Consider the following 72,089-nt stretch of genomic DNA (forward strand, 5'->3'; position numbering starts at 1 on the left):
GCACCGTTTTTGTTATGTATGAAGGCAAGGTGAAACAAGCCTGTGAAGAGGTACATCATCCATTAGAGTACTTGGATGAGGCTGAAACAGCAGGACAATAGGAGCTAAAAATCTTTTAGTTTCTGGTGAGGGACTGGATTATTTGTTGCTAGCAGTGCTGTGCGGATTAGAAACTACATGCCTCCTTAGCACTGAGTCACCGATACCAGGGTGGGCCAGGCAAACAGGCTTGGCCGGTACCTAATTGTTGAATCCCGTGTATATGCCCCAGGGGCTACCATTTCTTAATTGCAAAAGAAGAGGCTAACTTTATACCATGTGCCAAGAATCTTCAGTAGAGCTTGTGTGTGGTTTGACATCCAGAGAGTTGCTGTAGTTAGGGTTAACCTGGAGGACTGAAGTCACGCCTATGAAGCTGGCTGAACGGAGTACCTCTGCTGTCAGGTGGTATCTGTATATGCCGGCTCTCATAGTCACGCAAGTTAAAAATCTAGGGCCAAACTCCTACGCTCAAGACCTAGCGGTTCGTGGTTTATGGCATCCCTGAATCCTGCCACGTAGGCTGCCGACTATTACCTTGTTTCCCATGCACTCTTGGCATCCCTTAGCTTGGTGGGGTGCGGCTTTACCATGAATAGGTTTGCCTGGAGCCAAATCATGCTAGGTTTGAGCGCTTGGAGCACCTATACAGGATTATCATTGAGTCATCCAATATTAACTCAGGGCATTTCGTCAGCTTTCTAGAGACATTTTAAGATTATTAAGTGAGGGCCTCTCACCTCAGACAGTCCCCATCTTCCAACTTGCCAGCTCAACTCCAGGCCTACAAGCTCTTTCCCATCAAGCATTTTTTTTTTTTTTTTTAAGATTTTATTTGAGAGAAAGAACATGCATGAACAAGCAGGAGTGGCAGGCAGGAGAAGCAGGCTTCCCACTGAGCCAGGAGCCCGATGCGGGGCTCGATCCCAGGACCCCGGAATCATGAACTGAGCTGAAGGCACACTTAACTGAGCCATCCAGGCATCCCCCACCAGGCATTTTTACGTTGACCTGCACGCCAGCACTTTCCTCTTCAAAAGTTCCTACTAAACAGAATCCATCTTTATAATGTATTTCAAAATGTTGTCCCTAAACAACAAATGAGCATTCAATGAGAATCTTCTACTTAATTCACTGAATGTTTCCTTGTTATATTGTCCCTTTTCTCACTTAGAATGCTTTTTCCTTTGATCAGAAGTGCTTGGGGAGTTGTTTCTCTACAATAGGGCTCTACAAACTAGGGCCCACAGGCCTAATCCAGCCCACTGCCTGTGTTTATAAACTTGGACTGGAACATAGCCATCCCTGCTTGTTTGCATATTATCTATGGCTTTTACACTCCAGAGAGTCTAACAGTTCCACCAGAGGTCTGCAAAGCCTGCACTACTACTGTCCCTTGAGAGCTTGCTGACCTCTGATCTAGAACAATAGTTCCAGAAGGGGTGTCGGCTCCACAGAAAAAAAGAAAGTAAGAATTGCTATTTAGTCAAACAGAGATGTCCTGGCCATCTGTGATGGCCTCGGCACAGTGGAGGCGGTCTGGCCAGCTACTGGGAAATAGAAAGCACCGAGAGGGAAGCTGGGAGGCAGCCACACGAAGAGGAGGCCAGGACGGGCAGGGAGCCACATTGGCACGAGGCCCAAGGCTTCTAAAGCGGCCTGACAGCACCTGTGAGTGCCCGCAAACGTCACCCTGCTTCCCCCTTTCCTGGGCTCATTCTCTACCTTATGGGGAAACAGTGAAAGCCGCTCAGTTTCCAGTTACCTCTAATGAAGGGGCTGTGTGAACAGAAGTGACTACAGCAATGGTTCCGATTTAAGACTTTTATTTTTTTTCAGGCCCAACGAGCCTGTGTGGCTGACGCTCACTGCTCCCCTTCTGCCCCCCAGCCCCCTGCTCTCTGCAAGAGGAATGTTTCCTTGCACTGACTTGTGCAGACGGCCCTAGGCTTTGGCAGCGGCCTTGTAATGGGCCAGAGTGCGGGCTGAAGGGTCAGTGGCGTTGATCCACCTCGGCATCCAGTAATGGGTCAGCCAGTCAGCCCGGCCCGGGTAGTGGCGTTCAAAGATTTGACGGTAGTAATAGCCCTCTTTAGTTTTAGGAGTGTTGAAGGGAAATTTTTGGGCCGCTGCTGCCATCATTGCATCATCAACCTGGAAGAGCATAAAAGCAAAATGGTTTTTTAAATGGCCTAGAAACCCTTGCATTTAATGTAGTTTCACAATAACAACCAAAGATTATGGAAAGGCTTGACTGTAAACTGTCCAAGAGATCCTTTGAATCACCCTTCACATAGAAAATGCTAAAATGCCATAATATACACAGCTGCAGTGACTTTTAAGGAACATTTTTGTGAATATCTCTACTAGATGGTGGCTCTGAGTGTTCTATTCTTTTATGCCTAATAATGTCTGGCCCCCAGCCGGTACCCAATAATGTGGTAAATGAAGGTCAGTGATGATGGGTAAGTCTCCTCCCTTGCCCTCTCCATTCTAGATGCTACTACATAATCCTTCATGCTATTTAAATCTTAAGAAATTCTTACAAAAGTATTATTTACCAAGAATTTCTCCAACACACAAAACATTTAAACTAAACACAAAATGAACAGCGATTACAACTCTATGTACACATTGTCCTATTCCAGAAAATTTTTTAATGACATTATACCTGATGTTCAATATATTCCTGTAAAATCCTAAACCAGGAATTCTTAACTGAGGTTATTCCATCACTGAAGGCTTCTTTTGGCCGCCAGAGAATGTCTTTAGGTATCAGGTTGGAGTCCTCAAAGGTCTCTCTCAGGAGATGTTTTTCTATCCCATTCTGACATGAAAACAAAGGAACGTCAGTAAAAGTTCCAAATATATTCAATATCAAGATATTTTTTATCTTGAATTGATTCACCTACCTTGGGAATTCTCATATCTGGGGGCAGAGACAAGTAATAGGAAGAAAATCGATGATCCAGGAAGGGGACTCTCAATTCAAGGCTTAAATGGGAAAAGAAAATCCAAATCAAAATGGATATTTAGTGCCTGTCCACTGAGATTCTCCCTGAGAGTTTCTTAGCAATTCAGCCAGCCTCTAAGTAATGTTAAGATGATAAAGTCATCTTTGCAGTCCTCTGGATTATCCTACACTACTGCATGAACGCAAAATCCTCATTCAAAACAGGATGTTTACTATCTAGGGAGTGAGACAAACTGCCAAATAATTTTACTTTCCCTTCTACAAACAATTAAAATGCACATCTCAAAAAGCAGAAAAAGGCAAGAATCATGAGTGACCTGACCACTGAGAATGTACTTTTCCTATACCTTTTTGTTTCAGTCTTTTCCAGGTGAGCCCATCTCTCGTCTTATTAAAAACCGTAAGAATTCAAAATTGTTGACTACTAAATGACTAATTTACATATAACATTCAATATAAACCACTGATCCACAGTGTTTCATCAAAGGCCGCATCATGTTTCCTGAATCCTGGTGACTCTGGTTAAGACAAATGGTGTGGGGAATGAACTGAATCCATGGTTATTATCCCATCCATCTTCTATTATTTCCCAATCTAAGTGTGATTTGGTAGAAGCAACTAAAACATTTGATGTCGGATGTATATCATGCACAGGAAGCATCCTGAATCCTCCAATATGACTAGCTAAAAAGTGACAACTTCAGGCATCCAGAAATGGTCTCACAGAATCCAAACTCTTGATTTTCATGGTCCCATGCCCACCCACGGTCACCACAGGCTCCAACAGGGATGACAGGCACTCAACACTTGGTTCATGGGGCTGTATAATCTTTACTTAAGAAGTCTTAAAAAGAGCTGCATCTGCCTTCCTTCTCAGTTCTGATGGCAGCAGAGTGGCGCTGTGTTTAAAGACAGAAAGTCAGTCTAAACCGACAGTCCCCTCATCAGAACCACAGCAGCACTTGGAAGGAGACGAGCTTTGTTTTCTCTAAAAAGTCATACTTTGCAACATATAACCAACTGACAGAAATAATCAGCCATTGAGCTTTATGATTTTTGAGGCTATCTTTACGATTGTATATGAAACTAATGGGTTACCCGTGGGCAGCAGTGGTGCGATCTGCCCGGAGCACATCGAACAAGTAGAGTTCCTTCAGAAGCCTCTCACTCTCCTCCTCGGCTTTTTCAGGAGAAGGAGCCTGTTTTACAAACAAACAGGTGAAGTTACAAATATACCAACAGCTTTGCTTTGGGCACACAGAACGGTTTTTATTTCTGTCTTTCCCACATTCCCACTCTAAGGGCGGGTAAGACAAAAAGCTACACAAGGGAGTCCCTGTGTGCTACACCAGGCCTCCCTTCACACCCAACGGTTAGTGTCAGGCAATAAAATGGACACCGTGGGCAATAACCATGCTGCCTCACAGGACAGTAAGAAATAGCAGAAGTGCGATTCTCATGCTCAACTGGCTCTGAAGAATGCAGATTATCTGACACCAGGAAGACTTCTTTCTCCCCCAAAAGGAATACAGAGCAGACACGATTGGGTTTCCTCATCTACTGTGATGTGTCTTGTGATAGATGTGTCTTGTGATAGACACTCAAGCGTTAGGGCTATAGTGACAAGAGAGGACAGCAAGTAGTCAAATAGTTCACTTTTCCTAGCCTAGCACCAATGTCCCTCCATTTCAGAATGCTTACCTTGTGAAAATATATGTAACCCTGCGTCAGCTCATCTGAGCCTTCTCCGGAGAAGATCACCACGCTATCTGTGTTCTTCCGAATGTACTTGGAAACTAAGTACATACCTTGGAAGAGACAGAAATTGTTCATGTCAACATAACTCTCTACCTTTTGTTTGGCTTTTGGAAGCTACTGAGTTTTACATAGATTGAACTCTGTATTAATAAAGTAGTTTCCAAAGTAATGACCTTTTATCTCTAAGCCATTTTAATGTACCTAATCTAGCAAGTTGTACTGTTTCAATGGAATAGCCCAAAATCATGCCAAAATTTTCTACACAGATTTTAAAATTGTAGTGCTTTTAGACCAAGAATGTCCACCTTAAAACTCTGTTAAAACTGAACAATGACAAAAACCAAAAAAAAAAAAAAAATTCCTAACTTTCATACCAGTATCATTCTACAAAAATAATAGGAGTGGGGAGTTTGGGTTGTTTAGTTTTGATTTTTTTTTTCTAACACTCCCCATCCACCAAATTTCACATATGGTTAAGAATACTATGTAAATTATTAAAAGATATCCATTGGTTGTGGCTGCCCATCCCTGTAAACCAGTATTGGTTCTTTACCATTTTTTTTCATGATCGCCAACCGAGGGAAACTTTTTAAGACATTTTTTTCTAATTGCCCTCTCCATGAAATATTAGTGCCAGATATACTATGTATCTGTGGATATACTGTGGCCCTTTGGAGGACCACTGACCACTGTAATACTTAAGATTTTGTTACCCTCCAAGAACAAATTTTTGTTCCCTCGAGGGCAATATCAGCCCTGTGATACTATTCTCATGCTCTAAACTTTGCAATGGAGGCTTATCAGACTCTGAGTCTGTTTAAGAGAGAGGCCTAGCTAAGCCAGTAGCATGTTAGAGACTCATCAACACTGGTTCAGTCTGATTTGGAGTGTACTTCTGATTTCAGTATATATCCACAGGACAAAACTAGTATTGCTTGCCGGGCACTAACAGTTACCGACTGATAAGTCCTATGATGGAATAGTTACCAAAATACATGTAAAATGAGTATTCCTCACAGAAATTGGTTACAACACAGATCTATTTCCTTATATAGCCCAAGAAACTATATGCAGAGAAACTGGTGGGGCAGGGAGAAGTGCAGAAAATATGCATCTACTCTTTGGAGAAATGGAAATACAGATCTCCCTTGATTTATGTCCTGATAAACCCACTTAAGTTGAAAACATAAAAAATGCATTTAATTCACCTAACCTACTGAATGTCACAGCTTAGCCTCGCCTACCTCAGGTATGCTCAGAACTCTTACATTAGCCTACAGTTGGGCAGAATCACCTAACACAAATAGCATATTGAATATTTCATGTAATTTGTTGATACTGTCCTAAGAATGAAAACCAGTATGTGGGAGTGTGTGTATGGAGCGGTTTTAAGTGTTTCAGTTGTTGAACCTTGTGATCACCTGGCTGACTGGGAGCTGCGGCTCACTACCACTGCCCAGCCTCAGGAGAGAGTATCCTCCGCATGGCACTAGCCCGGGAAAAGATCCAAATTCAAAAGTCAAAGTACAGTTTCTACTGAAAGCATATTGCTTTCACACCATCATAAAGTCAGAAATTATTTAAGTGGAACCCTGGTAAGTAAAGGATCGTCTATAATGATACCATAAATGTGGAAGTTTATGTATTTATTCCTCTCCCTCCAAAACAGGTTGGGGGAATTCTTAAATGGTCTTGTCTTAAAATACTGCTGACCTAGGAATCTTATTTGCATTTATTCCTAAGTATTGTTTTTGAAACTGTTGTTTGAAATAATCTTTTAACCCTTATACTTTTTTTAGTATTAAAAATGTTTCTGATATCATAAAATACCTTACCTACTGAAGCACGAACTGTTGTAATATCGTAAGTTTCCAAGGAAAATATGACTTCATCCAAGACCTGAATGCCTTCCTCAGAATTAAAGAGGACTTCATGGTGTTCACTCCCAATGTGATTTGCCACCTGATTATTTAAGAAACATCCACATACTTGTGATTTAAAGAAAAGAACTGCCTTTGAGAAGGAAACATGACAGTAGTTCACAACGCAGTGTAAGTTAACAACAGTGAAAAACAAACTGGGCAAAATAAGAGGAAATGATTCTCCAGGTCACCACACACACAGCACCCCCAGTCAGGTTTTCTGGCCTCCCCTAGTCTCTGCCGGGACTCAACTAAGAAGTACACAGCCCATCAGCTCTTCCCACTCCAACACTTCAACCTAACTGTCCACAGGCTCCCAGTTAGTGTGCGCCCTATACCCCTAAGTTACCCACCTCCTCTCTCTCTAGTCCAACAGGGCCCCACTTAACCTTGGCCCCCTATTGGCCCTCCCGTAATGTTTTACATTACATTCAGGATATTATTCCTAAAGGAAATGTCGCCCCCCTCCTTCTTTATTCTTTGGCTATTTTGGATTCTTTCAGCATTGACCAGCTTGCTTTGAGACTGCACTCTAGCTCTTTCTCCTTCATTCTACTAAGTTCTTCCAGAGTAGGAACAAGGTCTGCTGAACACTGAATATATATGTACAAGGTCCCCTCTGCCCATAATCCTAACACACGGTGCTTTGCAAAAAAAATAACAGCTAATGTTTACAGGGTACTTACTACATGCTGTGTTTTAGCCTAGGCACTTTATATGAATTATATCATTTTCACCAAAAAACTATCCCATTACTATTACTACTATTACTATTACTCCCATTACATAAATGAGGAATTACATGGTGGAGGTAGGATTTGAAAACAGCAGTCAGGCTCCGAAGCATGCAGTTGTAACCACTATACCATGCCCTTATGTTCAAAAAGAATTATTATCATAGGGTTTTTATGACGACTGCACGGGCCTTGGTAGAAGTATCCAGAGGACAGCGTACAACACAGCTGATATTCAACAGGAATTTCATTCCATTTTAATATATTTAATTTAAAATAATTACTTGAGTCAATACAGGAACATAAGCATAGAATCATTAATTATTGGCTTGATTTTTATTCTAATACGTCTGTCTTAATTACATAATGGACAGAGATAGTGTCTTACCTTTCTAGCAGCTAGTAAATCAGTACTATCTTCCATGCCAATTGCAAATGTCTGGAGAGGGTACTGGACATGGGCCTCTTTTAGCTGCTTTAACAGGGTGGCGGCAACCAAACTGGAATCTAAGCCCCCTGTGAGCAAGACCGGAAGTATACTGGTTATGCGCCTTACATAGAGAGGAACAGGTAGGATTTAAAATCTTGTTAAGGTCCAAGATTAGTTTTACCATTTAAAATCCCCAAGTTTTATAAACTGAAAATCAACTTTAATCCAAGAAAAAATCTAGCATATATAACCCGAGATAATGATTGCAGTATTTGAATTGGTTAAAAAAAAAAAAAATCACTAGACACTATTTTAAAGAATGTTTATTAACTCACTCATCCCAATTATAATGTAACGAGACATTGCATATTACTGTGAATATTGAATACAGCTTACAGAAAACATTTTCATCCTCTAATGGAGAGAAAGATTAAATTATAAATATTTTATAGTCAAAACCTCAGGGATAGCTACAAATCATTTACTTAAATATGCATTAAATATAATCAGGCTTTTTAACAGCCTTCACCTGATAAAAGGCAGCCAATCCTTCTGTCTGTCATCAAGCGTTTCTTAATGGCATTATCAAAAAGGATCCGGAGGTTGTTCTTCACAGTTTCTATCTCAAAACCTATAACACATAAACAGTTCCAGAAAATCTTGGGTTGAATTATTTACTGAAACGAGGTACACAATCATCTCTTATCTATTATGATATGTTCTCAACCATGGACTTTGCCAAATCCCAATGCGCCACCTCCAAATTAAATAGGAAATAGCTCTTCAGACCTGAACCATTCCAGTGACATGAGAAGTATCATTTTTTTTTCCTTTGGGGGAGAAGGGTGGGAAATAGGTGGGTGGGCACTTGCTTTAGTACCTGGAAACAGTTTCTCCACATTGTCGTAGAGGGCATGCAGAGGCTCATCTCTACAGTGATGATATTTGACCATTTCCACAGAGGCCACTTTGCCATTTGGCTTTAAATCCAAAACTTCATAGTGTCCTGGGAGAAATGGCTCCACTTTTAAAAAAGGAGTCGTGGAGTGCTTCAGATTAACAAGACCTACAAATTGGAAAAGATAATTTAACTCAAGATACAATTCACACTAACTTTCACAATTAACTTACCATCCTCTAAATTCCTGTGTATTTTCCCTTTTTAATATAAACACATGTCCATTATATCAGCAAAATAGGGAAAAATTAACCCCAATGCTCTTATCGACTTACTAGAGGTCACAGTGGCACAGAGATGTATAGAAAGACTACACTGATTTCTAGTAGTTCAAAGCAATAGGAAAATCTCCAATGTTCAATTTCTTCTCCCTAGCTGAAATTTCAGATCAAGAAAATCTATTTTCTATAATAAATTAAATATAAAAAGAAATGATACATTAAGCAAGGAGATGGAATTGAAATTATTCATTTTACAATATCCTGGCAGTCACTTCTTTGACTGAGGTATTTTAAGAAAACAGCCATGGTTCCTGGACCTTTGGCAAGCAAAATGATCCACTATGAGGTACTTTAAAGTCGGACATTAAGAAGTCAGGCATCTACCCCTTAACTAGTTATTATATACTGTGTGTTAATAGTATAATCTAAATCTCCTCAGTAAGTTTTCAGAGTAACCAACCTGACGCCACCATGATCTTTGATTCAAAATCATTGTTACACTGTAAATAGGAACAGCCTATCTAAATGCTCATTATGATTTACAATTTGAGTCTGTCAGCCCCATAATCTGTCATACTGAATTCAAAGACCAGATTGGACCCAGATCCCATCACAAATGGATCACTGAGCTAGCAGACCTCAACAGAGCCATACAACCCCTATGGGGGATGAGGAGTAATTAAAAAGTTTTAACCAGGGAATCCCATGAACAGATTAGTTTTAGAGACATTATTCTAAAAGCACTGAAAAACAGTCACTTGAAAACTTTTGGATTGCCCACCATGGGATGTGCAAATATGATCTAGAGGAAAACACAAAACCAGAGCAATAATGAAAACCTAAAGAAAAGTTCTATCATTACCTTTAGCTTCTGAACACACGGCCAAAAATCCATCTTCCGTCATGGCTTTAAACAAAGGCCTGACTCCATAAGTATCTCTGCCCAGGAATACTTTCTTATTGGCAGTATCCAGTAAAATAAATGCAAATACCCCATCCAACATACAAACTGTTTGCTCAATTCCTCCTTTGTCATATAGATGAAGGATTATCTCACCATCCACTTTGGTCTGGTATTCAAATTCAAAATGTTGTTGCATCTTTTAAAAACAATAGCAAAATAAACATGTTAGAATCTGTGTTCACTCATTAATAGTTTTTCATTGCAAAGTTGGTTCAATATTTCTGTTCTATAAGCATGCACTTCAGTGATTTTTTAGAAGAATCATGGCATTATCAAAATATAACTTGTTTAAAGTCACAATTCTGCAAATTCTTTATAACATAAAGCTAACCCCGTGAAAATTTTAGTTGCATTCTCATAAATGCAATGTATCCAGTCATGTGTAGACAGAAATGTACTTTATATATGTGCTATGTCTAAATACATATATATTTACATCTGTATGTAAGTGAAGCCAAAAGGTTGCCCCCAGTTGCCATGACACTAAAAATGTGCTTCCACACTGTAATATTTTGACTTGGGAATATAGTATCAGCTAAGGTTGTTCCAGTTCAGTCTCAAAGACCTGCCTATGAAAATGGAAAGCAAAAGGACAAATACAGGGGCGCCTGGGTGGCTCAGTCAGTTAGCATCTGCCTTCAGCTCAGGTCATGATCCCAGGTCCTGGGATGGAGCCCCATGTTGGGCTCCCTTCTAAGCAGGGCATCTGCTTCTCCCTCTCCCTCAGCTGCTCCCCCCCCCCGACTTGTGCTCTCTCTCCCTCCCTGTCAAGTAAATAAATAAAATCTTTAAAAAAAAGAAAAAGGACATAGTTGGTACTGTTCCCCCAAAATGAATGATTCCATCACAATGATAAAGACACATGGTCTAAACAAAGCTACTGGCCCCCAGGGAGGACCGCAATACTGAGTCCTCCTACCACTTCAGTGGCATTAAAGCTACTTCCCACTGAGAGACAAAATGACAGGGGAGCGTTAGTAGCCCACATGTCCCAAAGGCACAGCAAAGTGACAGTCATGACCACACCGAGTGCAGAGGGAGAGGGTTAGATTACATGACACCCCGACTCTGTGGCTCTCCATCACACTGCCAACTGTGAGGGTGAGAAGTCCTTGGAGTTGCTCTTTCTGTGAACTTACTCATATTTTTAGCTGATCGTGGAGAGAGAAGAGGTTCACATTAACAAAATGAGGTGGAAATCCTGGATACGTTTAAATATTTAAAACATATTTCTAAAATTCAAAAAGTAAATCCATGTTTGTATACGTATGACCTATAAACACCCTTCACAATCACACTCTATTATGATCTATGAAACTTCTGTCTATAAGCCCTCACAGAACTTCCCCCCAAAATGGTGGTTAGCTGCCTCCAGTGACTACAGAGCCACTTCCTGTTCCCCTCTCCCTACTCTGAGATACCATCAGGGGAGATCCTGGCACTGGCAGGTGGGGTTTGGAAGCAGTCTTCTGCTGACCCTTCCAAGTTGAGGCATCTGAAGGATGAATATACCCCAGCATTCAGTGATTTCAGTGAGCAACAGCTTCCCCAATCTATCCTCCACTGCCACCAAGTGAGCCCTTCTCCTTACCTAAACCCTGCAGGTAAGTTATTGGTTAATGAGTCCCACGTACCACTTTCCACTCTCCTGAAACCACACAGGTAAAAGCTGCACTGAGAGAAAAGCCCCTGTTTCTTGCCCCCATCCAGAAATCACACTGCCCTCTGACTCACTGGTGGAAGCCCCTGATGCTCCCTGCAGAGACACTCCTCTCTGCCCCAGCCTTGCCTCAGATTCCTCCCCTCCTTCGTCTATTCTTCCTTCATGCCCAGCAAACCTGCAGTTGTCTTTTATTAGTTAAAAAAAAAAAAAAAAAGGAGGGGCTTTGAAGTTTATGTTGCAGGGGACTTTATATAAACCTAAAATGGCCATCCGCCTCTCTCGGCACATTTCTGGCTGCCCACGCTGCATAAGCTTAGATGATTGGTAGAAGCAATGGAACATCTATGCTTTTGAAAATACAACACATATGACTAATTTAGAATAAAAATACTTTTGAAATAGTTACCATTTTCTAACTTTTAAATAAAATACATAAAAGCAGCAATGTTGTTCAAGTAAAACAAGGTATTTCCTATGTCATTTAAGGTGAAAGTCACGTTAATATTGCCATAATCCAACCCAGCATTCATGTGTATACGGTACTAACTTGGCTTAGTAAGAAAAAAGTCTTAACTGTTCGCTTCCTGTACTCTCACTAGTGTGAAATCCATTCTTATTTTTCCTGCTCACCCTTTCATCTCCAAGTACCTAGAAAAATGATGCCTGTGTATAATAATATGCCCTTAAAAAATATATGAAAGGAATCTGCTGAATATCTATAAAAACTTCTCAAATGAAAAGCCTATTATTAAGAGTATTCCTAAAAGCAGACAACAATGGCAAAAGCCATCATCCAGATATAGAAATGTCCAAAGGGTGACTAGAATATAAATCCCTACCCATGAATGATTGACATGACATAGAAAGACTCAAAAAACACCAAGAAACATAACAACTAAATGTATGAAGTGTGAGCAATATCTGGCTTCAAAAAAAACAAAGCAGCTATAAAGATATTCTTGGCAGGGGTGCCTGGAGACTCAGTGGGTTAAGCATCTGGACTCTTGATTTCAGCTCAGGTCATGATGTCAGGGTCCTGAGATCAAGCCCCATGTGGGGTTCCTCACTGGGCATGGAGTCTGCTTAAGATTCTCTCCCTCCCTCTGCCTCTGCCCCCCTCCCCTTCTCCCTCTCCCCCGCCCAAAAAAAAGATATTCTTGGCACACTTGCAGAAATTTAATATGAACTGAGTATTAAATGGTATTACTGATTCTTAGGTTTAACAGTATTGGCGTTAGGTAGAGGAATGCCCTAATTTTTAAGAGATAACTGCTTATATATTTAGGAGTAAAGTGTAACAATATCTGTAGTATACTAAAATGATTCAGCCAAAAAATTGAATGCCTAGGTGTATATACAGAAAGAGAAAAATAAAGCAAATATGGCAAAACATTAACAGTTATACAATCTAGGTTCTCATTGTTTTGTGTTTTTTAAATATGTTTGAAATTTTCAAAATTAAAAGCGGTGGAGGAGGGTGGCAAACAAAAAATTACTTGGAAATTTTAGATTAAAAAAAAATGTATGAAACACTAGCCAAATGATTCCAGATTGGAAGGCTCTTAGCCAATGTGGCTTCCTGGGGTCAGAATTTCCACCCTCTCACCACTCACCCTGAGTAAGCTTCCCCAGATTAGAAAGCTGTTCCAAATTTAATGCTGCTAGAAAATCACTTCTTACACTCCATTGCATTTGGCCATCCTTCTTTCTTGTGGTTCTGTTTAAGTGCAGTATGCAGACGCAATACATATCGTAAGGGCAGCATTATATAAAAGCTACAAGTATCATGACCTCCAAACTATTAAACTCTATACCTGCCCTAAAATCCTCCAGTCTCACAGCTCTTAGAATGATATTCCAACACCATCTTACCAATTCCTTACTAAGTCCTGCTTGATCGGGTTCTGCCCACCCTCCCAGCCCCACCTTGCCCACCTTACCCACCTTACCCCTTGTTCACATCTGACAATCCCAAGGCTGCTTCCTGCCTCAGGCTTCTATACATGCTATTCCCTCTGCATGAAAAGTTCTTCCCAGCCCTGCTGGTTGTCACAGTCCATTAGGTCTCGGTTCAAGTGTCAGTTCCGCTAGAGGCCTTCTCTGACCACGCTTACTGACACTGGATCTCCCATATCAACCATTTTTTCAGAATATTTATCATATGTATAAGGCTTTTCTTTTTGTCTTCGATTTTTAATGTAATAAGCTCCATCAGAGTGCAGACCTACCTCTCATACTTACTATTGTATCCCCAACACCAAACACGGGCTCTAATTAATATTCAAATTCATAATAGAAAAAAAAATGCTGAGAGTTAAAGAATTGTAATCCTCGTTTTTTCTTTTTCTTTTCTTTTTTTTTTTTTTGTGACCAGCTCATTTGACCTCTTTGTGCATCAGTGCATCATCTTTATAACTGGAGCAAATGAGATAATGAACATGGAAACAGTTTGAGAAGTAAAAAACTTTATACAAAATATATAAAAATTATAACCAACTAGCTCTGAGGTTTAATCACATCCAGATACCTTCTGGTTTTGTTTTATTTACCTTCTTGTGGTTGTAGATTTCACCGTTGTAACAGAGCCACAAATAAGGATATTTCTTTACTCGAATTGGCTGCATTCCAAACAGCTGGTCAACCACTGCCAACCGATGAAATCCAAAGCAGCAGTTGGTGTATCCATTGACATTTTCAAAACGAAATGCATCTGGACCCCTGTGTGCAATCTTCATAGCACTCAGACACTGCACTGAAAGGCAGTCATCACTACCAAAGAGGGCCCAAATCCCGCACATCGTGCAATGGAGCTATGAGCTTTCTATGGAGAAAAGAGCAGGCCTGTTAAATATTTAATACCCATCCAAGTCTGTATTAAATCTTGACTCCAAAAACTGGTATAATCCACTTCAAAGACTGACATTTAAACTATCTTGTCCACAGCAATTTTCCATTAGGTTGGCAGGCACATAGGAGTTGAGAATGATTTAATTCACGTACAAGTATTGAGAAAAGATGCATGACCTTTCCATCTAGCCAGTGGTAGCAGTTTGGCACCTTGTCAAAGTCGGCATTTCTCCCACCTTGGGATTTGGCCAGCTAGAGCTGGAGGGAGTCGGGTCACATTCGAGGTTTACTTCCAAGAGACAGATAACAGATGCAGGCTGGCTCCAACCTAGTGAGAGATCCCTGTCCCACTCTTCATCTCAGGACCTCAGAAGCCCTCAAAAATCCAAGAGACTCCCCATATTACTACTACAGTCCCCACTTGGGTCTGTTTGACAATTAAACATCCTGTCTTTACCTGTAGTAACTGCACATCGAGACTAGCGGGTAAAAAAGATCATACATACTGCTCAGGTGTTATGTTAAGATACACAGCTATTATAAGCATTTCACAACTTCTCGCTTACCTTTAAGTGATTTATTCAAACGTGATGAAAGAAATTCTAAAGAGAAAAAAGAAAGGCATGTTATCTGATACCAGATATCTTGGCTGTATAATAAAAAAACATTTTACGTTGACAGAAATACATAATGTTTGCCATCCAAATGTCCTAAATGACAAAAATGTTCTAAAATATTTTTGTCTCAAAGTTGCCTTGGTTCATAAGAAAGCAAAGTGGGTGGGACATAAATGGCAACAACATCTCTGTAGAACGATTTGGCCATCCCTATAGGCCAAGAAGCAAACAATTCCTATGAATGTTACTTTGCAATTTCATATGCTCAACTGTGAAATAAAGAGCTGTTTTATTTGGATGCTGCCAGCTCAAAACAGTTATTTTACCAAAATATCTCAAACTTAGAAACTTATTTGGGTATTTTAAAGTGCAAATTTGCAGCAAATGCCTAATTTGGGACAAAAATCATCAAGAAAATATATACAAGTTACACCAATCACTCTGAGTAATCCTCTGAGGGGGTTTGTATCTAAATGAACCAAAGCTTTGTTTAGCCTTTTAATGAGACCACATCAAACTAACCAAAAATAATAGTGACTCAAACAACTTGGAATTCAAGTAGCACATGTCCTATGCAGTCCCTTCCATGCACTCGGCCAAATAGCCTCTAATGAGATATTTGAGATATAGGGGGGAAATACATTTAGATTGAAGTGAGATTGCTACAAATAAGCCATGTATGGTTCCTCTATACCAGTTAAAAATGGGCTGAGAAAGTGCTTCGAAAATCACAAGAGATCATTAGTGAATCATTTACCTAAGTCTTCCTAATGCCGATTAGTGAATCCCATTATTAAGCCTACTATAAGGAACACACCCTAAGCACTAAAATAGAGGGGAAAGAAGGGGAACACACATTAGTGAAGCACACTTAACTTCTCCAGCAGGAAAAAGCAAGTTAAAACTGTTACCTATTTTTGTTGGAATCAGGCTTACTTGCAAAAGGTCCTACTTGAAATGCTTTCTCCTACTGCTATTACCTGCTCCCTGTAATTTTCTGTATTTCCTCATAAACTTCTAGAACAGTGCTGTCCAGCAGAAATGTAAGCTAAATGTGGAATTTTAAAAAAAAATTAGTAGCCCCATTAAAAAAGTAAAGAGAAAAAGGACAGATAACTGTAAATGTATTTTAACACAATGTACCAAAAAAAGTATTTCAACAGTAATCAGTTTAAAAAATTATTGACAAAATACTTTGCATTGCCTTTCTCTATTAAATCGTCAACATCTGGTGTTTTACACTTACACCACACCTTAATTCGGACTAGTCAGCATTTGAAGTTCTCAATAGTTACAGGTGGACTGAATTGGACAGTGCTACTTCCGTGCATTCGATTTCGATGGCTGCTTACCAACTAAAAACTTCACCATGTTGTTTTATTTTTACATTAAGGTATCAGCAACCAAGTCCTGGACAGGTTCAAGACCTAAGTTACTTTTAATTAATCTTATAGAAATGCGGTCAATCAAGGAAAAAAGAATTATGAGTGCTTTTTGTTAGTCAAGGCACCCAGGACAATGGCCCATGAAGAAATAATATAGGCCAAGGGACCAGCAGAAAACTGTCCTTTTATTCAAAATAGTAACATTAATCTGAAACCAGCCCCACGGAATAGTTATCCACTGAGAAAGAAATGTTAGTTCTTTTGCTTTTTTCCATACCACTCCGCCTGTCGCCCTGAACAGATCTCTTATAGGCAGGGTTTGTTCATCAAGTCACTTGTTGAGTTTCGCAATCTGGGGGGGAGGGGGGCAGGGGGAAGAGAGGGGGGCCAAAAGGTGGGGGGAGCCAGAGGTGAGGGGCTAAGTACAGACCCTTAGGCTTTGCCCGACAGGCGGGAGATCGGGACCAAGCGACTGTGCGACCCGAAACTCCGACTGCACCCCAGCTACGTGCACCCTCTGGCCAGTCCACCACAGGGCCGCCGGACTGCGAAAATTTCCACAGGCTTCCACGAAATATAATAAAAAATTGTAAAATTTACAGGGGCCAAAGTGGGTCGCAGCCCGGCCTCGCCTCGGTCTTTCACCTGATCCCTCCGTCCGAAGACCTAGACCCTAGGTCTCTCCTCCCACCTTGCTCCCCGAGGCGCAACAATCGGCCCCGCCCCCTTTACCGGCAGGAGCCGCAGAGCCAGCTGGCCGCCTGCAGCCGCTTCTGCCCACCAGTGTGCTGGCGAGGCTGCAGCGCCACCGCCACCACAGCGCCACCGCCGCCGCGCCGCCGCCGCCACCACCGCCACCGCCACCGCCACCGCCACCGCCACCTCCACCTCCACCTCCACCTCTTCCTCTGCCTCCTCCTCCCTCTTCCCCTGCCCCCAGGGGCGGCCCCCGGGCACGCTGCGCTGGGCAGTAGAGCCTGGCTTACCTGGGCTCGGATGGATGGAACCGAGGGAAGACGCCAGGTAGGGGCTGCAGATTGCGGGTGGGGCGGCGGGCCTCCTCTGACTTTATACCGGCCTAGCTCCTGTAATGCCAGCGGGAAGTTTCATCATGTCTGTGAGGACCAACCAGCGCGCAGGGGCGTGGCCCACAATGCAGACCTTGGCGGCGCGGAGGAGGAGCGGGGAGCAAGGAAGAACTGCTCCCTTCCCGCTCCTTAAAGTGTTAGTGCGCCTGCTGAAGGAAAGCCTCAGAGGTGTAGCCAGGTGCCCCACTGACAGCTAGGGTTACCTTAGCTGCTGTACTGACCAATTAGGGGGTCTTCTGCACTTGGTTTGGTTTTTGGGAAATCCTCACCAAATGCAGATCTCCCTCATATCCTTAATTGCAAAGTTTTTAAGTACAGGTATCCCCTGCTTTACTAAAGTACATGTTATGCCACTTTGCTTTTACAAAAGACCCACATTGGTATGTGTTTTTGCTACCTGAAAGAAATCCAAAGAGGATTTTTGCTTTTAGGGGGAAAGGCGAGAAATGAAAATAGCGTTCAGTATTTACTTTGCAGCCAGCCATTACAGAGGCACCATGGATGGAGCAGCAAGAAGGGCACTCCGCGTTCCTTCCCCAGAACTACACTCAGCATCAAGGTGCCATAGCTTTGAACAGTGCCTATGAGCATCTGTGTTTGATCTCTGTTGATTTTGTGCATTCATTAGCAGGATGTGTCCTAAGGTATCAGAAAGGCCTAAGAGAGGTTATTTTTGGGGTCTGAGAAAACAAATTCTCCATGTAAATTCATGGTAACTGCTTCTTCATTTTTGGTCCTTTTGGCCTATGAAATGTTTCACAGGAACACTACTTTGAGCTAACAGGGAAACCTGTACTTTTCTCCATAACTACTAAGAGAGCATCTGATACTTAGATGTAGATAAAGAAGTATCTGTTCGATTAATAAATAAGGGGGGAGATGGGAAGAGCTGGAAGGATATCATCTTTTTATTAACTACGAGACAGATTTCACTATGTCTTCTACCTCAGACATAATTAAATTTATCCATCCTCTGGATATACAGCTCAGTGTATTTGTATTTTGTGTTGGATCATCATTAAACTTGTGATGTGGTTATATTCTCCTTCAACTAGATTGTCACCTTCCTGGTTGTGTTGACTTCACCTTTTGAGTCTCATTATCAGCTCAATGGATATCACCAGGTAGATTCTCAAACCTCTATTCAATTCAATTCAATTCCTCATCATATTTTGTCATTGACAAATGTCACTTTCAGGAAAGGATGGAGTTCCAGTCTGAATTTTACCACTAACTACTTCTATGACCATAGGCATGTCCTATAACCTCTCTTGTTTCCATCTTTGAATGAAAATGAGAGATTACCAGGGTCATTCCAGCCCTGAAATTCTAAGCCCTAAAGTGATGATCATTCTTTAGAGCCATAGCAGCCAAGAAGGAAATTTTTTTCATCCCCACAGTATCAATCTGTCTTTTTGAAACTCAAAATAACTTTGCAATCTGAATATTTTTACATTAGGCCAGTTAGAATTATCCAAATTCACTCACCTGATACTTGTAGATCCAAGATGTGAAATTGGGTTTGCGTGGATCCACAGGACATGCTCTTCTGATCATATTCTGCCTGTGGACTAGCTTGACAAGAAGAGCTGGGTCATACCAGAGACACTGACAGAAGAGCAAGGAGCTGACATAGCCTCTCTTATTTTTGCTAAATATGAATGATTTACATTCAGGATTAAATATATTTTCTTTTCCAGATTTCATCCCCACTCCTATATTGGAGCATTACCCTAAAATTAGATCTTTCTCCTTTTTATTATCTGCACTGAGAGTCTGAAAGGGAAAACTCTCCATTTTAAAGGCTTCGTTGAACTAGTACCAGTACTGTCCTCAAATCTGTTATGCAATACAGGGAAAGAGTTGTCCTCAGAAACCAATTTTTTTCTTTTTTTTTTAATATACGTTTTTATTTTAATTCCAGTTAGTTAACATACAGTGTTATTTCAGGTGTACAATATAGTAAGTCAACACTTCCATACATCATCCTGTGCTCATCATGACAAGTGTACTTCTTAATCCCTACCATTTACTTACCCCAATCTCCTGCCCACCTCCCCTCTGTTACCATCAAATTGTTCTCTGTAATTAAGAATCTTTCTTGCTTTGTCTCTCCAACTTATTTTTTTCCCTTGTTTCTTAAATTCCACACATGAGTGAAATCACATGATACTGGTCTTTCCTTCTCACTTAGCATAATACTCTAACTCCATCCATGTCATTGCAAACAGCAAGATGCCATTCTTTTTTATGGCTGAATAGTATTCCATTGTATGTATACCACATCTTTCCTATCCATTCATCAGTCTATGGACACTACAGTTGCTTCCATATCTTGGCTATTATAAATAATGCTGCTATAAATATAGGAGTGTATGTATCCCTTTGAATTCTTGTATTCTTTGGGTGAATACTCAGTAGTGTTACTGCTAGATCATAAGGTAGTTCTGTTTTTAACTTTTTGATGAACCTCCATACTCTTATCCACAGTGGCTGCACCAGTTTGCATTCCCACCAATAGTATGTGAGTGTTCCTTTTTCTCCATATCCTTGCCAACACCTGTTGCTTCTTGTGTTGTTGATTTTAGCCATTCTGACAGGTGTGAGGTTTGTAGTTTTGATTTGCATTTCCCTGATGGTAAGTGGCAAACATCTTTTCATGTGTCTGTTGGCTATCTGGATGTCTTCTTTGGAGAAATGTCTGTTCATGTCTCTTGCCCATTTTTAACTGGATTATTTTGTTTTTGGGTGTTGAGTTGTATAAGTTCTTTATATATTTTGGATACTAACCCCTTTAACGGATATATCATTTGCAAATATCTTCTCCCATTCTGTAGGTTGCCTTTGGTTGATTGCTTCCTTTACTGTGCAGAAGCTTTTCATTTTGATGCAGTCCAAATAGTTTATTTTTGCTTTTGCTTCCCTTGCCTCAGGAGACATATCTTGAAAGAAGTTGCTATGGCCTATGTCAAAGAAAGTAGTGCTGGTGTTCTCTTCTAGGATCTTTATGGTTTTACATCTCTCATTTAGGCCTTTAATCCATTTTGATTTTATTTTTGTGTATAGTGTAAGAAAGTAGTCCAGTTTCTTTCTTTTGCATGCTGCTGCCTAGTTTTCCCAACATCATTTGTTGAAAAGACTGTACTTTTCCCATTGAATATTCTTCCCTGCTTTGTTGAAGATTAATTGACCAAATAATTGGGGGTTTGTTTCTGGGCTTTCTATTCTGTTCTGTTGATCTATGTGTCTATTTTTTTGTGCCAGTACCATACTGTTTTCACTACTACAGCCTTGAAATGTACCTTGAAGTCCAGAATTGTGGTGCCTTCAACTTTGCTTTTCCTTTTCAAAATTGTTTTTGCTATTCAGGGTCTTTTGTGGTTCCATATAAATTTTAAGGTTGTTTTAGTTCTGTGAAAAATGCTATTGGTAGTTTGATAAGGATTGCATTAAATGTGTAGATTGCTCTGTGTAGTATAGACATTTTAACAACATTTGTTCTTCCAAACAATAAGCATGGAATATCTTTCCATTTTTTAATGTGTCATCTTTGATTTCTTTCATCAGTGCTTTATAGTTTTCAGAGAAGAGGTGTTTCACCTCTTTGGTTAGGTTTATTCCTAGGTGTCTTATTATTTTGGGTGCAATTATAAATGAGATGGTCTCAGAAACCAATTTCTAAGGCCTAAAATTTCTTGACAAAATATAAACCAAGTTGATACACAAAGCCAAAATATACTAGTGGTTCCTAAACATTTTAAGTACAAGATTCCTTTTAGAATCACAGAAAAGTTTCTCTTGACCTGACCCCACAAAATAGTATGTTTTTAGTATTCCTTTGATAGAGAAAACATAGCACCATGATTAAAAACAAAATAAAACAAAAACAACAAGATATCAAGACTTCATACTACTCTTAAGTAAATTTGTATTTTATTAGTCACATCAGCACCAGAATAAACTGATAAATAGTAAAATGTGTAAGCCATACTGAGATCAGACTACAGTCAATGCTCATAGAGTACACAGGTTCGCTATCCCCCTACGATATACTGCCGACTAGTTTACGACTGCCAAGAATATAAATTCCACAGAGCACATAGTGAACCACTTAGTAATTGACAGGCAAGAGCAAAGAAGGTAGATGACTAAGTTCTAAGGTTCCTTATTGCCCTAAAGTCTTGAGCAAATTGTGATTTTGCTGTATCCTAATCTACATAATAGGTCTGAAACCTGAGAACAGTCTGGGAAAGGAGGTCTTCTATTCACATTTTACAAATATAAAACTAAGAATCAGAGAAGTTGAAGGATTTAGCCAAACAGTCTGCATTAAATCGTCAAGAACTGTATAAAACCCAGAGCACATTTCCTTTACCACCCTGTCTGTAGTGGAAGACAGGTACTTGGTATGTTATCTAGTGTTGTTGGTTGTTCTGAGTATCTTCTACCTGTACATCCAGAGCCGCTCCATCCTTTCCCACTTCACTTTGTGTCCTGCTCCCTTACCCTTCTCTTCTCATGGAGGGAGACACAGAGGGCGGAAGGGAGAAGTCTCAGGGTAGTCCTTCCCCTGACTCCTTCACTACAAAACTGATCTCCTAAAGCCCACAGCTTCTGCCACTACCTCCATAACCACCTTCTCCTCAGATTCCAGCAACTGTTCCTTCCTCTTCCCCTTCAGGCCTACCCCTAGGGTACTGAACCATCTTGCTTTTCCTGTATCCTGCCCACACTTCTGTAATTACTGTCAGTTGGAGTGTGACATCTGCTTCCTATCAGAACCCTACCCAATACATCGATCTAGGATGTAATGGAGGATGCTGTGGATTTAACTAGAGTAGAAAATGATTCATAGCCTTTCTTAATTATTGGACACAAATGAGAACTCAGTTATGTCGGCCTATTTTCCCACATCTTATCCACCCCTGTATTGAAACCTCACTCTAAAAGGAACCTGGTAGCATTTAACTTTTTTTGAACTGAGTCACTGAGGAATCAAATAAAACCCTCCTCTGTCAAGTAAAACCTTTAGGCTAGTTCCCCATCCCAAAAGTGTAACCGACAACACAAGAATGTACTTGTTCAGCCCAGAGAGCATTAATTAAAGTAAATTCTTTTAAAGAACTACTAAATTGGGTTTTCTCAATGGGTTTGTTTTTGGGTATTTTGTAGATTGATCCATTTTCTAGAATTAAAAAAATATAAAGTAATAAGACAAGCACATAACGGTAGCTCTCCTTTGGTATTCATTGATTGAAAAAATGTACATAAGGGCACCTGGGTGGCTCAGTTGGTTAAGCGACTGCCTTCGGCTCAGGTCATGATCCTGGAGTCCCGGGATCGAGTCCCACATCGGGCTCCCTGCTCAGCGGGGAGTCTGCTTCTCCCTCTGACCCTCTTCCCTCTCGTGCTCTCTATCTCTCATTCTCTCTCTCAAATAAATAAATAAAATCTTAAAAAAAAAAGAAAAAGAAAAGTTGTACATAATAATAAAAAAGCTTCATCAATATTAAAACACCTTAAAATAAGGTTGCATCTCATTCAACCTCATATACCTTTGGAAAAGTGTTTGTTGATGAGTTTGGCATGTTTATTGTCTATAGAAAGTGCTATAAAACCATTCAGATTTGCTGACCCCTATCCTAACTCCAAAGCTACCCAGGAGCCCATGATGCACACATTAGGTAACACTGAATTAGAGGTTCAACTAGTTTACCATCCCATCTCACCCTCCAAAATAGAAAATGCTTCTGGAGCAGGCCACGTGGCGAGCACTTCCCTAAACACCAGATGAGTTATCAGCAATAGTTCCACCTTTAGATCCCAGTAACCAGAGCCATTGAGTTTTCCACTGGACATGACCTTGCCCACTTAGGGAGGAATTTAGGATGACACCACGGGTGAGCTCTCAAGGTACAGGATGGAGTCAGTGGGAGACAAAAATGTAGCTGGAGCCTCCATTTGATCTCTTGTCATGTCCCATAAATGTTAGCCACGGGCCTTCTTAGCAGCCTATGATTCTATTTCTCTGCTGTTTGACCTATTTTTTATGATTTTTTTTAAATCAGGTGTTGAAATGCAATTTGAAATAGGACTTCTGATCTTTCCTTCTATATCCTCTACTTTTCATCTAATTTCATAGAATCCCCCTGATACCTATGTTAAACAGTAATATGGAAAATTCTGAAAATTCCAAATTCCAGAAAAACTCGTCTATCGTGATACTATTTTATTTGTCACTCTAAGATATGTTATTTAGCCTCAGGACAACAAAAAAGGGAATATTAACATGGGTTGTGTGCATATGTGTTTTGTAGAACCACAGATTTTATAAAACTGGGAACTATCTACTCTTTCAACAAAACATTTATATAGTCCCAAATACAAGAAGACTGGTATATAAAAAGGAATAAGAAAACACTGGTAAAGCTGAAAAAAATGGGAGGGTCTCCTCTGAAAGATTAAAAACTTACTGGGAAGTTCCACTAATTTAGAATCAGAATAACTGATTTAAAGAAGAGTAGAGTGTATTGAACATAGAAAATACTATTCAGAGTTGACCTTGCACAGAAGATGACATGTGAGAAAAGACTGATATTTAAGATAATAATATTAACAGTCATTTATTGAATACCTCCTAGCTGCAATGTATTTTGCATAAGTGTTTTTCTGTTCTGTACACAAACCATGGAGAATAATTATTCTTCTTTTGACAGTTAAAGAAGTGGCTCGAGAATATAAATTAACATATCCAACACCAAACACTTATCAAATGGCTGAGCCAATGGCCTCAACCCCAGCGTGATGACTTGAGAACTTCCATGCCTGCCCCAGAAGTTGCTCAGCCAGCCAACCAGGTAGAGAGAACCCTTCCAAGAAATGGCAGTAAGACATGAAAGGTCTCAGTGTGTCCCTAAGGTCAGCTAGAGAAAGTACAGTTGACCCCTGAACAACACTGGTTTGAACTATGTGGACCCACTTATACACAGATTTTTTTTACAATACAGTACTGTAAATGTATTTTCTCTTCCTTATGGTTTCCTTAACATTTTATTTTCTCGAGCTACTTTATTGTGAGAATACAGTATATGACACATACAACATACAAAATATGTGTTAATTGGCTATTTGTGCTATTGGGAAGGTCAACAGTAAGCTATTAGTAGGTAAGTTTTGGGGGAGTCAAAAGTTATACCAGATTTTCCACTGTGTGGGGCAGTCAGTGGAGCACCTAGGGCCCAGGTTGTTTAAAAGTCAATGGTACATAGAACAAGTGGAAAAAGCCAATGAAGAGGAAAAGATTCCATTTTAAGAGAGCAAGAGTAAATGGAGCAGGGCAGCCACAGGAAATGGGCAGAATGCATGCATTTAGAGAAAAAATATTATTTTTACTTTTAGGACAGGAGAGGGAGAAAGAATGGTGGTGTGTTATAGGTAAGCCTAAAGAAAAAGGAAAGAGAAGCAGAGAGAAAATAAACAAGACAAATTAAGTATATCAATGATGATAAATAAGCACTATGGAAAAGAAAAGAAATGGGGGGATTATAATTTTTAGAAGAATTTGTACTTACAGGCCTCTGTTTTCTCTAAGAAATAGAAGGAAGGCATGTTGTCTATGGTACTAAAAAGGTTTGGGATGTGGTGACGGTGAACTTTGAAATTACAGCCAAATGTCAACAGAAGTTGATGAGAGGGGGGAAAAAAAAAAAAAGGTTGGGCAACATGGAGGTCCAGCATGGGAGGACACCATAAACATGAATGTGACTGGGGCAATAAGGGAGGGCATATTCTCCAACCACAGTCACATAGGGCAATCCAAGATTTGGGGTCAAGGCATGGAGGGGAATGGATCCAGGGTCTGGGTTGAGCAGTGCATGTGTAGAACACAGATAAGCGGGCATGGGAATGTGCACCCTATGTGCCTTGGTGGGGACAGCCCTTTTGGTAAACTCTGTTACTGTTCACAAATATTCAGTGCCCCTCCGTGGGGGAGGGTTATACCATTTCTAGCCCATTGACATAAGGTTTAGCCATGTGACTGGCTATTGCCAATGAAATGTGAGAAGTGACAGAAACTTAGGAGCCACTGTTATAGTTCACTACATCCTTTCCTCCCTCTGCCAGGAACCTGGCAGTGTTCCAGAGGCAGGCAACTCCACCAACCCAGAACGAAGGGTGGAGAGGGACCACAGCCTACCTGTGATCCACATGTAGTTTTCTGGTTACCAGTGTCTGAAATTTGGGGGTCATTTGTAACTGCAGCATAATTCAGTCTAACCTGACAAGCAAAGCTTGAATGTTTTAAGTTGGAAGGGAAAGTAGTAAAGTCAGAAGTTAGTTAATTTATCAAAAGACTAACAGGGGCTAAAGGATTACAGGCTTGGTTTGTAGGCTAGGGAAGTATAGGAATAGAAAAAATAGATGAACTGGATATTTTTATGGAAAAGGAATGTATAATTTTAAAGTGTAAAATAAAATAGTGAATGCAAGATTACCTATCCCAGTTTCCTGAACACAATAGGCATTAAGGAAACAAAGGTCCTCCCCAAACAGAATTCCCCTGTGCCTTACCAGGCTAAGTCCTGTCTGGTCAAGATGTTTATTTATTAGATTAGGTATTAGCAGCCCTGGAATAAAAGACCCCCCCAAACAGAGTCAAACAGCAAGTCTTGCAGCTTGACAAAAACATCCCCTCTTCTCCCAATACCTCTCCTACTGCATCGCACCCCAGGCCACTGGGGTCCTTGTTCTTAAACAGACAGAGGTATATAGGGTTTTTAGCTGCCAAAAGTTGGACTTGTAGCTAGAAACCAGATTTACCCCTTTTCCTTCTTGTGGAAGTTATGCATATTGAAGTCATCAGGGCACAAAATCATAGTTGAATTTCTTCATTAAACTAACAATGTATATGGAGCACCTATTGTATTTGGGAACATGGAGCTTACATTCATGGTACAGAGGAACAGGAAAAATCAACAAGATACCTAAGTGCAATACATAGGTAATGGTAAATAAGTACTATGGAGAAAAACAGAGCAAAGAAGAAAGAACATCATACTACAGCCCTGTTGTTGCATTTTATTATATCACTCTACCACTTTTGTCTTATATTTGGTTTTCCCATTTAGTAAAATATTCAGAGCATGTCTCCAGGATGAAGCTGAACCAGAGTTCACATTTCTTAGTTGAAGTTCCCCAGAAGAGAGTCATCCAGTGGTCCCTGAGGACTTCTCAGATACGCTCAATTCTCCCACCACATTCAGCCATTACTATTCTAGATAATGCCCACCAAATGGGAAAGAGTTTGCTGGATTCCAGCCATGAGCACAGCTCATGTTTGCAACAGCTGTTTGCAACAGCTGAAGACTCATTACACTCTTCCTCCAATTTTGGCCACCATAAAAGGACCCAACCTAATACTTCAAAGCAAGATCTTTAACACCATAGTGGAGACCAGTGTTTCCCAGAAGGATGCAGGTACAAATGGCATTCACTACTGCATCTGTAGCCCAGAATGCTGAAAACAACAATTATTAGCAATCGAAGCTGCTTTTATGGCCTGGAAACAGGACCATTAAGAAACTAACACCTGATAAAAGCTACACTGAGGCTATCCAGACCAATTGTAGCAGATCTAGAAATTACAACTGTAGATACTGTTTACTGAGGACATTTTGGGCCACCTTTTCTAAGTGACTTATTTTTACCTACTGCTAAGTATCCAGGCAAACGCTGTGGCTTGGAAGTTGGACTCCAAGCCAAGACCCTTACCCTCAGGAAATGCTTCAGACTGAGCATATCTCAGCCATCAGGCCCCAGCATAGACAGAAAAGTGCATCTTCCCCGGGCATCTGGCCACAATCCACAATATCTGGTGGAAACACAGAGGTAAGGAAGGCTGGGAGGGGATAACCAGTGTGAGCAAATAGCCTCAGATTCAGGCTTACCGTTGATGTAATCTCTGTCCACTGGTGTTTCTGAACATTGTATGCAAAGGACTTGGTGTAGTGGGTTGAATGGTAGCATCCAAAACATCTGCCTAAATCCCAGAACCTAGGAATGTAAACTTATTTGGGAAAAGGGTCTTTGCAGATATAAGTTAAAGATCTCAACACAAGATCATCCTGGATCATCCAGGTGAGCCTTAAATCCGGTGACAAGTGTTCTTATAAAAGACAGGGAGAAAGAGGATAAGACCATGTGAAGACAGAGGCTGAGATGGCAGTTATACAGCTACAAGTCAAGGAACACCCAAAGCCACCGGAAGATGGAAGAGGCAAGGAAGGATTCTCCCCTAGAGACTTGGAGGGAGTTCGGTCCTGCCAACACCCTGATGTCAGATTTCTGGCCTCCAGAACTATGAGAGAATAAATTTCTGCTATTTTAAGGCATCCAGTTTGTAGTAATGTATCCTATTAGCCCTAGGAAATTAATACACGTGGTGAATCTCTTTAGCTTGACCCTACTCTTGATGTCTATCTCCAAGACAAGAAGAAGCCCAGGCAGCAACACCATTCTCAATCCTAAATTCCTCTGTAATTATCACAACCTCTCAGATGTGCTGCCTACCATATTCAAACTAAGGTGTATCCCTGCACCTCCACTCACCCCACAACTACCCAAGTTTGGAGCAAAGTAACTGATCATGAAAGAGACTCTCCATCTTCATGGACGATTCAACTAATTAGCCTCCAACCTTCCATTCTAACACATGCTACAACTTGGCAAACACCATTCAAAACTGTCAATGCAATTATCCTCCCGTCCAGTGCCCAGACACATGCAGACAAGGTGAATCAGCAGGTGCCTTTCTGATGCATCCTCTACAGACATCACGGTTCTTCCACCTGCTCAGTTTCCACAGAAGTGGCATAAAGCAAATTGCTCTTTTCCTCCCACAGAATAGCCATTTCCCTAAAAATTATCATTTCTCCCTCTACCTTTTCTCAGCTCTCCACTGCTTTTGACACAGTCCAGAGCTGAGCACAACACCTGGCACATAGAAGGCATACAATAAATACTTGCCGATGGAATGATTGGGAGCCAGATGGCTTTGGAGCATCCAGAAAGATATTCTACAAACTAACTAGTGCATGAAGGAATGTTTTAAAGACTCCCACTGGCACTGCTGCCACTGGCCTCCTAACACACTGGATAAGTCTCTTTAGCTTGACCTTACTCTTGATGCCTGTCACCTAGTGATGATGAAAGCCTGTTTTGGCCTCTTCCCATTAAGCACACAGGTACATATTAAAGCTTGCTTCCAGCAAATCCTTCCTGTCAGAGAGGAGTCTATGAGGTAAACAAGCAAAAATTTAAGCACAGCCCCTACCTTCTGGCTAGCCTTCTACCCCGTTTCTTCTTCCTCCATTTGACTTCACTGGTTATAGACCTTACTTTCAAATCTCAGAACCCTTGGCTTTTAATTAATGTTGGAACCAGCTTCTTCACCTAATGTTGCTTTCACAAGCTCTCATGCTATGCTTTGGGAAAGACAATCAGAGTAATGTAATCATACAGATCAAATGCAGAATCCCAGCGACATCACCTTCAAGCTACATGACCTTGAGCAAATCCCCTCTGACCCTTCATTCTTTCAACTGCCAAACAGAAAAAAGGTGTGACCTTTGCAGTTTTGTTGGGAGGTTTAGAAATGCTGAGAGGGTTAGAGAACTGGCAGAAAAGCTGAAACAATAAAAGTTCAAAACACATCAGCTATTGTTATTATTGGACTTACCTTGATATTCGTATTGTATATTGCAGAAAGGAAGTTTTGCAGAAGGCTGGCAGCCTTGCTCTCTCTTCTAGACCTAGAGAGATGAACAGGACACTTCAGCTATCCCCAGAAGTCTCTACAATTCTACATCACCAGACTAGGGATGGAAATAACCAAAATCATAAGAGAAGTTTGAAAAAACTAGTTTGAAACATAGTTTGAAAAAAATGGGGCACCTGGGTGGTGTTGTCAGTTAAGTGCCGCTTGATTTTGGCTCAGGTCATGATCTCAGGGTCATGAGATCGAGCCCCATGTCAGGCTCCACATTCAGCAGGGAGCCTGCTTGGGATTCTCTCCCTCTCCCTCTCCCCACTCATGCACAAGCTCTTGGTCTCTGACTTTCTTAAAAAGAAAAACAACAACAAAAAAACAACTTTCTTAGCCTTTAATTGGATCTATTAGAAATGTAACTTTCTAGTTTTATATATCAGCAGACGTCACTCAAAATGCTTTGCAAAAATACACGAGTCGCACAACATTGTGAATGTACTAAATGGCACTGAATTGTACACTTTAAATGGTGAATTTTATGTTATGTGAATTTTACTTTAACAAAATTAATTTTTTTAAAAGATGCAGAAACTTCTGTTGTCTTCAAAATCAGAATGTTGACCTGAGGATCATTTTTACAAATACAGATTCCGATTCTGTAGGTCAAGGTGGAGCATGGTTATCAACACCTTTTATAAACTCCCTTAGTAATTCAGATGAGCCAGGGTTAAGAACCATTGATTAATAACTTAGAATATCTCAAATTAGGCAAAGGAGATGAATAGAGTAGGAATTGCACTTTTTACAAAAAGACAATTATCTGGCTAACATGGTGTGACTCTGGGGACATTCTTTTCTTTTTATAATTTGTATTATTGCAGTTACAATAAAGTTTGAAGAATGCATTTACCCATGTAAATCACACTTTCCTGTGGATCTTCATTCATTTCACTTTTAGGAAGAAATATCTGCTTGAGGTCTTGGAGCAAGCAAAAGGTAGGGCAAGCTTGGGAGCCATGAGGGGAGGAAAAATAATCCCCATGGTACCTCCTGGATTCTCTTCATCCAGTTCCATTCAAAAAGGTCCCAAAGCACAGTCTAGCATCCCATTGTGTCCTGATGGGAGGTGGGCAGGGGGGATGTGAACTTTCTGAGTTTCTTCAGTTCATCAGAGTGCTGTGAGATCTGGAGGAGAGAGGGGTACAGAGGTGCATCAAGAGTGCTGCAGGCAGTGCTCAGCTGTCTTCAACCTTCCCTCCAACCTCTCCCAAGTCATTCCCTGGCCCCCTCCATGCCTGCATGTCTGGCATGTGAATGCAGACTGGATGTTACCTTTCTGAAAGCACCTACTGCTACTAGGAAGATTCTACCTTGGACAAGAGGCTGAGGTGAAGGGGAGTGGATGATGAGAAGGGATGGTAAAGGGAGAAAAATATTAAAGCTACATCTGTGAGCCAGACAGTAAGAAAAAAGGGACTCTAAATTTAAAAGCAACAACAAAACACACACAAAAAAACAACTGACTGGCCTCTTTATTTCTCAGATTGGAGAAAAGAAACCTCATCCTTGCTATTAAGAGGTTGCCCAGTTTGCTATTATGTAAGAGACGGTGCTCCTGTATTTGTTTGCATTTCTTTTCGGGATAAAAACACTACTTGTTTGACTACCCTCTTCCACATTTTATTTTTCCCTCATCCTTTAATTGTAAACTCTGACTTTTCAGATCAACTCAGATACTACCTGGCAGACTTGCTACTGCATAAATACTTATTGAATTAAGAAATGGTAAGTTGGGGTGGAATAAATGAGAAGACTAGAATGTTCTCTTTTCACTGTAACAGATTTGATGAAGCTTTCCTTGTGGTGTGCCACATTCTTACATTGTACGTTCTTACACTTCATTTAATAGAAGTGTCTCCTACTTCTCTTAGAGCTGATGTCCAAGCCTCATGTAACTGAGTTGAGGCAGGAGTCTGGTACCAAGCTGTGAGCTCCTAGTAGACCCATTAATGCAAGGTTAGGAGACTAGAATATTGATGTCTACTCCCAGATACAGAAATAGTTTATGATTTGTCTCTTGGCAATTCACATCATCTTCTTGGGTTTCCACTATTGTAAAAAAAAGGGGGGGCTGAACTACATAAACGTCCTGGTCCCTTCTAGTCTTAGAGCTCTAATTGTTAAAACTAAATGGATGTGAGCTATTTAGGGCATTCTACTGCAGGAGAAATTAACCCTTATTGATCTTTACTCCCAAGAACCCTCACATTCACATTGCAAATAGGATTTCTCCCCCATTTAAACATAATTGAGAATCAGAGATAAGATGGGACTTGCTCATGATCACACAGTTATCCAGGAATATATCCCAAATGGATCAAAACCCCAATTCCATTCTCTGCCACCCCACATGGCCTCCTATCTGGGAGACTGATCTCTAAAAGAGGATAGTCATCTTTATTTCAGGATACAACAAGTCCAGGTTGTGCAACATTAAAAATATAGTATATTATTAAGTATAATCTTGTTTCCAGGCTTCACTTGCATTTTTTTTATTGGAAGCTAACAAAGGACTGGACACATTTTTTTATTATTTTAATTGAGCTATTAAGAACACAGAATTCATCCCATTACTGTTTCAAAAAGACCCTGCTGTCAGTATCCCCATCTCCTCCCATGCCCATGTATGCATCCCCACTCTGTCACTCATACATTACTCAAGTTTATTGTGTAAAATTAATGTCCCCTAGGTGCAAGATCCACAGCCAGAGAACAGCTCTGGCTAGGAATATTAATTAAAACAAGAACTTTTACATGAAAATAACCTAATTGGCATGTAGTTAGGAAGAAGAATGCCATTTTTCATGTCAAAAAACGGAGCAGTCTCACATGACAATAGTTAAACATTTAGTTTCCCATTGAGAACAATAAGTGATCAGCCACTTAAATGTAGTAAAGGTTCTGAAACCCATTTTGTTTTCTTCAACATAACAGCATCTATGTTTATCTTAAAATATAATTCTTCACATAGGTTCATGATATCTCTGATAGGCAAGGCAGGCAAGGCCAACTACAGAGCAAGAGTATGGAAGGAAAATGGAAAGGACAGTGGAGGTGACAAGGGCTATGAGGTTTTTAAGTGGAATGGAATGATCAGATTGACTGTTTCCAAAGCTAACCCTGCTGGCTGTGAAAAGAACCAACCCCAGTGGGAGCCCAGCAGCACAGGAGAAGGTCAGCAGCACTGGGGGTGCAGAGGCACCTCTGCAGTGCCCTGCAGAGGAGGATGAGGGACATGGACATGAGAGAGAGGGCAAGTCCAAACCATTGCAGTCTTGGGGAATGGGCAGAAGGAGAAACCATGATAAGAAATAAAGACTATCAGAGGAGGAGATATTAAAATAGAGACATTTGGAGATTAGGGAAGGGGTTGGAAGGAGGGGCACCAAATATTGAGTTTAACATAATACCTATCAAGTTTGAAATTCCTGAGCTACATCAATTATGCAGTTGGATGGATGTACCAAATCTCAAACTTAGGAGAGACTTAAAAGACAATAAAACACAGTCGTTGTATAACATCAGCTTTAGAGTCAAATAGACAATGGGTTCAGTCAAAGCTCTGCCACTACTAATTCTGTGAGACTGGACAAGATTTGGACACTTTATGAGCATAAACTTCCTCATTTGAAAATGAGGATAGGGAGGGGGCAGAGCAAGATGGCGGAGGAGTAGGAGACCTAGATTTCATCTGGTCTCAGGAATTCAGCTGAATAGGGATCAAACCATTCTGAACACCTACGAACTCAACAGGAGATCAAAGAGGAAAGTAGCAACAACACTCTGAACAGAAAAGCAACCACTTTCTGGAAGGTAGGACGTGCGGAGAAGTGAATCCGAGGCGATATTCGGGAGGATAGACGGCGGGGGAGGGGGCCTCCGTCGGCCGCTTCTGGCAAGTGATAGAGCCGCGGAGCACAAAATCGGAACTTTTAGAAGTCGGCTCCACTGAGGGACGTCGCTGCAATGGCTAAGCGGGGGGTGGAATCCTCCCGTGACAGTGTGGTCTCAGGACCCTTGGGGTCACAAAAAGACCGGGGGTGCCTGAGTGCGGCAGAGCTCCCAGGTATCGGAGCGGGGAAGCCGGCTGCAGAGACAGAGCCGAGGCGCGGGCTCTCAGCTCGGGGTGGCCATAAACAGTGATCCACGGCCCAATCGGGCCACTGCTCCTCCAGCAGGGACCCAACAAGGGGCATAGCCGGGGAGACTCCCCTTCCTCCCCCAGGAGGAGCGGCGCGGGAGCGCACCGCAGGGATCTGCTGGGTTTGGAGACTCCACACGGCATCGGGTGCCAGAGATAGAAACGCTCGGTCACAGGCCAGGTGAGCACGGGGTGCGGCCGGAGACCGGGGAGACGGGAGTGACTGCTTTTCTCTGGGGGCGCACTGAGGAGCAGGACCCCGAGTTCTCAGCTCCTCGGGGTGGAGATTGGGAGGCCACCGTTTTCGCCCTGGTCCTCCAAAGCTGTACCGAGACCTTGCAGGGAACAAAAGCTCCTGAAAGCAAACCTGAGCAGCTTGCTTAGCCCGGACTGACAAGGGTGGGGCAATTCCGCCTCCGGCAAAGACATTTGGAAACCACAGCAACAGGCCCCTCCCCCAGAAGATCAGCACGAACAGCCAGCAAGCCAAGACCAACTTTACCAATCAAGGATCACGGGAGAACTCCAGCGCTAGGGGAATACTGCACATAGAATTCATGGCTTTTTTTTTTACCATGATTCATTAGTTCATCAAAGTTAATTTTTTTAACTTTTTTTAATTTTTCTTTTTCCCTTTTTCAACCAACATCTTATCAATCCCCTTTTTAAAAAAACATTTTTTATTTTTCATTTTTAGAGTCATATTTTATCCTTTCATACTAGTTACCCTTAATTTTGGCATATATATATAAGTTGTTCTCTCTTTAAAATTTTGAGAAACAGTTTCTTCTAACAGATCAAAATATACCCTAAATCACTAGTGTATGGCTTTGTTCTATTCTCCTGCCTGATCACATTCTCTCCCTTTTTTCTTTTCTTTTTTTTTAAATCTTCTTCTTTCTTTTTTCAAACAACTTATCTTATCAATTCCTTTTATAAAATCTTTTATACTTTTCATGTTTACAGTCATCTTCCATCCCTTCATTGTATCAACCCTTATTTTGTACATATATGTCTTTCTTCCTTTAAAATTTTAGGAGGTACTTTCTTCTAACAGACCAAAATACACCCAAAATCTAGTGTGTGGCACTGATCTATGCACTAGCCTGATCATATTTGATCATATTCTGCTTTTTTTATATTGTTCTGTTTTTGTTTTTATCTTTTTTTTTCTCTTTCTTTTTTCTTTCCCTTTCTTTTCCCCTGGTTTCAGGTCTTTTCTGATTTGTATAGAGTATATTTGCTGGAGACGTTGTTAACCTGTTAGCATTTTGTTCTCTCATTCATCTATTCTCCTCTGGACAAAATGACAAGACAAAAAAAATCACCTCAGCAAAAAGAACAAGAGGTAGTACCGTCTGCCAGGGACCTACTCAATACGGACATTAGTACGATGTCGGACCTAAAGTTCAGAATCATGACTTTAAAGATACTAGCTGGGCTTGAAAAAAGCATGGAAGTTATTAGAGAAACCCTTCCTGGAGAAATAAAAGAACTAAAATCTAACCAAGTCGAAATCAAAACGGCTATTGATGAGGTGCAATCAAAAATGGGGGTACTAACTGCTAGGATAAATGAAGAAGAGAGAATCAGTGATATAGAAGACCAAATGATGGAAAATAAAGAGGCTGAGGAAAAAGAGATAAACAACTACAAGATCACGAGGGCAGAATTTGAGAGAGAAGTGATACGATAAGACGAAACAACATTAGAATAATTGGGATCCCAGAAGAAGAAGAAAGAGAGAGAGGGGCAGAAGGTATATTGGAGCAAATTATAGCAGAGAACTTCCCTAATGTGAGGAAGGAAACAGGCATCAAAATCCAGGAGGCACAGAGAACCCTCTCAAATCAGTAAAAATAGGTCAACACCCCAACATATAATAGTAAAACTTACGAGTCTCAGAGACAAAGAGAAAATCCTGAAAGCAGCTCGGGAGAAGAGATATGCAACCTACAATGGTAGAAATATTAGATTGGCAATAGACCTATCCACAGAGACCTGGCAGGCCAGAAAGGACTGGCAAGATATCTTCAGAGCAATAAATGAGAAAAATATGCAGCCAAGAATACTATATCCAGCGAGGCTGTCATTGAAAATAGGAGAGATAAAAAGCTTCCAGAACAAACAAAAACTAAAGGAATTTGCAAACACGAAACCAGCCCTCCAGGAAATATTGAAAGGGGTCCTCTAAGAAAAGAGAGAGCCTAAAAGCAGCATAGATCAGAAAGGAACACAGACAATATACCAGTCACAGTCACCTTACAGGCAATACAATGGCAAGAAATTCATACCTTTCAATAGCTACCCTGAATGTAAATAGGCTAAATGCCCCAATCAAAAGACACAGGCTATCAGATTGGATGAAAAAAGAAGACCCATCAATATGCTGTCTGCAAGGGACTCATTTTAGACCCAAAGACACCCCCAGATTGACAGTGATGGGGTGGAAAACCATTTACCATACTAATGGACACCAAAAGAAAGCTGGGGTGGCAATCCTTATATCAGACAAATTAGATCTTAAAACAAAGACTGTAAGATGAGGAAGGACACTATATCCTACTTCAGGGGTCTATCCAACAAGAAGATCTAACAATTGTAAATATCTATGCCCCTAACATGGGAACAGCCAATTATATAAGGCAATTAATAACAAAAGCAAAGAAACACACTAACAACAATACAGTAATAGTGGGGGACTTTAACACCCCCCTCACTGAAATGGACAGATCATTAAACAAAAGATCAACAAGGAAATAAAGACTTTAAATGACACACTGGACCAAATGGACTTCACAGACATATTCAGAACATTCCATCCCAAAGCAACGGAATACACATTCTTCTTTAGTGCCCATGGAACATTCTCCAGAATTGATCACATCCTAGGTCACAAGTCAGGTCTCAACCAGTACCAAAAGACTGGGATTATTCCCTGCATATTTTCAGACCACAAGGCTTTAAAACTAGAACTCAATCACAAAAGGAAAGTCAGAAAGAACTCAAATACATGGAGGCTAAAGAGCATCCTACTAAAGAATGAATGAGTCAACCAGGAAATTAAAGAAGAATTAAAAAAATTCATGGAAACCAATGAAAATGAAAACACAACTGTTCAAACTCTTTGGGATACTTCAAAGGCAGTCCTGAGAGGAAAGCATATAGCAATACAAGCCTTTCTCAAGAAACAAGAAAGGTCTCAAATACACAACCTAACCCTACACCTAAAGGAGCTGGAGAAAGAACAGCAAATAAAGCCTAAACCCAGCAGGAGAAGAGAAATCATAAAGATCAGAGCAGAAATCAATGAACTAGAAACCAAAAGAACAGTAGAACAGATCAACAAAACTAGGAGCTGGTTCTTTCAAAGAATTAACAAGATTGATAAACCCCTGGCCAGACTTATCAAAAAGAAAAATGACCCAAATCAACAAAATCATGAATGAAAGAGGAGAGATCACAAACAACACCAAAGAAATACAAACAATTATAAGAACATATTATGAGCAACTCTATGCCAGCAAATTAGATAACCTGAAAGAAATGGGTGCATTCCTAGAGATGTATCAACTACCAAAATTGAACCAGGAAGAAACAGAAAACCTGAATAGACCTATAACCACTAAGGAAATTGAAGCAGTCATCAAAAATCTCCCAAGAAACAAAAGCCCAGGGCCAGATGGCGTCCCAGGGGAATTTTACCAAACATTTCAAGAAGAATTAATACCTATTCTCCTGAAACTGTTCCAAAAAATAGAAATGGAAGGAAAACTTCCAAACTCATTTTATGAGGCCACCATTACCTTGATCCCAAAACCAGACAAAGACCCCATCAAAAAGGAGAATTACAGACCAATATCCTTGATGAACATGGATGCAAATTTCTCACCAAAATACTAGCCAATAGGATCCAACAGTACATTAAAAGGATTATTCACCAGGACCAAGTGGGATTTATCCCTGGGCTGCAAGGCTGGTTCAACATCCGCAAATCAATCAACGTGATACAATACATTAACAAAAGAAAGAACAAGAATCATATGATCCTCTCAATAGATGCAGAAAAAGCATTTGACAAAGTACAACATCCTTTCTTGATCAAAACTCTTCAGAGTATAGGGATAGAGGGTACATACCTCAATATCATAAAAGCCATCTATGAAAAACCTACAGCGAGTATCATTCTCAATGGGGAAAGGCTGAGAGCCTTTCCCCTAAGGTCAGGAATGCGGCAGGGATGTCCACTCTCACCACTGCTATTCAACATAGTATTAGAAGTCCTAGCCACAGCAATCAGACAACAAAAAGAAATCAAAGGCATCCAAATCGGCAAAGAGGAAGTCAAACTCTCACTCTTTGCAGATGATATGATACTGTATGTGGAAAACCCAAAAGACTCCACCCCAAAACTGCTAGAACTCATACAGGAATTCAGTAAAGTAGCAGGATATAAAATCAATGCACAGAAATCAGTGGCATTCCTATACACCAATAACAAGACAGAAGAGAGACAAATCAAGGAGTCGATCCCATTTACAATTGCACCCAAAACCATAAGATACCTAGGAATAAATTTAACCAAAGAGGCAAAGGATCTGTACTCAGAAAACTATAAAATACTCATGAAAGAAATTGAAGAAGACACAAAGAAAAGGAAAAACGTTCCATGCTCATGGATTGGGAGAACAAACATTGTGAAGATGTCAATGCTACCCAGAGCAATCTACACATTCAATGCAATCCCCATCAAAATACCATCCACTTTTTTCAAAGAAATGGAACAAATAATCCTACAATTTGTATGGAACCAGAAGAGACCCCGAATAGCCAGAGGAATGTTGAAAAAGAAAAGCAAAGCTGGCGGCATCACAATTCCGGACTTCTAGCTCTATTACAAAGCTGTCATCATCAAGACAGTATGGTAGTGGCACAAAAACAGACACATAGATCAATGGAACAGAATCGAGAACCCAGAAATGGACCCTCAACTCTATGATCAACTTATCTTTGACAAAGCAGGAAAGAATGTCCAGTGGCAAAAAGACAGTCTCTTCAACAAATGGTGTTGGGAAAATTGGACAGCCACATGCAGAAGAATGAAACTGGACACTTTCCTTACACCACACACAAAAATAGACTCCAAATGGTTGAAAGACCTAAACGTGAGACAGGAGTCCATCAAAATCCTAAAGGAGAACACAAGTAGCAACCTCTTCGACCTCAGCCGCAGCAACATCTTCCTAGAAACATCACCAAAGGCAAGGGAAGCAAGGGCAAAAATGAACTATTGGGATTTCATCAAGATAAATAGCTTTTGCACAGCAAAAGAAACAGTCCACAAAACCAAAAGACAACCGACAGAATGGGAGAAAACATTTGCAAATGACATATCAGATAAAGGGCTAGTATTCAAAATCTATAAAGAACTTATCAAACTCAACACCCAAAGAACAAATAACCCAATGAAGAAATGGGCAGAAGACATGAACAGACATTTTTCCAAAGAAGACATACAAATGGCCAACAGACACATGAAAAAGTACTCAACATCGCTCGGCATCAGGGAAATCCAAATCAAAACCTCCATGAGATACCACCTCACAGTCAGAATGGCTAAAATTAACAAGTCAGGAAACAACAGATGTTGGCGGGGATGTGGAGAAAGGGGAACCCTCCTACACTGTTGGTGGGAATGCAAGCTGGTGCAAGCCCTCTGGAAAACAGTATGGAGGTTCCTCAAACAGTTGAAAATAGAGCTATCATACGATCCAGCAATTGCACTACTGGGTGTTTACCACCAAGATACAAATGTAGGGATCCGAAGGGGTACGTGTACCCCAATGTTTATAGCAGCAATGTCCACAATAGCCAAATTGTGAAAAGAGCCAAGATGTCCATTGACAGATGAATGGATAAAGAAGAGGTGGTATATATACACAATGGAATATTATGCAGCCATCAAAAGGAATGAGATATTGCCATTTGCAAGGACGTGGATGGAACTGGAGGGTGTTAATGCTGAGTGAAATAAGTCAATCAGAGAAAGACATGTATCATATGACCTCACTGATATGAGGAATTCTTAATCTCAGGAAACAAACTGAGGGTTGCTGGAGTGGTGGGGGGTGGGAGGGATGGGGTGGCTGGGTGATAGACATTGGGGAGGGTATGTGCTATGGTGAGCGCTGTGAATTGTGCAAGACTGTTGAATCACAGATCTGTACTTCTGAAACAAATAATGCAACATATGTTAAGAAAAAAGAAAAAGAAGAAGAGAGCAGGAGGGGAAGAATGAAGGGGAGTAAGTCGGAGGGGGAGACGAACCATGAGAGACGATGGACTCTGAAAAACAAACTGAGGGTTCTAGAGGGCGGAGGGTGGGGGGATGGGTTAGCCTGGTGATGGGTATTAAAGAGGGCACATTCTGCCTGGAGCACTGGGTGTTATGCAGAAACAATGAATCATGGAACACTACATCAAAAACTAATGATGTAATATATGATGATTAACATAAAATAAAGAAATTTAAAAAAATATGCAGCCTTAACCCAGCAAAAAAAAAAAAAGAAAAAAAAAGAAAATGAGGATAGTAATAATCAAATGAATACTTGATGTGGACTGAATGAGACAAAGCAGATATATCAGTGAGCAAAGTGCCTGGCATATAGTGGTAATTGCTCCATAAATGTTATACACTATTATTATTACATAGGTTATTGAACCATGAATAAAGGTAGGAATTGAGGTCAGAAGTTTGGAGCTGATAACCCCGGAAGTACACAAGGGAAGATAATTAAAGGCAGGGCCTTAAGTATGCCAACTCTGGAGAGTCAGGCATAGCAGGGTCAGGCAAAAACAGACTGAGAAGGTGTAGAAGGGGAAAGGACAATCACAAGAGTATTGTGGCCTGGAAGCCAATGGGAGTAGGCAACAAGGAGGGGGATGGATCAGAATCATTGTATTAAGCAGTTATGGAACAGAAAATTAACCATTAGACCTGTTAATGAGGATGATTTCATGGACCTGAACAAAGAGTACTTTGATGAAAGAAAGAGTAGAAGCAGTACATAGAGACAGCATTCAGCTTTCCTAAGATTTTTATTCAGTAAGAAAAAGGAAGGACAGAGGCATCTATAAATAAATAAATTTTATAGATTCCTCTCAAATGCTCCAAAGACGTGAAACCCTGGTCTCAGTTTCAAGTCAGACATTGGGATAGACAGTATATTGGGCAGCATTTGTTAAGTTTAAAAGAATGGTCTTGCAGTCAGATCTGTGATCTAGTTCCAGAACTTTCAACCCGTGATTTGAAAAGATACACAACTTTTTTGATCCTCATGCCAAACAAGAATACAAATCTTAAGATTGTTCTAAGAATTAAATGAGGTAAAATATATTAAAAGATAAACACAGTTCCCACACATAATAATGTTCACCCCAAAATGGTATATTTTGAAAGTTGTAGGAGTATTTGGAGAATGGAATCAATCATCCTGAAAAAGCAGAAGAGGTAGGAATTAAAGACCAGGCCTTGCAAGTGCCAACATTTTAGGAGTAACAATAGAATGATCTAAGCAAATACACTACAAAATTATAGGTAGGGGCACCTGGGTGACTCAGTTGGTTAAATGTCTGTCTTCAGCTCAGGTTGTGATCCCAGGGTTCTGGGATCATCCCCACATTGGGCTCCCTGCTCAGTGGAGAGCCTGCTTCTCCCTCTCCCTCTGCCTGCTGCTCCCCCTGCTTGTGCTCTCGCTCTCTCTCGCTCTCTCTGTCAAATAAATAAAATCTTAAAAAAAAAAAAGTATAGGTAAACAGCCATAGAAGATTCACAAAGGCTGTTGAACTAGAAGCAATGCAGGAAATTGTTTCATAGTCATGGGATAGATCAATAGCACCAATATAGGGAATACAAAAGACTAGAACTAAAATTATATCACTGGACTAGACAATGAGGAATTCCCTGGGAATGGCACATGAAGTTGATCTCTAAATAGTTCTATGACCAGCCATTGGTTTTGTCTCTGGTTGACTGAGGTCTTCTCCAAGGGCCACCAAATCATACCTCTGAAATATTGTTGTTTTTGTGTCAAATGGATCTTTCATGCATTCGTGGTCAGAGAAACTAAAGGGACAGAGAGCCTGTAACTTCATCAAGCTAATAAAAAAAAAGATCTAATATGCTATTTTATGTCTACTTGAACACATGACAGAATGGGACCCAAAGATAGTTTTCACTATAACCCAGTTCAAATTTTTCCAGCAACTACAATTTTCTATCAAGAATTGACTAAGGGCTTTCAGGGAAGATGGCAGAGTAGGAGAATCCTAAGCTCACCTTGTCCCATGGATACAACTAAATAACACCTACATCAGTGTAAATAACCCAGAAAATGACCTGAAGACTAGCAGAATAGACTCTCCACAGCTAAATGTAGAGAACAGTCCACAACAAAGAGGGTAGGAAGGGCAGAGGTATGGTTAGGAGCTAAACAGACCCACAGAAAGGTCTGTGGAAGGAGGGATGCACAGGCAGAGAATGGGGAAAGGAACAGATACCCCAAGCATGGAGAACCCACAAAGAGAAGACAAACCACCATAACATTTGGCTTTGAAAATAAGAGGGACCGAATTTTGCAAGTTCTTACAATCAGAGGGGCTTAACACCTGGAACTTCAAAAATCAATTGGCTTGGCTCTGGGAGAGTCAAGAGGGCAGAGTCCCTACCTTTAAAGAGACAACAAACAGTCCCACAGAGATATAGCATAGAAGCAGCAGTTTGAAAAATGCCTGAGGTTTACAGGAGGGAGATCTGTTTACTAATCTCAGAGCATGTGATGGCAGGGATCATTGGGAAACTACTCCAGGAACAATAAAGCTGGCAGGCACCATTTCCCTCTCCTACCCTCCAGCCTAAACATACAAACACCTGCAGGAACCAGCACAGTGCCACGACTCACTACCTAACTTGCTAATACCACTCACTCTGCTCCTATGCACTTTTCTTCAAATACACTCCATCCAGCCCAGCCTACCTTGGTCTAGGAAGGACAAGCATGGACCCTGCTGGCACCATGCACCTAGCCCTAGCGTTCTCTTATGGACTAGCCCTCCTCCAATATGCATTTGAGCCCATCCAACTCTGTACCATAAGCCTGGCAGCGTGCAAGCAGTCCCAACAGAGACTAGCACCACTTCAAAGTGACTCCTACCCTAGGGAAATGGGGAGATAACCACACACAGCAGCAGTGGGCTGGGGGCAGACATCTGGTCGGACTACAGGCCCCACCCACCAACAAAAGCTTCTCAGGGCACAACACAGGGAAAGTGCCCTGCAGTTTGGCAGTACTGCATCTCTGAAAAATGTCTGGTCTGACTCAATTCAGACCCAAAGTGGCCCCAGAATGACCCACTAACAACACAGGGACCAAATCCTGCCCACAACAGGCAAAGAGAGCCACTGTAGATGACTGGACTGAAGGCAAAAGCAGCTCAGCCACAATAGTAGGGTACACACAACACACATAGGAGACACCCATGAAGCACCAGGTTCTGGAGAACAGGAGACATTGCACTGCAGGGCACTACAGGACCTCCTCTTCTTAAGGCCACTTTCAAGAACAGGGGATGTAGCTGACTTTCCTAACATATAGAAATAGACATAGAGAGTTAGATAAAATGAGGAGACAGAAAAATAGGCCCTAAATGAAAGAACAGGACAAAAATTCAGCAAGACACCTAAACGAAATGGAGATAAATATATGCCTGGGTAGAGAATTTAAAGTAATCATCATAAAGATACTGACTGGACTTGAGAAAAGAGTGAAGGACCTCAGTGAGACCCTCGACAAAGATAGAAAATATAAAAAAAGAACCAATCAGAGATGAAGAACTCAATAACAAATTAAAAATACATGAGAGGGAATAAATAGTGGACTAGAGCAATAAGAAGGGATCCATGACCTAGAGGAAAGACTATGGAAAACAATCAAAATGAACAGGATAGAGAGAAAATAATAATAATAATAATAAATGAACAGACTTAGGGAACTCAGTGCCACCTTCAAGCATAATAACATTTACATTATAGAGATTCCAGAAGAGAAGGAAAAGAGGTCAGAAAATTTATTTGAAGGAATAATAGCTAAAAACTTTCCTAATCTGGGAAAGGAAGCAGAAATCCAGGTCCAGGAGGCACAGAGAGCATCCAACAAAATCAACCCAAGAAGGTCCACACCATGACACATAGTAAATAAAATGGCAAAAATATTGATAAAGAGAGAATTTTAAAAGCATCAGGAGAAAAAATTTACATACAAGGGAAATCTCATAAAGCTATAAGCTGATTTTTCAGCAGAAACTTTGTAGACCCCCTAGAGCGGCATGATATATTCAAAGTTTTGAAACAAAACAAAAAATACCTGTAACCAAGGATGTGCTATACAGCAAGCCTATCATTCAAAATAGAAAAAGAGATAAAGGGTTTCCCAAACAAAAGTTAAAGGAATTCATCACCACTAAATTAGACTTACAAGAAATGTTAAAGGAGACTCTGAGTGGAAAGAAAGACCATAAACAGGAATAAGAAAAGTAGGAAGCACAAAGCAGTAAAATTAAGTATAAAAAATCAGTCAAGGGAATCATAAAATAAAACAGTCTAAAGTATGACACCATATACCTAAAATGTGGAGCTGAAAGAAGAATGGGTTCAAACTTAAGTGACCATCAGCTTAATATAGGCTGCTATATGCAGAAAATGTTATATACACACCTAATGGTAACCACATATCTAAAACCAGTAATAAATACGCAAATGCAAAGAGAAAGGAACCTACGTATATCACTAAAGAAACCCAGCAAACTATGAGAGAAGAGAGCAAGTGAAGAAAGGAATAGAGAGCTACAAAAGCAACCATAAAATAAGTAACAAAAGATCACTAAGTATACCTATAGATAATTATCTTGCATGAAATGGACTAAGTGCTCCAATCAAAAGACATAGGGTGACTGACTGAATAAAAAAGCAAGAGCCATCTATATGCTGCCTACAAGAGACTCATTTCAGACCTAAAGATATTTGCAGATTGAAAGGGGAAGAATGAGAGAGCATTTATCATGCAAATGGAAGTGAAAAGAAAGCCAGGATAGCAATACTTATATCAGACATAATAGATTTTAAAACAAACGTTGTAACAAGAAACAAAAAAGGAGGCAACATAATCATAAAGAGAATGATCTAACAAGAAGTAGTAAAATTCGTAAAAATTCATGCACCCATCATGGATGCACAAAAATAAAGTAGCTAATAACAAACATAAAGGAAATTATCAATAATAATACAATAATAGTAGGGGACTTTAACATCCCATTTATATCAACAAGTAGATCACCCAAACAGAAAATCAACAAGGAAACAGTGGCTTTGAACGACACATTGGACCAGATGGATCTAACGTACATTCAGAACATCCCATCCTAAAACAGCGGAATGCACAATTTTTTCAAGGGCTCATGGAACATTCTCCAGAATAGATCACATATTAGGCCACAAATCAAGTCTCAACAAATTCAAAAAGATCAAAGTCATACCAAGCATCTTTTCCTGACCACAATGCTATGAAACTAGAAATCAACTACAAGAAAAAAATCCGGAAAGAGAGGGCACCTGGGCGGCTCAGTCGTTGAGCATCTGCCTTGGGCTCAGGTCATGATCCCAGGGTCCCAAGATCAAGCCCCGCATTGGGCTCCCTGCTGGGTGGGAAGCCTGCTTCTCCCTCTCCCACTCCCCCTGCTTGTGTTCCCTCTCTCGCTGTGTCTCTTTCTGTCAAACAAATAAAGTCTTTAAAAAAAAAAAAATCTGGAAAGAACGCAAATACATGGAAATTCAATAACATGCTACTAAACAAGGAATAGGGTAACCAACAAATTAAAGAGGAAATAAAAAAATACATGGATACAATGAAAATGAAAGCACAATGGTCCAAAACCTTTGGGATGCAGCAAAAGCTGTTCTAAGAGAAAAATTTATAGTAATACAGGCCTACCTCAGGAAGCAAGAAAAATCTCAAACAAACTAACCTTACAGCTAAAGGAGATAGAGGGCGCCTGGGTGGCTCAGTTGGTTAAGTGACTGCCTTCAGCTCAGGTCATGATCCTGGAGTCCCGGGATCGAGTCCCACATCCGGCTCCCTGCTTGGCAGGGAGTCTGCTTCTCCCTCTGACCCTCTTCCCTCTCGTGCTCTCTATCTCTCATTCTCTCTCTCTCAAATAAATAAATAAAATCTTTAAAAAAAAATAAAGGAGGTAGAAAAAGAACAATAAGCAAAAACCAAAACCAGTAGAAGAAAGATTGTGTGTGTGTGTGTGTGTGTGTTGTTGATTTTAGCCATTCTGGCAGGTGTGAGGTGATATCTCATTGTAATTTTGATCTGCATTTTCCTGATAAGAAGTGATGTTGAGCATCCTTTCTTATGTCTGTTGGTCATCTGAATGTCTTTGGAGAAATGTCTGTTCATGTCTTCTGCCCATTTTTAAATTGGATGATGATGATGATGATGATGATTTGATGTTGAGTTGTATCAATTCTTTATATATTTTAAATATTAACCCTTTATCAGATATGCCATTCACAAATATCTTCTCCCATTCATTAGGTTGTCTTTCTGTTTTGTTGGTTGTTTCCTTCGCTGTACAGAAGCTTTGTATTTTGACGTAGTGCCAAGAGTTTATTTTTGCTTTTGTTCCCCTTGCCTTAGGAGACATAGCTAGAAAAATGTTGCTATGCCCACTATCAAAGAAGTTATTGACTATGCTGTCTTCTAGGATTTTTATGGTTTCAGGTCCCATATTTAATAAAGATTAGAGCAGAAATAAATGAAATATAAACTGAAAAAACAATAGCACAAATCAATGACCCCAGGAGCTGGTTCTTTGAAAAGATCAACAAAATTGATAAAACATTAGCCAGACTCATCCAAAAAAAAAAGTACTCCAATAAACAAAATCAGAAATTCAAAAGGAGAAATAACTGGCACCACAGAAATATAAACAATTACAAAAGAATACTATGAAAAATCATATACCAACAAATTGTATAACCTAGAAGAAATGGATAAATTCCTAGAAACATACAACCTCCCAAAATTGAATCAGGAAGAAATAGAAAATTTGAACAGATTGATTACCAGTAATGACAATGTATCAGTAATCAAAAAACTCCCAACAAAGAAAATTCCAGGACCAGATGACTTCACAGGTAAATTCCACCAAACATTTAAACAAGAGTTAATACCTCTTCTTCTCAAACTATTCCAAAAAATAGAAGAGGAAGGAAAACTTCCAAATTCATTCTATGAGGCCTACATTACCCTGGTACCAAAACCAAAACCAAACAAATAAAAAAACAAAAACAAAAACAAAAAAATGAACAGAGAGGGAGAGAACTACAAGCCACTATCTCTGATGAATATGGATGCAAAAGTCCTCAACAAAATACCAGCAAACTGAATCCAACAATACATTAACAAAATCATTCATAAAAGTAAAAAATCTTTCAAAAAAAAAGTTGGGGGTGCCTGGCTGGCTCAGCTGGTGGAGCATGTGACTCTTGATCTTGGGATTGTGAGTTCGAGCCCCATGTTGGATGTAGTGATTACTTAAAAATAAAAACTATTAAAAAAAAATCATTCACCACAATCAAGTGGGATTTATTCCTGGTTGCAATGGTGGTTCAATATTCACCTATTAATTAATGCGACTGCCTTCGGCTCAGGTCATGATCCTGGAGTCCCGGGATCGAGTCCCACATTGGGCTCCCTGCTCCGCAGGGAGTCTGCTTCTCCCTCTGACCCTCTTCCCTCTCATGCTCTCTATCTCTCATTCTCTCTCTCTCAAATAAATAAATAAAATCTTAACATGATACAGCACATCAATAAGAGGAAGGATAAAAACCATATGCTCATTTCAATAAATGCAGAAAAAGCAGTTGACAAAGTACAATATCCATTCATGTTAAAAAAAAATCCTCAACAAAGCAGGCTTAGTGGGAACATATCTAAGCCAACATAATAAAGGTCATATATGAAAAACCCACAGCTAACATCATACTAAATGGTGAGAAATTGGCAGCTTTTCCCCTAAGATTAGGAACAAGACAATGATGTCCAACATAGTACAGGAAGTCCTACCCACAGCAATCAGATGACAAAAAGAAGTAAAAGGCAAACAAATGGGTAAGGAAGAAGTAAAACTTTTCACTATTTGCAGATAGTATGATCCTATATATAGAAAACCCATGGACTCCACCAAAAAACTACTAGAACTGATATATAAATTCAGTAAGGTCACAGGGTACAAAAATCAATATACAGAAGTCCATTGTATTTCTATACACTAATGATGAAGTACAGAAAGAGAAATTAAGAAAAAAAAATCCCACTTAAAATTGCACCAAAAATAATAAAATACCTAGGAATAAACCTAACCAAGAAAGTGAAAGGCCTACACTCTGAGAATTATAAAACATTAACAAAAGAAATTGAAGTTGACACAAACAAATGGACAGATATTCCATGCTCATGAATTGGGAGAACAAATATTATTAAAATGTTGATTCTATCCAAAGCAATCTGAAGATTCAATGCAGTCCCTATCAAAATATCAACAGCATTTTTCACAGACATAGAATCCCAAAATTTGTATGAAACTATAAAAGACCCCAAATAGCCAAAGTAATCTTGAAAAAGAAGAACAAAACTGGAGGTATCACAATCCCAGATTTCTAGTTATACTACAAAGCTATAGTAATCCAAACAGCATATTACTGGCACAAAAATAGACACACAGATCATGGGAACGGGATAGAGAGCCCAGAAATAACCCATGATTATATGGTAAGTTAATCTACAACAAAGGAGGCAAGAATATGCAATGGGAAATAGACAAACCCTTCAATCAGTGATACTGGAAAAACTGGACAGCTACATACAAAAGAATGAAACTGGATCAGTTTCTTACACCATACACAAAAATAAACTCAAAGTGAATTAAGGACCTGAATATGAGACCTGAAACCATAAAAATCCTAGAAGAGAGCATAGTCAATAACTTCTTTGATATTGGGCATAGCAACATTTTTCTAGATATGTCTCCTAAGGCAAGGGGAACAAAAGCAAAAATAAACTATTGGCACTACATCAAAATACAAAGCTTCTGTACGTCAAAGGAAACAAACAACAAAACTAAAAGACAACCTAATGAATGGGAGAAGATACTTGCAAATGGCATATCTGATAAAGGGTTAATATCTAAAATATATAAAGAACTGATACAACTCAAGAGCAAATCATTATCATCTTCATCCAATTTAAAAATGGGCAGAAGACATGAACAGACATTTCTCCAAAGAAGACATTCAGATGAACAACAGACATAAGGATGCTCAACAGCACTTCTTATCAGGAAAATGCAGATCAAAATTACAATGAGATATCACCTCCCACCTGTCAGAATGGCTAAAATCAACAACGCACACACACACACACACACACACACACACACACGTACACACAAAGTGAGGATGTGAAGAAAAAGGAGCCCTCATGTATCATTGGTGGGAATGTAAACCGGTGCAGCCACCAAGAAAAACAGTATGGAAGTTCCTCAAAAAATTACAAATAGAATTACCATATGATCCAGTAATTCCACTACTGGGTATTTACCCACAGAAAATTAAAATGCTAATTTGAAAAGATATATGTACCCCTATGTTTATTGCAGCATTATTTACAATAGCCAATATATGGAAGCACCTGAGGTATCCATTGATAGATGAATGGATAAAGATTACACATATACACACACACACACGCGCGCGCACATGCACACACAGTGGAATATTACTCAGGCATAAAAAAGAATGAAGTCTTGCCATTTGCAACAATATGGATGGATCTAGAGGGTATAACGCTAAGTGAAATAAGTCAGTCAGAGAAAGACAAATTCCACTCATATGTGGAACTAAAGTAACAAAGCAAATGAACAAAGAAAAAAAAAAGAGACAAACCAAGAAACAGACTCTTAACTATAGAGAACAAACTGATGGTTACCAGAGGTTGGGGGGGGGATGGGTGAAATAGGTAAAATGGGTGAAGGAGATTAAGAGTACAACTTATTATGAACACAGAGTAATGTATAGAATTGTCGAATCACTATATTGTACTATACTATATTGTACATACTATATTGTACACCTGGAAGTAATGTAACACTGTATAGTTAACTATACTGGAATTTTTTTTAAAAAGATTTAAAAAAATTAAAGAAATAAAAGCTATAGTTTTATGTAACATTTTTTTATGTAACATTTTTTTTAAATGAATTAATTAAGGACAGTTTATTAGGGTGATCCTCAGTCTTTGACTGGTATGTACTCTCTCCTTTTCTGTGGTGGAATTTTGATAAGCAAAAAGTCATATTGTAAATCTTGAGTCTGAGTCTCATTTTACACAACAATTTGGTGTAGCCTTGTTTGCCTTTGAAACAACAAAAACAGGGGCGCCTGGGTGGCTCAGTTGGTTAAGCAACTGCCTTCGGCTCAGGTCATGATCCTGGAGTCCCGGGATCGAGTCCCACATCGGGCTTCCTGCTCAGCAGGGAGTCTGCTTCTCCCTCTGACCCTCCCTCCTCTCATGTGCTCTCTCTCATTCTCTCTCTCAAATAAATAAATAAAATATTAAAAAAAAAAAGAAACAACAAAAACATAGGGGTTGGCTGAGGTGAAGCAAAGGACAGAGACAGGGTGAGCTTAGGGTAGGACTCCCTGATATCTTACTCTAGGTTTTCCTCAAATCTCATCTGCAGGTCCCTCAGTAATGCCATGCATAAGCTCTACCCCTGAGGTGTATCCTGTTCAAAAAGACTTTGTTTCCTGGAGAGGATTATAAACTTAATTTGTTTAGTTACTCTTCCTGTTTCTTAAATCTTTCTTATATGATTCCTTAAAAATAGATCGCTTATTAGGGTGCCTGGGTGACTCAGTTAAGCGTCTGACTCTTGGTTTTGGCTCAGGTCATGATCTCAGGGTCATGAGATGGAGCCCCACGTTGGGGCTTATTTATTGATGCTCTGTCTAGTTCAGTTTTATATCAGTCTTCCTCAATCCAAGTTTTAAGAAGGCTATCGCACCTCTGCTAGGTGCATGTTAAATCATAATTATCCTTGGTCTACAGCAGCAATTCTCAAAATATAGGCTTTCAAAAGATTCTCTCAGTTATTTTATGAGGTCAAATTATTTCCATAATTACTAAGAAGTCATCTGACTCTTCACTCTCATTCTCTCTTGAGTGTACAGAGTATGAAAAAATCATTGATATTATTTCAGATTCTACAATTACAATCAACCTTTAAGAAACTACCACTTGCCCGGTTTGGTGTAGTGTCAAAAAAGAAAGTCCACAATTATCCAAAGAAGCTACTGAAATACTCCTCCTTTTTCCAACTACACATCTCCATGAGGCTAGATTCTCTTCAGATACTTATTCAAAACAACATATCACAACAGACTGAAAAAAGAAACATAGGTGAGACTCCAGCTATCTTCTAAGCCAGAAATTAAAGAGAGCTTCAAAATATGTAAAGAAAAGCTCTCTTATCACTAATGTTGGGAGGGAAATATTATTTGTCATAAAAATTATGTTAATAAGTAAAGGGTTTGTTATTTTTAAATGAATCAATGAATAAACAACTTCTAAATTTCTCGGTTCTAATTTCTTATACTGTAAATATTGATAGATATAATTTACATAAACAAAAGCTCTCTGGGGTCCTCAAAGATTTTTTTTTTACAGGTGGCCTAATTAAGAAGAGGAGGAGGAAGAGAAAAATTTAAGAATTGTTGGTCTATAGAATTTGGTTTTTGTTTTTGTTTTTAATGAAGATCCTATAATGGACAGGACAGGCAAAAAGAGAAAGATTAGTGGTTGCATAGGGCTGGTGGTGATGGAGACATGGAGGGATGAGGGAGAAGTGGTGGTTAAAGGTGGTGCCTAAAGGGCTTTTCTTTTTGAGGTGATGAAAATATTCTAAAATTGACTATAGTGATGGTTGTATACAACTCTATGAATACACTAAAAACTATGGAATTGTATCGTTTGAATGGGTGAATTTTATGGTATATAAATTATTTTTCAATAATGCTCTTATCAAGAAAAATGGAGTTGCAATACTGGAGATCATGTGAAAATACAGCTTCTTGTCATGGCTCCTGTGACCATAATATTCCTTCCCCAGCCCACTCCCCAGAAATTGTAAAAACACTTGGCATCTTTAGCCTAGAGGGCAGAAAGAATATATCCTGTGGCATCCCCGTGAGACTGAATGAAGACCTCAAGGGAACATCTGTGCTCCTCAGGGAGACTTAGGACAAGTAATATCAGGACTTGGGTATGCACTGGTCAACCACCTGGCCAATACACCTGCAGAAGGACCCTCCTTCTCTGCCTCTAATCACACCCCACATCCCCAAGGATCCCTGGAAGTGATACTTAATAGTCATAACCCCTAGACAGATTCATACATATATAGGTATATATGTCTGGATTACAAACTTCAAAGTCGGGGAAGTTTCTGGAGAAAAAAAACAGCTCACATAATAAACAGAACTTCTTGTCATATATTATAAAAGATAAAAATCACAAGGTTTCCTTAGGCTACTGCTCTCAGTAATAGACATTGTGATTCTTTCATGGAGTGTTTATGTTTTTACTCCCCTGGACAAATAATGTGAATTATTTTTAGATCTTAAACATTTCATTGGATAAATAGCATAACTTCTTTCATTTCTAGGCAGTCTCTTTTTAAATGCCTTTTTCAAGTTTGTCAACTTGGGACTACAAGCTCTGCCCTCTATCAAGCCTCCCTCTACCCTATCCCCCCCCCCCCCGCCATATCACAAAATCCAGTTCTATCACAAGGACCAGGATTTCTACTTACAGTTGTCCATGTTGTGACAGGCAATAGACTGAAGGCAGAGAGGAGAGAAAATGAAATATAAGCATGTTGGTAGACAGGAAGAATATGGAAGGGTGGAAGCTAATGTAGTCTCAAATAGTTGGGTGAGTTGAGGTAGGACATTAGAGGATGCTTGTCACATCGTAATCATCATAGATTTATGGAGATTTATATGAATTTATATATGTTTACATATGTAAAATTATAACAACTTTCTGGCATATGGCAATTTACCAAGTCATTGTTAGGTATTAAGGAAAGGGAGACAGAAGGGGGCTCCATCTACCCTAAATTGCTCTCAGCCTTCCATCCACTCCTTCCTGCTTTTCCTGATATTTCACTGCTGTTGGGGACATTACCTCCTTTCTACAAGGACAGACCAGGTCTTCAAATGAGGCAGGGACTCTGTTGCTGCTGTCAGGCTAACTACCCTAAACTATAGGCTGAGAAGAAAAAGGGTCTGAGGAAGGAAACAACAGTTGGCAGGAAGGATGAGGGGAGGGGAGAAAAGCCTACAGCTGTGTCTTTGAGTCAAACTGTCAGGACACAAATGATAATCAGAGTTAATAAAAATCCAGGGCCGATCTGGATCTTATTTCCACATATCTGCCTCACACACGACTTGGAGGTTGCCTGGTATGTGGCTCTACAAAACAGGGAGCTTTTGTATTTGGTTATCTCTCCTTAGGAAATATTGATAAATTCTTATTATGTGACTTCCAGTCTTATTCCCTATATCCCTTAATTGTAAATTGTTTTGGCTCATTTCTTTTTCACAGATGATATCAAACACAATACCTGAAAGAGACATTTTGTTCCAGATGTATTTGTTGAATTAATGATGGGTGAGAACAGTTGGAATCACCCTTCAGCTTTCCCAAAGCTGTCTTTTTGATCCCCAGGCAAATCCCTCCTTGCTCTGTGTTCCCAAGCTCTTCTCATCTCCATCACAGTATCATTCCGTCATAAATAATATTTACTACTCAGTTGTGTTGATGTCTAATACCTGGATTGTACCCTAGACCAAAAGTTCTAAAAATCTGAATTTAAGGGGCGCCTGGGTGGCTCAGTCGGTTAAACATCTGCCTTCAGCTCAGGTCATGGTCCCAGGGTCCTGGGATCGAGCCCCACATCGGGCTCCCTGCTCCGCAGGAAGCCTGCCTCTCCCTCTCCCACTCCCCCTGCTTGTGTTCCCTCTCTTGCTGTGTCTGTCAAATAAATAAATAAAATCTTTAAAAAAAAAATCTGAATTTAAAACTAGATGAAGTCCAGGCATGAGTAACTTTTAAGACTACTCCCAGGTGATTCTAGGGTGCAGGTAGTGTTACAAATTTCTAGGAGCCATATCAGGTAGAGAAAGTATTTTTATCCAACACTGTACCCACCAGCACCAGCCCAATGCCCAGAATTAAGAAGATTCTCACTTCTTTGTTCTATTCAATCCAGTTAATATCTCATTAGCATTTGATCGAAGATCAGTTTGCCATACTAGGGATGGATAATACTAGGCTGGAAGAGGACTCCTCAGCCGATTCCCAATTATATAACAATTTTATGAAGTGATCAACGGATCTCACATGGCCTCTTAGTATTTTCATATTTATGAAATAAGGGTCTAGACCAAATAAGGGTTAAGTTTCCCCCAGCCTTAGAGGTTTAAGCACTAAATAGATGTGAGCTATTTGGGTACATGCTACCATAGATCTTTTCAAGTTCAACTCTATCTTATTTAAACTCCCAATACCTTACAAAATAGGCTTTGTTCCTATATTGAAGATAAGGAAACTGAAGTGTAATATTTGGTGACTTTGTATTCAAGTTTTAACCCAAGCATGTCCAACTGCAGAGCCCAATCTCTTCCCTCACCTCACAGGGCCTTTGTATGAGGGAAATGACCTGTATAAGCCCATTGCTCTGGTGATGTTGTCAAAGGAATGAATAGTGGCTGCACTGGAATGGAAAACAACATCCATGCCCTGCTTTTAAGATAGTACACAACTGAAGATCAAACCACATTGGATACAATATTATAACCAAGTATCACTTTTTTCCTTTTTATTTCTTTCCCATTTCTATATTGAAGCCTACCATCAGGCTTTAAAAGTTCTTTCTAATAAGCTATGAAGAATAAAAATTAAATTCTTCCCTACTTTGGAAAGATCTTAGGGCTAACAACTCCATGCACACCTAGGTTCACACCCCAGAAAATCATTCCATTATTCAGTCCAGGAATGACTTTGGCTACAGGGTCTACAATTGAAACTAAAATGGTTAATCATGTTCATTAAAATTTTTAAGCTCTAAAATCCCAGAGAAAGGTTTTATGAAATGATGATCAATCAAAAAACAACCAATCAGCAGATCTCAGCCTTTTTCACTTATGAGACATTCCTAAATATTAAAAACAACTGAAGTATCCCATATAAAAGTAGTTGTACTTTTAACATCTCATTGATTGAGAAATTCACAGTGATAAAAATCCACTATATTTTTAGCAATACCTTAAAATTATTTTGTTCCTTATATAGCATGTACATACATCTGAAAAAGCAATCATTCACATACATGTGAGACAAATCTGATCAGAAAATACAGATAGGGTCATTTGTGAATGACCTTGGATGAATGCTATGGAGATTGGTAGGCAACAAAGCCTCAAGAAGCCAAGAGAGGTTTTTAAGCAAAGTGACAGGATCAGATTGATTAAAATATCTGTTAATATCTGTTAACTGTGCAGGACTAATGGATTATGGAAAGACCAGCCCAGAAAATCAATTAGGAGGCAGGAGATGTCAGCAACATATACTTGCCATGACATCTGTCTAAATGCTGCTAGACATGAAGAACAATTTGACAGGGGATAATGGAAAGGGAGAGTCCAGGATGTTTCCAGATTTGGAGACTATACAGAAGATCAAATCATGAAGCAAAATAAGGAATACAAAAAGAAGTGTTTTGTGTGGTTAGGTTTGGGTAGGGGAAGTTGGAGGGTGAAATTGGAATGAATGGGAATTTTGGAAGACAGTAGACCACAGTCGTTAATGATGATAGTTTAAGATTCACATGGGTCTGTGTTCAAAACCAAGTTCTACCACTCACTGACTATGTGAGCTTGAACAAAATCTTTAACTATAATGAATTTGTTCCCTCATTTAAAAATAGGAATAGTGATAATATATCACTATATAAATAAAATGATATATACATAGAGCTTAGAGATGTGCTGGTATATAATGATCTCATGATCAATGGTAAGTGCAATTATTATTATGTAGATTTTCAAACCATCAGAAATGTCTGGGAGTTGAAGCCATGCAAGTTAAATTGGAGAAGCAATTTTCTACTCTGAGATATACAAGAGAAAAAAATCAAGGCAGGACTTTATGGATGTCAAGACAAATGACAGGGAAAAGTGAGAGAACCAGGAAAGGCTGGTGACCTGAAGCCAACAAGGTAGAGTTCTAACAAGCAAGGGAAGAGCTGAGTATCATTCCCAATTTTCACTGAGCATTGGAAATGGATTAAAAAAAAAAAAACTCAACCCTGGATTTGTCCCCTTCTAAGTATAGGCCAGGGCCAGTCATCATCTCTCAGATTTACTCTGTAGTATATGTATGACCTAAATGAACACATCCTGGCTCAATCCAGAAAGTATTAGTTATAATAAAGTTTTTTAAAATGTTGATATAGTTGGGATATAGGTCTACTAAATCAATGCTTTTTAGCCATTCCAGTTTATGGATTACTTCTCTAACATCACAAAACTATATGGATGCTTTTCAGGTATACATCATAGTAACTATTCCCTCAGTAATCATTGCTGAGAATATATATGAAAAAATGACTTTAGAAACACTTTAAAAATGAATTCCCATTTTATTGATCACAAAGGTACACAATTTTTTTTTCAGAGATTTTTCAGTCTGCAAACAATACTACAAGAGCATTAACTCTGCAAGTCCATGGCCCAGAGACTAGAAAACACTGAGCTGGATTCCCAACTTAGGTCTGAGCCCCTGGACACTGGGCCACATTATGGCTTTCATGGATCCAGAGCACTTTTGCCTTCATGGATCCTTCCCTCTACACAAAATCTTAGGATGTGTATTTTATAATTGTATTGGTATACAGAAAAATATATTATTATATGTTAAAATATTTTCTTTGGTCTAAAAGTTCATTTTTTTTTCCTTCTGATTTTAGAAGAAATGGAAACATTTCCATCATGGGTCCTCAGCACTTTCCCTAATAGAGAAGCCAGCGATGCCCAGATGTAAGCACCTTCAGTGTCGTGTATATAGCAAGCACTCGTTAATCATTCAATTGTTTGTTAGTCAATAATTCAAATGATAGTCCTACTTTTCTCCTATCTTCAATCCATGGTCTAAAAGGACTCCTTTTTTAGTACTTGAAATGCAGGTTTGAGCAAACAAAGATCTATCATTCATTCCCCACCTTGCCAGTTGTCTCCCACGATTCCTAAGTGTACTGATGGCTTCCAAATCATAACTCAATGGGATGAAAAACCAGGATGGAAAATTCAAGAGAACTGCTAACTTCCAGATAGAGTATTATATGCTCATTTGCTGTCCTTTGAGACCAATTAGTACTCTACCCCTTGGTCTCACATGCATCCTGTCTAAATTCATAGAGGAACTATTGACACAGCCCATCCATAGATGCATTTTTTCCTTTAAGAAAAGTATCTCTAGAGGTAGTGGGAAGGAGAGCTGGAATGTGAACTGCTGAGAAGCAGGAGACCAGTGAGGAGCAGGAGATGATGATGCAGCTGTGGAGCTGCCCAGACATTGCCAGGGCAGGCTCTGCAAGACGTGGAACAAACCTGATCAGAGGGTGGGATGAGGGGCGATCAGCCTGGGATGGTTCCTGAGCACCAGTTAGCCATGTATAGCTACCTATAGCTATTCAGCTTCAAATTCACCCAAAGCCTGCTCTGTGAAATGAATGTGGGCCCTTTAAGTACTTTTCCTTTGCCAGCTGGCACAAGGTTAAGGTTTGTTGGTAGAGGGCACAGGAGGAAAGGGTTTTGCTTCCCGGTTCTGGTGAAGTGTGTGTGTGTGTGTCTCTTTCCAGCACCTGCTCCTGTGTCCCGCACAGCTTCCCCATGGCCGGTAGCCAGCAGCCAGCAGCTCCCCCAGTCACCCCACTCAGAAAATTTGGCAGCAGAATGCCTCCAGTGAGACACCTTCCTGTGAACAGCTCTCCTTGGCCCCATACAGGGCTGATTTCTGGCAAGTTCCACCAGCACTGCACCATGGTGACTCTTCTGCCATCCAGGGAACTGGCTATGCCCCCTCCAACAACGTCTGGGTCTCATGCTGAAAGTGCTGGGGCATTCCTTGTGCACTCTGCCTCAGCCCTGGGGACAGTGGCTGCTTCTGATATCTGCTACCCTGGATTCATAGCAATTCTTCTTTCTTCTCCCAAGCCTATCTCTTAATACATCTATCCCCTTTCATAGTTAATAGCTTTTGTATTAAACTTTTCCATCATTGTATGGTTTCTCTTTCCTGATTGGGACTAGATTAATATACTTGTTCCTAAATTTATAAGGATTGTGATATTATTAACAAATAGGAAAAGAGGAAGAGGTTTGGAAGGAAAATATTTTGCTCTGTTTTGTACCTGTTAAAAGTAAGTCTCTTGACAAACATTCAGGACATAGTGAAGAACACGGTTTTACATTATTTGGTGCTTTCAAAAATAAGTATGTCCTAACACTACCCACTGAGATGTCTATTGGCATGTAGCACTAACTTAGGGCTCAAACACCACACCACAGATGGTTCTCATGAGCAACTACAATATTTGTATAGGGCACTGATTAAGAAAACAGTTTTGTAGTTAGATTAATCTGGGTTTAAATCTCAGTTTTGGGGGCGACTGGGTGGCTCAGTTGGTTAAGCGTCTGCCTTGGGCTCAGGTCATGATCCTTGAGTCCCAGGATAGAGCCTTGCATTGCATCAGGCTCCCTGCTCAGCTCCCCCCTCTCATGCTCTCTCACTCTCTCTCTCTCAAATAAATAAAATCTTAAAAAAATAAATAAATCTCAGTTTTGCTTTTTATTAGCAGTGACTGAACAACGATGAGCCTCTTCTGCAAAATGTGGCTAGTAATATTTAGCTATTTAAATTTTATGGATTAAATTAAATGACATGAATTTAGCATAGTTTTGGGCACATGATAATATTTTAGTAAATGGTAGGAGTGATTATTCTTCTGATATGTTCTGAATCAGTTTTATTTTTCTACATTCCATTTACCCACACCTCCACAGCTGATATATCTTACATTTATGTCCTTATTTTACAATTCACCTCTCTAGAAAGTAAACTCCAAGAAAGTGGGGAATTTGTTCTAATCATAGTTGCTTCCTAAACCAAAGTAGGACAAATGTAGGTACTCAGCAAGTATTAGTTGTGTCAGTAAAATGATGCAAACCTGAGCAAGACCAGAATCAGTTGCCCTGAAAGAGCAAGAGGGAAGTGAATTTGCAACAGAGCCAATATTTGAAAAGTAGGAGGAAAATGAGCAAAGACATTATAAAGGAAGAAAAAACATTTCTCTACCCTCTTAGTTTTTTAATAAGATCTGTGAATTAAACTGGTAAAGAATAGATTAATAGAAGGCATACAAATTCTGCCTGATGTTATTTTTACATGTATACATAAAAAATAAGTGAAGACCAAAAGAGGCATTTAGACCTGGGCCTCATATTCCATTTTAACAAAGGGTTATAAATTGTGTAGATCTAACTATGTGGGGAGAACTAATGGAAGATAAAGGTGACTTAGTAAAGTTTTGTTTATTCAGACTTTACCTCCAGTGGTAAAGGCTATTGTTCCCTCTTTGGTATGAGAGAGGGAGACACCTTCATAAGGGGATATTTATGCCCTGTTTTGAGGCAGGTAGAGGGAAGGTAAAGAGCTCTCTGGCTTCTGCTCTTTCTCAATTGTCTTCAGCTCAAAATAATCCTTATGCCAACATAGCATTTTCTGATCCCCCTCAACATTAAGAAGGGCAAATCAGAGGAAAGAAGAGAATCAGGGGAGGGTAGAGCAAGAAGGCAATGAAATAACATGAGAGAACAACCAGGGGGCTATAGTGAGAGTAGAGGCACTGATCTCTGGAGTGCTGAAAGCCTGATTAGTAAAATCACTATGTAATTCTTTTTTTTTTTTTAAGATTTATTTATTTATTTGACAGAGACACAGCTAGAGAGGGAACACAAGCAGAGGCAGTGGGAGAGGGAGAAGCAGGCTTCCTGCTGAGCAGGCAACCTGATGCGGGGCTCGATCCCAGGACCCTGAGATCATGACCTGAGCTGAAAGCAGACGCTTAAAGACTGAGCCACCCAGGTGCCCACTATGTAATTCTAACAAGCACAACATTGTCAAAACTAAGAAGAAGAAAATATTTCACTCTAGCTCACTGATGGTCCTAAGGTATTCATAGGAAGATGAAATGGTGCACATGGGAACCATGAATCTGCTCAAAGAAACAAAATTTATTTGTACAGCATAATCCTAGGCCTTTGAGGACTCAGTGACTCTGAGGCCTCAGTCCCCACCAAACTCAGGTGTCCAAACCCTCTGAATATCAATGTTCTAAAAATAGTTACCTTCTTGCATGATCAGTTGAAACCATGAACCATTAAAATATCAAGCTCTTAAGCTTATTGTTTGAAATGCTGGCTCAAAAACAACTTTTATAATTTGGTTTCTTTTGTATTTTTACTACTGGGAAAGAATTCTTATCCAAAGAATAGAATTTTTTTTTTTTTTTTAATTTTAAAAGCAGTATGTTGGATTCTGATTTAACTCAGGGCATTACGAGTTTGGTCACCAAGAGTCTATTTATCTAGATCTGACCACTTCTGGGACACTTGGAGCACTTCACTTGTGGATGGAAAAGCTGAGGTTCAAAGCCCAGCCTGAGATGACTTTAGGAAATAAAACATCCCCATGAGATCATCTGATGGTCAGCCTGTCCACCTGCCTAGTCATCTCCCCTCTATTTTGCTATTCCCTTTAAGCTGGAAAAGACAATAAAGCATATTATAGAAGTGATACAGACTGAGGAAGTAAACACAGCATGCAGATGCTTTTCTTCCTGAAAGTTCACTGGGCAAGAACAGGAAAGACACAAGATGGTAGCCTACTATGAGGTTATAGTCAAAGGCAGACTTAGAGGAAGGACCATGTGAAAAGTGAGATTTGCTTATTATAGGGCAGAGGGGACAATGCAACAAGTACCTTTGGGGAGGGCAGATGAAGAAATAAGGTAACAATTATAATCCAGTATTCAGGAAAAGGGGTTGATCTCCAAGAAGACAGCCCTCTGTTCTTTTAGAATAGGAAAGAAGGGGTAAGAATGGGTGTACTTATAAGTAAGCCTAGAGAGGAGTAGAAAAGAAATTGGAAGAGCTTGTACTTCAAGCATTCCATTTTCTTTTAAGAAATATGCTAAGAGTGAGAGGGTTGGGAGAAGGCCTTGTAGATATTGCTTTGGTTTGGAATAACCAAGAAAGTAAATGTGAAAAAAGAGGACTAGAGACAAGAGGTCACACAAAGGCTGGAAACTATTTATTTTCTACTTGGCAGCCAGGATCAGAAGTGAAGTAATCAGAAGGATCAGATGACTAGTTCATACAGAATAGTTTGCAGCAAAGATAGAAGGATGAAAAGCCAAGGAAAATAAGACATTTGGTGAAAGTCATTAATATTATGGAATTTAAGTTTGGAGCTGAGAAGGGAAATATGTAAATCATAAACATATCTGCAGAGAAGGAAAATATGGAGGAGCAAAAAAAAGTAGACAAATTTAAAAATCAGCAATACTGGGGGTGATAAAGCAATGAAAGTATATAAAAATGGAAGATGGGGCACCTGGGTGGCTCAGTCATTAAGCGTCTGCCTTCAGCTCAGGTCATGATCCCAGCTTCCTGGGATCAAGCCCCGCATAAGGCTCCCTGCTCAGTAGGAAGCCTGCTTCTCTCTCTCCCACTCCTCCTGCTTATGTTCCGTCTCTCGCTGTCTCTCTCTCTCTCTGTCAAATAAATAAATAAAATCTTTAAAAAAAATAGAAGATGAGGGTGGAAACATGCATTATAACATTAAAAGGATCTACAGAGCCAATGCTAGGGTCTCGTGGGTCAAACTTCCTGGAAGATGGAACAGTAGGAGGATCTTAAGATCACCTCATCCCATGGGTACAAAAATACAGTACCCACATGAGAAATGACCCAAAGTCTGGCACTACAGACTCCCCACAACTAAATGTAGAGAAGAGGCCACATCGAAAAGGATAGGAAGGGAGACACGATCAGGAAACAAACTGACCCATAAGGCTATCTCTGGGAGGGAGGCACACTACAGATGTGGAGAAGGGAGAGAACAGACCCCACACCAGGCACCCTAAGCATGGGGGACCTGAATGGGGGAACTCCATTACATTTGGCTTTGAAAACCAGAGGGGCTTAACTTCACAAGTTCTTACAGTTGGGAGAGTTTAACACCTGGAACTTTAAAATTCAGCAGGCTTGGCTCTGGAAGAGCCTGAAGGTAATAGAAAACTGAGTCCCCACCTTTAAAGAAACAACATAACAAACAGCACCACTGAGATACAGAGTAGAAGCAGCAGTTTGAAAATGCCTGGGATATATGGGAAAAGAAAACAATTACATACAAGGGAAACCCCCTAAGGCAATCAGCTGATTTTTCAGAAGAAACTTTGCAGGCCAGAGGGAGTGGCAGGATATATTTAAAATGCTGAACGGGAAAAATCTACAGCCAAGAATACTCTATCCAGCAAGGCTATCATTCAGAAGAGAAAGAGATAGACTTTCCCAGACCAAAAAACATTAAAGGAATTCATTACCACTAAACCAGCCATACAAGAAATGTTAAAGGGGACCCTTTGAGTGGAAAGGAAAAACCATAACCTGGAGTAAGAAAATAGGAAGTACAATAACAACAAAATTAAGTATATCTATAAAAATTTAGTGGAAAGATTCACAAAATAAAAGGATTTAAAGCATGGTACCATATACCTAAAACATGGATGTGAGAGGACTAAAAATTTAGTGCTTTTAGAATGGGTTCAAACGTAAACGACCATCAACTTAATACAGACTGATTTATGCATGTTCTATGTAAACCTAATGATAATCACAAATAAAAAACTGGTAAAAGATATGCAAATAATAATGAGAAGGGAATCCAAGTGTATCACTGAAGAAAGCCAGCAAACCATGAGAGAAGAGAGCAGGAGAAGAAAGGAATAGAGAAGAACTACAAAATGATAAGTAACTAAATAGCAATAAGTATATACCTATCAATAATTACTTTGAATGTAAATGGACTAAAAGCTCCCATCAAAAGACACAGGGTGACTGAATAGACAAAAAAAAAAAAAAAAAAAAAAAACAAGACCCATCTATATGCTGCCTAGAAAAGACTTATTTCAGACCTAAAGACACATGCAGATTGAAAATGAAGGGGTGAAGAAGCATTTACCATGCATATGGGTGTGAAAAGAAAGCCAGGATAGCAATACCTGTATCAGACAAAATAGACTTTAAAACAAAGACTGTAACAAGAGACAAAGAAGGACACCACATAATCATAAAAGGAACTATCCATCAAGAACAAATAACAATTACAAATATTTATGCACCCAATATAGGAGCACCAAAAAACAAAGCAGTTATTAACAAACATAAAGGAAGTAATCAATTGTAATACTATAATCTAGGGAACTTTAACACCCCAGTTACATCAATGGGTAGATCATCCAAACCGAAAATCAACAAGGAAATAGTGGCTTTGAATGATACATTGGACCAGATGAATCTAACATATATTCAGAACGTTCCATCCTAAAACAGCAGAATGCACAATTTTTTTCAAGTGCACATGGAACATTCTCCAGAATAGATCACATATTAGGCCACAAATCAAGTCTCAACAAATTCAAAAAGATTGAAGTGATACCATGCATCTTTTTCTGACCACAGAGCTATGAAACTAGAAAGTGACTACAAACAAATCTGGAAAGAACACAATTATATGGAGATTCAATAACATGCTACTAAACAAGAAATGGGTCAACCGACAAATCAGGGAGAAAAATTTTTTAAAAATGCATAGAGACAATGAAAACACAACAGTCCAAAATCTTTGGGATGCAGCAAAAACTTTTCAAAGAGGTAATTTTATAGCAATACAGGCCTACCTCAAGAAGCAAGGAAAATCTCAAATAAACAACCTAACCTTACACCTAAGGGATCTAGAAAAAGAACAATAAACAAGCCCAAAACCAGCAGCAATAATAAAGATTAGAGTAGAAATAAATGAAATAGAAAATAAAACAATGGAACAGATCAAGAAACCAAGAGCTGGTTCTTTGAAAAGATCAACAAAATTGATAAACCTTTAGCGTGACTCATTAAAAAACAAAAAACAAAAAACCTCTTTTTACATTCTTTGGCATGCCTAAGTCTCCCCTACCACAGTTGTCATGGACAGGAGTCCCCATATAAGGTGTTAACGAGTTCTTCACACATTCAGAGAAGACTGTTGACTCACTGCCCAAAGTAACATAGTTGAGGCAGCTTTAATAATTTGTCTCCTAAGAAAACAGAAGAATGGGTTAGAGAAGGCATGGTGATCACTTCATTCAGTGTTGTTATTATTATCGTTTATTGTTAGTAATAATTATCATTGCTAATGACAACCGAGTTCATTTCTAAGAATTCACTTTCTTGCAGTTGCAGTTCCTTCATCTCCCAATCTGGAGGCCAGGTTTTAATTGCATTGCAATTTCCAGTCAAGCAACCATTACCAGGGTTGCTCTTGCCAGGTTCTGTCCTGTGGTGGAGGGATACTGTGTTTTCTTCACCTGGTTATGTTGGAAAGTGCATGGATAAGGTAGGGGTCCTATCTGAAGTAATCCTAGGGTATTTTTAATGTCCTTTAATTGCCATTCAGGATGTAAGTCAGACCAGACACAATTGGGTTTGGTCACAGTTCAGAACTGCCTAGTGGTGTTTATATAAAGGTAAAGTATATTTAGCAAATAAATCCCGTGAAGCTATTACTTATATATAATTTATTTTTTCATTAACATCTGTTTATTCCTAAGCAGTGTGAAATTAGTTCCACTATACCTGCGTTTTATGTCTTTATTTGTTTCATTTGTGATCCCTGGATAGCACTGGGGGTAAAGTGGGAGGAGGAAATGGAATTAAGAATTTCACAAGGGCCTTGTCATTGCCATCAAACCATTATCAGACTTATTTGTGGTTTTCTAGATGTCTGATTTTCTTCAAGTTTGGTAATGTTAGCAGATGAAAAGTAGATTAAGTAGAGTTTAAATCCTCTCTCTATTTGCTGTATGATTCTAATTTGTTTTGCATTGCTTTGGGTGTTTTAGATGTGAAAATTTTTAAATTCAAAGGCACATTTCATAGTAAGGACCCTTCCCTCAGGGCCAGTGAAGGTATGGCAGCACACTTACCTTCTCTCTTCCTTGAAGTGATTTTAACTTGACCTAAAGGTAGAGGGTTTTTGTTGGTGGTGTTTTGTACTTAGCTCAGATTACCTCTATCAGTATGAGAGAATGTGGACTTTTTTAGAAGGGTATTAAGAATTTTAAGATTTGTCCATGACATCTTTTTTATTGAGTTACTGACTGTTAGTTATGGTCATCCAAACGTTCATCCATTGTGGTCTCTGAGACAGCATTGTTCTTAGGGAGGTTTTTTAAAAATTAAACATGATATGAAGCTGGGCCTAAAAAAAAAAAGAAAAAGAAAAGAAAAGGAGGACTCCAATAGACAAAATCAGAAATGAAAGGGGAGAAATAACACTGACACCACAGAAATATAAACAATTATAAGAATACTATGAAAAACTATATGTCAACAAATTGAACCACCTAGAAGAAATGGATAAATTCCTAGAAACATATAATCTCCCAAAACTGAATCAGGAACAAACAGAAAATTTGAACACACTGATTACCAGCAATGATCAATGAATCAGTAATCAAAAAACTCCCAACAAACAAAATTCCAGGACCAGTTGGCTTCACAGCTGAATACTACCAAACATTTAAACAAGGAGTAATACCTAGTCTTCTCAAACTATTCCAAAAAATAGAAGAGGGAGGAAAACTTCCAAATTCATTCTACAAGGCCCACATTACTAAAACCAGATAAAGACACTACAAAAAAGAGAATGAGGCTGATATCTCTGATGAACATAGATGCAAAAATCCTCAACGAATTACTAGCAAATTGATTCCAACAACTGGGTTTTGGCTCAGTTGGTTAAGCATCTGCCTTCAGCTCAGGTCATGATCCCAGGGTTCTGGGATCAAGTCCCGCATCGGGCTCCCTGCTCAGTAGGAAGCCTGCTTCTCCCTCTCCCTCTGCCTGCCACTCTCCCTGCTTGTGCGCTTTTGCTCTCTGTCAAATAAATAAAATCTTTAAAAACAAAAACTCATTCACCTCAATGAAGTGGGATTTATTCCTGGAATGCAAGCATGATTCAATATTTGCAAATCAATCAACACAATACATCACATCAATAAAAGGATAAACAACATATGATCATTTCAATAGATGTAGAAAAAGCATTTGACAAAGTACAACAGCCATTCATGATAAAAACCCTCAACAGCGTAGGTTTAGAGGGAGCATACCTCAGTGTAATAAAGGCCATATATGAAAAACCCACAGCTAACATCATATTCAATGGAGAAAAACAGAGCTTTCCCCCTAACATCAGGAACAAGGATGTCCACACTCACCATTTTCATTCAACATAGTACTGGAAGTCCTAGCCACAGCAGTCAGACAACAAAAAGAAAGAAAAGACACCCAAATTGGTAAGGAAGAAGTAAAACTTCCACTATTTGCAGATGACATGATACCATATATAGGAAACCCTAAAGACTCCACCAAGAAACTGCTAGAACTAATAAATGAATTCGGTAAGGTCATAGGATGCAAAACCAATGTACAGAAATCCATTGCATTTCCATACACTAGTGATGAAGCAACAGGAAGAGAAATTAAGAAAGTAATCCCAATTATAATTACACCAAATATAATAAAAAAAACCTAGGAATAAACTTAACCAAGGAGGTGAAAGACCTGTACTCTGAAAACTTTAAAACACTGATGAAAGAAATTGAACATGACACAAACAAACAGAAATATATTCCATGCTCATTGATTGGAAGAACAAATATTGTTAAAATGTCTATACTACCCAAAGTAATGTACAGATTTAATATAATCCCTATCAAAATACCAACAGCATTTTTCACAGAACTAGAATAAATAATCCTAAAATTTGTATGGAACCACAAAAGACTCCAAGTAGCCAAAACAATCTTGAAAAACAAAGCTGGAGATGATATAATTCCAGATTTCCAGTTATAATACAAAGCTGTAGTAATCAAAACTGTATGGTATTGGCACAAAAATAGATCAATAGAACAGAATAGAAAGCCCACAAACAAACCCCCGATTATTTGGTCAATTAATTTCAACAAAAGAGGCAAGAATACGCAATGGGAAAGATATCTCTTAAACAAATGGTGTTGGGAAAATTGGACAGCCACATGAAGAATGACACTGGACCACTTTCTTACACCATGCACAAAAATAAATTCAAAAGGAATGAAAGACCTAAATGTGAGATAGGAATCCATCAAAATCCTAGAGGAGAACATAGGCAGCAATCTCTTTGACCTGGGCTGCAGCAATTTCTTGCTAGGCATGTCTCCAAAGGCAAGGGAAACAAAAGCAAAAATGAACTATTGGGACTTCATCAGGATAAAAAGCTTTTCTCTTTTTCAAAGATTTATTTATTTACTTATTTATTTGACAGAGAGAGACAGCGAGAGAGGGAACACAAGCAGGAGGAGTGGGAGAAGAAGAAGCAGGCCTCCCACCGAGCAGGGAGCCTGACGCGGGGCTCGATCCCAGGATCTTGGGATCATGACCTGAGCCGAAGGCAGACGCTTAACAACTGAGCCACCCAGGTGCCCCATGGATAAAAAGCTTTTGTACAGCAAAGGAAACAATCAACAAAACTAAAAGGCAACTTGCAAAATGGGAGAAGATATTCGCAAATGACACATCAGATAAAGGACTAGTGTCCAAAATCTATAAAGAACTTATCAAACTCAACACTCAAAAAACAAAAATCCTAGTCAGGAAATGGGCAGAAGACATGAACAGACACTTCTCCAAAGAAGACACACAAATAGCTAACAGACTCATGAAAAATTGCTCGTCACTTGGCATCAGGGAAATACAAATCAAAACCACAGCGAGATACCACCTCACAGGGTCAGAAAGGCTAAAATTAACAACTCAGGAAACAACGGATGTTGGTGAGGATGTGGAAAAAGGGGAACCCTCTTACACTGTTGGTGGGAATGCAAATTGGTACAGCCACTCTGGAAAATAGTATGGCGTTTCCTCAAAAAGTTAAAAATAGCACTATCCTACAACCCAGCATTTGCACTTAGGTATTTATCCAAAGGATACAAAAACAGTGATTTGAAGGGGCACATGCACCCCAATATTTATAGCAGCAATGTCCACAATAGCCAAAATATGTAAAGGGCCTAGATGTCCATAGACTGATGAATGGATAAAGAAGAAGTGGTGTGTGTGTGTGTGTGTGTGTGTGTGTGTGTGTGTGTGTGTACACACACATATACATATAATGGAATATTACTCAATCATCAGAAAGAATGAAATCTTGCCATTTGCAATGATGTGATGGAACTGGAGGGTATTATGCTAAGTGAAATTAGTCAGAGAAAGACAAACGCCATATGATTTCACTCATATGTGGAATTTAAGAGACAAAAGAGATGAACATAGAGGAAGGAAAGGGAAAATGAAATAGGACCAAAACAGAGAGGGAGGCAAACCATTAAGAGAGTCTTAACTATAGGGAACAAACTGAGGGTTGCTGGAGGGGAGGTGGGTGGGAGGATGGGGTAATTGGGTGACAGGCATTAAGGAGGGCACTTGATATAATTAGCACTGGGTGTTACATATGCAATTGATGAATCACTAAATTCTAGCCCTGAAACTAATAATACAGTATATGTTAACTAAATTGAATTTAAATAAAAATTTTTTTTAAATCTAGAAGAGAGCACAATGAGTAATTTTTCTGACGTTGGCCGTAGCAACACATAGGTCTCCTGAGGCAAGGGAAACAGAAGCAAAAATAAACTACTGAGACTACATCAAAATAAAAAGCTTCTGCACACTGCCAGAAACAATCAACAAAACTAAAAGGCAACCTACTAAATGGGAGAAGATAGTTGCAAATAACATATCTGATAAAGGGCTAGTATCCAAAATATATAAAGAACTTATACAACTCAATACCAAAAAATCAAATAATCCCATTAAAAAATAGGCAGAAGACATGAACAGACATTTCTCCAACGAAGATATCCATATAGGGGTACCTGGGTGGTTCAGTTGGTTAAGCATCTGCCTTCAGCTCAGGTCATGATCCCAGGGTCCTGGGATTCAGCCCGGCATTGGACTCCCTGCTCTGCTGGGAGCCGGCTGCCTCTCCCTCTCCCTCTGCCTCTGCCTGCTGCTCCCCCTGCTTGTGCTCTCTGTCAAATAAATAAAATCTTAAAAAAAAAAAAAAGAATTAGAAGAAGACACATAGATGGCCAAAAGATACATGAAAAGATGCTAAACATCACTCATCATCACGGAAATGCAAATCAAAACTACAATGAGAGATCCCCTCACACCTGTCAGAATGGCTAAAATAAAAAACACAAGAAACAACATTTTGGCAAGGATGTGGAGTAAAAGGAACCCTCCGGCACTGTTGGTGGGAAACTGGTGCATCCACTGTGGAAAACAGTATGGAGTTACCTCAAAAAATTAAAAATAGGGTGCCTGGGTGGCTCAGTTGGTTAAGTGACTGCCTTCGGCTCAGGTCATGATCCCGGAGTCCCTGGATCGAGTCCCGCATCGGGCTCCCTGCTCGGCAGGGAGTCTGCTTCTCCCTCTGACCCTCCCCCCTCTCATGTGCTTTCTCTCTCTCTCATTCTCTCTCTCAAGTAAAATAAAATAAAATAAATCTTTAAAAAAAAAAATTAAAAATAGAACTACCCTATGATCCATTAGTCAAACTACTAGATATTTACCCCAAAAATATAAAAACACTCATTTGAAAGGATATATGCACCGCTATGTTTAATGCAGCATTATTTACAGTATCCGAATTATGGAGGCAGCCCGTGTTCATCAATAGATGAATGAATAAAGAAGGTGTGGTGTATACACACACGCACGCGCGCACTGGAAAATTATTTAGCCATACCTAAAATGAAATCCTGACATTTACGAGACGATGGACTCTGACAAACAAACTGAGGGTTCTAGAGGGGAGGGGGGTGGGGGGATGGGTTAGCCTGGTGCTGGGTATTAAAGAGGGCACATTCTGTGTGGAGCACTGGGTGTTATGCACAAACAATGAATCATGGAACACTACATCAAAAACTAATGATGTAATGTATGGTGATTAACATAACAATAAAAATTAAAAAAAAAAAGAAAAGAAATCCTGACATTTACAATGACATGGATGGGAAGTAGAGAGTATAGTGTTAAGCAAAATAAGTCAGAGAAAGAAAAATACCACATGATTCTATTCCTATGTGGAATTTAAGAAGCAAAACAAATGAACAAAGGAAACAAAAAGAGACAAACCAAGAAACAGACTCATCACTACAGAGAACAAACTGGTGGCCACCAGAGAGGAGGTGGGTGGGGGATGGGTGAATTAGGTGATGGGGATTAAGAGTATACTTACCATGATGAGCACTGTGTCATGTATAGAATTGTTGAGGCACTATATTGTGCACCTGAAACGAACATTGTTATGTTAACTACACTGGAATTAAATGTTTTTTTAAAAAAGGATTTTACTCATGAAAAAAATCAATAAACTAGAGATGAAGAGAAAGAAACAATGGAGATAGCATGTTAAGCTAGGTACGTGAGTCAGGCTGTCTGTAAAGACATGCAGCTCTGAATCACTGAAGAAGTTTGGCTTCTGGTTTCTCACCTCCACAGACAATGGGGGGGGTTGCCTTTTTCTACCATTTGGTGATTGCCTGGTTTAGTCTTCTGCAAATGCCAGTATCTTTCTGATTTGTTTCTATCTCTTTTGAGGATATTCATTCATTCAACAACTACTTATTCAGACCTTACCAAGTGTCAAGAACTATTCTGAGCCCTCAGGACACAATGAACAAAACAGATGAAAATCTCTGCCCACTGGAGCTAACATGCTAATGAGGAAATTATCACCTATTGTGGTAATTATTCTTCTTATCTCACCACCAGCCCCCTTGTTTGTTAACTCTTTGGCACATTATTTGCCTTCTTTTCCTCTGACCAAATTAAACAAGTATCTGGTAAAGATTTGTTCCTTCAACATTTGTTGAACTGATGAATTGTGACTCCAAAGGAATGGCTAAAATAGTAGAGCACTTTCAGTATGCATATAATGGATTTAGTCAAGCTTTCCCTTTTGTCTATAGGCAAAATTAATACCTCCCTCCTTCCGTAGTCTCAAGCTTTTATTTCAGCTGCTAAGCCCAGCCCAACTGCAGCAAGATTTGATTTAGTTTATACCTTTGTCTCTGTCAGATTAGGAGGATCTTCTAAGAAAGAAACTAATTGAAGTGCCACTGCATTCACCAGCACTAAGAAGACTCAAAAATTCTTTCAGTTCACTTCAATGTTGATTTCCCTTATATTTAGTTTCTAGGATAATCTCTCTATCCATAGAGTAGAAACTGCAGCTAGGAAATTAGGGAAGACCCTGAGCTCAAGTCTCAAGCAACTTGCATTCCCCCCTGAGGTTTCCATGCTTGCCAAACTGAGTCCTAATTAATATACTGTTAAGATTCCTTTTAGCCCTAAAATTCTAAGCACTAAAGAGATGGGAGCTAACAAAATACGGCACTCTTAAGCAGGAAAAATACTATTTGTTAATCTTCAAGATACCAAATTTATGTAAGTCCCATATTATCTCTTAAGTATTTTATTCCTTTTGAAAATTATTTTTAGTGAGGGACTTCAGGTACAAAGATACAACCAGTCCAAGATCAAAGGGTTGCTCACTGTTCATCCAACATTTGAACCCAAATCTATTTGACTCCAAGCCCAGTGTAATTGTCCCTATAGCAGGAGACGGACTTATATAGGGGGTTTCACTAGGATAGAAACCAATTTCATCATCCCTTTTTCATTACAGGATACAATCAATAGAAGAACAAATTGTCATGTGGTAACAGTATTAAATTATCACTATAATATTATCACTAAATATTTTTTCCTGACTCCTGCCCCATCCACTTATTGGAAATTATATGTGCTGGAGACATTTTAAAATTCTTTAAATTGTGCTAT

At 39.6% G+C, this 72,089-nt stretch overlaps 1 protein-coding gene across 5 annotated transcripts; it reads right to left on the reverse strand.

Moving 5' to 3' along the window:
* Window positions 1-1,848: 1,848 nt before the first annotated feature.
* On the reverse strand, window positions 1,849-19,005 carry ASNS (asparagine synthetase (glutamine-hydrolyzing)). Of its 5 annotated transcripts, none has more exons than XM_073898855.1 (13): window positions 17,499-19,005; window positions 15,077-15,112; window positions 14,213-14,484; window positions 9,899-10,136; window positions 8,738-8,923; window positions 8,387-8,488; window positions 7,816-7,943; window positions 6,607-6,733; window positions 4,715-4,821; window positions 4,112-4,212; window positions 2,952-3,033; window positions 2,711-2,866; window positions 1,849-2,193 (listed from the first exon to the last, which is right to left on the reverse strand). In XM_073898855.1, exons 3-13 carry the CDS (start codon window positions 14,459-14,461, stop codon window positions 1,984-1,986), a joined length of 1,686 nt encoding a protein of 561 aa, XP_073754956.1. In that variant the 5' UTR covers window positions 14,462-14,484; window positions 15,077-15,112; window positions 17,499-19,005; the 3' UTR covers window positions 1,849-1,983. The 5 variants fall into 5 exon arrangements, with proteins under 5 accessions (XP_073754956.1, XP_073754958.1, XP_073754959.1 ...); XM_073898857.1 differs by lacking the exon at window positions 17,499-19,005 and adding an exon at window positions 16,943-17,187; XM_073898858.1 differs by lacking the exon at window positions 17,499-19,005 and adding an exon at window positions 16,108-16,130.
* Between the last annotated feature and the right edge of the window lie 53,084 nt (window positions 19,006-72,089).

This window comes from Callorhinus ursinus, unplaced genomic scaffold (assembly GCF_003265705.2).
Source record: "Callorhinus ursinus isolate GAN/ISIS: 27379988/994484 unplaced genomic scaffold, GSC_fseal_2.0 scaffold12, whole genome shotgun sequence".
In the NCBI taxonomy this organism is placed as follows: Eukaryota; Metazoa; Chordata; class Mammalia; order Carnivora; family Otariidae; genus Callorhinus; species Callorhinus ursinus.

Coding starts and splice junctions, on each gene's coding strand:
- ASNS (XM_073898855.1), bottom strand. CDS start 14,461: ATGTGCGGGATTTGGGCCCTCTTTGGTAGTGATGACTGCCTTTCAGTG. Junction 6,734..7,815: donor ATTTACTAGCTGCTAGAAAG/GTAAGACACTAT, acceptor TTAAATAATCAG/GTGGCAAATCACATTGGGAG. Junction 4,822..6,606: donor AACAGTTCGTGCTTCAGTAG/GTAAGGTATTTT, acceptor GTCTCTTCCAAG/GTATGTACTTAGTTTCCAAG.